The following is a 68,162-nucleotide window of genomic DNA, read 5'->3' as shown; positions in this document are numbered from 1 at the left end:
AAAAAAAAAAAGGAAAAGGACTTGATACACTCCTGTCAATGCACTCTCCAAAGGAAATTCCAGCTGCGTACTTCATGTTGATAGTGAACCATGAGAATCAAAGGCATGTCAGAGCGAAAGACTAGCCACTGATCACAGAACTTTTTCTTGAAGATTCACAAAAGGTTGTGGTAATTTCTGATGAAGTCCCTAACAAGTAGTTGGCACACATCATAGAACAGATCTCAAGGTATGAAAACCTCTTGCTTTAAGAAGTAAAAAAATAATAGAATAGTGCTCTTAATGGTCTACTGCTTTTCTGGTTCCCTCACTTCTTGTGTTTAACTATGTTTGGAAGTCTGAGATCGTGTGTAAATGGCTGAAATGAATAAATGTGTTGTAAAATCAATGTTGCATAATTAAAACCATATGATTGATTGATGTAACACTAGGCTGATTGTAGATATTGTTAATGAAGAATGCTTGTATGTTTTCAGCAGGTGTGCACTAATGTGTGTTAAGTGTTTTCAGGTTTAAGCATATTTGTTTTAACTCACAAGAATGATCATGATTCTCTAAGTGGTAAAATCCATAGAACAGCAATAGATCAAGGGTCTGACATTTTGAACGATGGATTGATCATGGAAGTAGGATCAAAGAGCTGAGTGTTCATCTAAATATTTGGGTGTACTAAGAGTTCTGAAGGATTGGAAGTAGATGTTACTAAAACTCACAACCTGGTTCAAGCTATGAAAGTGTTTTAGAGGATTGCTGCTGAGTCGTCATGTGTCTGAAGGTGAATCAAACGACTGATATTGGGTCTAGATCTATAAAAGAGTATAATGACCGTTCCATGATGCAAAGGAATGTAACTATCAGTACCAGAGGCTGATGAGTGTTCCTAGACAGAAGACTATGATTGGAAGTTGTTATTTGACTTTCATGTTTGTACAACAGGTGGCTGTTCATTTCAGACCCTTCTTTTATCAAAGTATGTGATGCAAGGGACTGTTACCAGAAGATGGATTGTGCTACAAAGAAAGTGTCTATGTCCCACTAGCTGTTTGACGTGTGCATTATCATTTGAATCACCGAGAAGACATCTTCTTAAGTTAAGAGAAAATCTGCAGAAGTGTGTTGATACTTCAGTGTCGTGGAGTTAACAAAAGAGGGACAGGATATCGTCTCACCCTTGATGATCTACAGGTGAATATGATTGTGATAAGACATGTTATCTGCAGTGAAAACAGAGGTGTGTGATACTCTGTTTTAGGTCGTTTACATCCATTGAATGATTGAAGAACGAACGCTTGTGTTTGGTTCTAATAATGATGGATGAGGATGTTTGAAGCTGCTGGGCTTCCGAAAAACTGTGTCTGAGATTAAGCCTTACATATCCAAAGGTATATGAGTTTTGTGGGCTAATCTGTCAACTGTCAGGGGTTTGATCAAGACAGTGAATGCTCTTGTGAAAAACTGTGCATTTAGAGTTTCACATGTACAATCAACTCTTTGTTTGATTGTGGTGGAGTAAATGGCTAGGCTGGTATTAGACATGTGAGACTGATGATTGTTGAGTAAACAGATGATCATATGTTTCAGTTCCCTACAGATGACGAATTAGAGAAGTGATATGTGCTTAGCTCATCCAATTAGGTAGCTCATTTGTGTAGAATCGTTCAAAGAAACTGGTCTAGATGCAAGGATGAAGTTTCTCTACAGTGAAACTGAGGTTTGAAAGTGTAGAACATGATACACAAGCTGCTGTTTTTTCTTGCAAAGCTTGTGTATGGTCAAGGTCACACTGTGATTCGATCAAAGAGCTACTTGTTGTTCGAATTCTCGACTATCAACGTCCTATTGCCCAACATTCAGTTGTGGTTGCAAGGAGAGTCAAAATGCCTACAAACGTGAAGCTGTTCAATAGGTGAGAGGCTGATCATCAAAGTGCTTAAGGATGCGAAGCACTGTTAGCAGGTAAGTGATTCCCATAACTCAATATGCTGTTGTGATACATATGGCTGTTTTTGACTTAGTTGATCACTCAAGCTGGGGGAGAATGATTATGGTTATGGTTTTTTATATAATTCTAATTCACGCCTAATGATAAGGAGTTCACGCCTAATGTTAAGGAGTTCTGTACTTATGGGGGAGAATCTTTGTAGCTACTTGATTTAGGGGAAAAATCATTGTTTATGGGGGAGACTTAATTGATCTATTGGTTGATCTTAGGTTGGTGATAATTATTTATCTTAGGTTGTTAATAATTGAGAATATGCCAATTGATTAAGTCTAATTAGAGAGCTATTAAGAACATGGTTTCCGCTGCAGCCTGCAGGGGTTTCTGATTGTTAGGTTCATAATTATAGTTCTGTTTGAACAAGCTGTTAATTGATTTTGCTAGATAATTACTGTTATTTTTTCTAGTTCTTGCTTGTTCTGTTTTTGGCTTGTGTTTGTTGGAGTGTCTTTTCAGGTTAAACCAGAGATATGCTTGAGTATCAAACTCAGTCAAAAAGGAGGAGATTGTAAACGCAGATTCTAGAAAACCTCGCTGAGAGGAACAAGTCGTTGTGCCGAACAGAGTGTTGTGCCAATAAGATAGCTGCATCAGATCACAAACGCCTGAGTTGCTGACGTGGATATGTGAGCTGACGTGGCAGGACGTGAGTGGATGTGATGATGTGTCGTAGAAGGTTGCTTACTTGGCATTGAAGATATATACGAGATTGTTCTTAGAGATATGAAGAATATTCTCTACAGCAAATTAAGGAAATGATAAACTTGAGCAGCAAACAGTTTTCTTATCTTTGGAGATATGAAGAATATTCTCTACAACAAATAAGGAAAAGATAAGGATGAGAGCAAACAGTTTCCTTATCCCTTGATACTTGGAGATCCGCCCTTTAGGGTTTCTCAAGTCGTGTATATATATTATAGGAGTAGGCCACGAGCCAATTTGAGCACTCTAGAATATTGATACAGTTGTAAACTTCGAAGCCAGAAAAATAAGGCTTAAAAGGTGTGTTCCCAGTTCTCTGTGACGTTAATCAGGGAGGTGATTAAGTGCGTAGAGAATTGTTTTCTTTCTCTTAGATCTACACTGGTGAGAGTTTAGATAGAAAAGAGAGAGGGTTGGTTTTCTTCTCTTATAGATAAAAAGAGAGAGGGTTGGTTTTCTTCTCTTAGATCTACATAGAGTGTTGTGTTAGATAGAAAAGAGAAAGTCTTAGATTCATTCTTAGTCGGGATCAATCTTATTGGGTAGAATAGGTTAAGTAAGGGCCGAGACAAAATTGTATCACTGTAAGAGATAAATTTTGTTAATAAGATTAAATAAAGAAGCGTTGGCTTGGCGCGTTCCAAGTGTGAATCAATGTGTTGTGTTTCTCTATACCTTTACAAGAGCTTGGGGACAATCCCAAGATCTTAGTTATCTTCCTGTTTTTCATCAGACTTATATGGTAATCTGATTTGCTTATCATGCAATGACGTTTTCTTGTTATTATATGCGTACTTCTCTGTTTTTCTTATTCCTGTGTGTTTGTTTGTGATTTCTCCTAGGGCTTGGAAGGCGAAAACGGTTTAAACACTCGTGGTGAAGAGAATTCAATGCCGGGACAAACCTCTCTGGAGTCTCTCATGCAACGGCCTGTTCCAGTTCCTCCACCTGGTAGCTATCCAGTTCAGGATCGTGGGGATGATGAAGGTCTTGATTATAACTTTGGGAACTTATCGATAGAGGATAAGAAAGAACAGATTGAGATTACAAGGAACAGCTTCGAGTTACTCTCTAGCATGTTGAATATTGAAGGGAAGCCGAATCACACAGAGGTAATATTTTGCATTATTTGCTCGTTAAGCTTTCTCAAAAACATTAATCTTTTTCAGCTATGTGTATATTTTTCTTTACAAATTCTGTTTTGAGTATTCATTGAAAGTTTTACTGGAGAAATATGAGCTGGGAAAAAGAGCAGTATTTATAGACTATCAATTAGAGAGTAGGGTTTTTGTGAGTGCTTAGGGATAAGCTTGGTGAGCATGGTAATATTAATATGATCTCACAATTTCGGAAGTTCTGAGTAAGATTTTGGTTAGGATTTTCTGGATTATGACAATCATTCCAAATATTAGTTTTTGAATTTAGGTTTCAAAGGTTTAAGGTTTAGTATATTAGATTTACAGAATCTACAAAATAAATCTATATATATATATATATATATATAATAGTAAATACTACAAAATATACAAAAAAAATCATATGTATAAACTGATCATATCTGCCTAACTTTCAAGAAAGGCAAATTTGTTGGAATTAATTGATCGAAAATTACATTTTGCTCGAATTTTTAGATGAAAAATACCTTTAAACAAATTATTTGAAACATACGGAAAAAATTTATACAATCTTCGAAAAAATTACAGACATTTTGAAGATTTTTCGATGAGATTTGTAATTGTAAGAACTATTTTACCTTTTTATATTATGCAGAATTCTAGATAATAATATGCATTAAATCCTTCTACTTTTATTTGGTTACATGAATTTATAATATAAAAACTAACAAACATAGTCTCAAGTTTTAATATATATCTTATTATATAAAGTTTGGTTCTTCAAGTTATTAACTCACCAGATCGTGACATGTGTTAGTTTTAAGGATCAGAGATCAAAGTTAAAAACTCGCCAGATCGTGACATGTGTCAGTTTTAACAATTAAATATCCAAGTTAGTAACTCATCAGATCGTGTCACGTGTCAATTTTAACGATCATAAATCACATATTAAAGTTAGTAACTCATCAGATCGTGACACATGTCAATTTTAACGATCAAAAATCATAGTTTTCAAGCTTGGTAAAACGATGCATAAGATAATTGTAATCTTATTATATTAAAAAAACTTTGTTAACCTAAAAGGAAAAAGATTGTAAATACACCCCTCTATGTAAGCAAATAGATGAGGACATATTTTTCACCAAACAAAATAATTTTGACTAGCTTTGTTTTTCTTGGTAAAAATTTGTTTTTTTGTTTTTTATTAACCTTTTGTTTGACACATCATTGTTCTTGAACAAGTCTCGAAGGAAGTTTGTAGGTTGTCTAATCAAAACAACTATATAAAAAGATTCCTAAATATTACCACGTGTTTTCGTCGTTGTTTCTTTGAATTTTTTTTTGTTTCTCAATTTCATAATGCATACTACGCAATCTTTGACTTTGAAGTGTTAACAAAGTTTCTTATGCATACTAACTAAGGTTTTGGGGATTAAAAATTTCTCACGATGTTATTATTATTTCAATTAATTTTCAGGACAGATAGCATAAAAAAAATGAATACATAAGTGCAAGATAACAACAGAGGTTATATAATACTAGATCAACTAAACAGAAAGCGTTCTTATCGTCGAACGAGAGTACGTCTTAGAAGAGAGTGCGAAGCAAGAAATTTTTTAAAAAACAATGAGCTCATTTGAATAAATTTTCTCATAAAATAGAAAAGAGATTAAGGAAAATATACAGAAAATTATTATTTCTAAAAATGGAAATACTCGCTAAAGTATAAACATAGATCGTCTCATATTACTCATCTAACAAAATAATTTATTCAAAATGCTTTCAACTTTGTTCTATTTGAATTATTTGAGTTTCATATATTACCGTGTTTATAATTTTCTATTATTTCATAAATTATGTCAAATTAATTATCTTCTAATTTCTCAACTTTGATTGGTCATAGACTTTTTTTTTTGTGCAAACATAATTGTTACCATTCGTTCAATCTCAAAAGGAGATAAAGAGGAGAAGGTTATCAACCTAATGGTTGGATAAAATAGGCTAATCAAACATAAGCCTACAACAAACACAGACTGATTGGAAAACATAAATCGTTGTTGATAGATCCATATGACCTTGGAGATAGAGGCTAGATCATGGTTTGTCAAAGAAACTTCCATGAAATACATTGGGAAATTTAACATTAGTTACTATCACAAGATTTTGTGACGTTGGAAAAAAGTTTTTAGTTTCATTGGTTGATGGAGCAAGCCATTGTTAGATAACTAAAAGATGTGAACATGTTCTCTCCATACAGGAGGAGGGCAGAGCCGATGTTCTCTCTATGCTGGAGGAGGTTGGACGCAAGATTCTCTCCATAAGGGAGTAGAGCGGAACCGAGGTTCCCTCCATGGTTAGTCATACACTATTGTGATGTAATTTATTTTTTATTCAAAATATTTTTGAGCCACCAATTTTAGTGATTAAAAAATTATGCAAACGTGAAAGTAAAGAGACATATAATAGTTAGATTAATTTGTTCATATACATATTTTCAAGGTGGTGGTAAATAGTATTATAGTATAAAATATTATAAATAATGTACAATAAATTTTAATATATTTTTGCTAAATTTAGTTTTATTGACAAAACTTTAAACCTGCCCATCGGGCAGGTCCTTATCTTGTATATATATATATACACACTATTAATTATATTATACTATAATTGAAATTAATAATATACACCGACTTTTAATCAATAAAATAAATTAATAATTTAACACCAATAATTGAATAACTTTTTTGTTTAAGAGTGAAACTACCTGACCCGTTTTTTTAAAAATAATAAAAATAATAAACTACAACTAGTGGTCTCATACCCACTAGCCACCTAGCCACAAGCACAACCAACAGCAGAAATAACAGATACCAATGTCCAAATAATAATCCAATAAATAATAACCAATAATCAATATAACAATACTCACATAACCAATCATCAGAAAACATGGAACCAGCAACCTAGCAATGTTTCTAATGACCCAACTCTAGCAACATAGCAATGCCAAACAACATCCAATCGAGTCCCAAGAACATCCTACTCTTCATTGCCTTGATTCCACGATCACACTTTGCATTTACCTACATCACAAACACAAATTGTAATGTATGAGTATTTTATAAACATTCAGTGAGGCAATCCTCCCATCTACTGGGTTATACACACAAACAATAGAGACATCTCTAACCATCAATAAACAATCAACAATCAACAATAACAAACCAGGACTCAGTATCGACCGACATCAACATGCATCGACCGACATCAACATGCATCGACCGACACCAGATGGAGGTTGCGTCGACCGATGCAAGATCTGCATCGACCGATGCAAGATCTGCATCGACCGATGCAAGGTTAAATTGCATCGACCGATGCTCCCATTGTATCGATCGACGCATGCTCGACATAGCACGAAAACGTTAGATTTTACGCGCCGTCCTCGCATTTGCATCGACCGACGCCCAAACTGCATCGACCGATGCAATGCCGAGAATCGTTTCCCCCCGAAGTTTCTCGCCGGATCTTCGTTCCTACAACCACAAAACTCGATCCTAAGCCACAAGAAAGCTTCCCAACGTCCCAAATAACAGTCTAACAAGCCTAACAACACATAACAAGCAAATCAGAGATATCTCCAGCTTAGATAAGCCATGGTCATGCACTTACCTTTGCCACAAAAGAAATCTGACTCAAACACAAGAAGAAAACGTTCCTAGGAAGCTCCTACAATGATTCCAGCTACAGATCTCTACAGAAACAGCTTCCAACTCCAAGAAATCACCAAGAACACTCAAGCACACCAAGAACTCTTCTCTCTCTCTTTTGTTTCTCTCAAAAGAGGCTAAACACGCCTAATGAGACAAAAATCGAGTTTAAGGGTTTTTCCTAACCCAAAACGCAGCGTTTAACTTAACTCAAATCGCAGAAAACTGAACCTGCATCGACCGATGCACTATATGCATTGACCGATGCAATCCCCTATTTATGTAATCTCTATACATATTTTGCACTGATATAGTTTTTGGTTGTTTTTTTTTCTTTTCTCTTTTGGTTTATATTTTAGTTTAAATTACTATTTGTATTAATAATAAAAATATTACAAAAATGAGTGAATTAATTGATGAGTTAACTTTATATTTTATGTATTTGATAATGTGGATAAATTTGTGAAAATTGAAAATAAGAAGTGATGAGGTGGAGGAAGGAGAATAGTGAAAAGCCAATTTTCTATATATAGATAACTTTCATTAATTAATATTAACTACTATTATGCCATTATACATTTGAATCAACATTCATTACATAAATTCAAACTATTTGTAGTCATTTAATTTAAATCTAATCTATATTATACATCTTTTAAAAAAAAAATTAAAACGAGCTGACCCTTTTATTTTTGTTTCTCAAGCAATATTAAACTAATGATTTCATAATGACTAACACCCTAACCCCAATCAATTTAACAGCAAAAATGAAACATCATTAAGCCCATAACATCAGTCAGCAATTATCTAATAACCAATAAACCCATAACATCAGTCAGCAATTGTCACTTTCCGGAAGGTCACCCATCCTAAGACTACTCCAGCTCAAGCACGATTAACTCTGGAGTTCTCTCAGGTCCCTTAACCGAAAAGATAAGTAAACTTTGGTGACATAGGTGGCCAAATCAATTCTTTTAAACCTCTCTGCAAGTCTCTGAAACCGGAGTGTCACAACATCAATGAGCCATTAGAACATCCTCCTCTTCATCGCCTTGATTGCACGATCACACTTTGTCTTTACTTGCACCATAAACACAAATTGAGATGCATAAATATGGTCATAAACACTCAGTGAGGCAATCCTTCCATCTACTGGGGCTATACACACAAGCAACTGAGATTTCAATATTAAACAAGCAACAAACAAACATAAACAAACCAGGGACATAAGTATCAGCCGCTTCTGAAATATATTGGTGTCGACCGACACTGCCCTTCAATGTCGACTGACACCACCTCTTGAGATCGACTGACACCCCTCCTCGTCCCGGAAACACTAAAACCGACACTCGCCAAGTCTTTGTGCCGTCTACCCCTTGGTGTCGACCGAGACCCACCTGTCTAAATCGACACCGACTCCATAGACACGTTCTGCCCAAAACCGAAAGTTGAAGATCCATTTTCCGATTCCTCCAAATCTTCTGAAACTCTCCCAAAAATTCTGGAAACTCATGAGAACCAACAACCAATCAAAAGCATACAAGAACACAACAAAAACAGGCACAAAACAAGCAAAACAAAGAATTCTCACGCTTAGATCAGCCATAGATTATGACCCAAAAACGAAGAATCCAACCCGTAGAAGGCTTCTCCTTCATTCCTAGCACAAGATCTTCACTCCAAAGCAACAGATCTCCAAGGAAAAGCGCCAAAACTCTGAAATCTCTCAAAAACTATATTCCCTCTTCTAACTCTCTCGAAAGCGACAAAGAACGGCTGTCCCAAACACTCAAGTCGACTTCCCCCTTTAAAAACGTAGGTTAGAGATTCTAAATTAAACCAAACCAAACCAAATCGACAATTTAAATCAACCCGGTCGAACCAGAAATTTATGGTGTCGATTGACACTCCCCTTGGTGTCGATCGACACCCACTCCCAAAACCAACTATTTGGTTCGCGAATGTTACAATCTCCTAACTAGGTCTCCCTCCTATAGTTCCCGTAAAACATCATGATGTCCTACCAACACATATTCCCTCACTTGAATACCTCATGACCCCACAAGATCATCAAAATATCACAAGGGTCGCCACTAAGGCAGTCAAATTTCCTAAACAGGACCTCACTGGTATTTCACATCAGTTTTCTGCTCCAAGGACACCTCAACAAAATGGAGTAGTTGAGAGGAAGAATAGAACATTGCAAGAAATGGCTCGAGCAATGATCCATGGAAATCATGTGTCACAAAGATTCTGGGCAGGAGCATTAAACACTGCTTGGTACATCATAAACCGAGTATATGTAAGGAAGAACTCGACCAAGACCCCTTATGAGCTTTGGAAAGGAAAAGTTCCAAATCTGTGCTATTTCCATGTGTTTGGATGCAAATGTTATATCTTGAATGACAAAGATTATCTTGGAAAATTTGATTCTAAAAGTGATGAAGGAATATTTCTTGGTTATTCAGAGAGTAGTACAGCGTTCAGAATCTACACCAAGAGGTTGGACACTATAGTAGAATCAGTCAACATAGTCTTTGATGATTACTCATTTAACCAGTGGACAGGATGTGAATCTGACAGTGAATCAGAGGAACTAACTACAAGTGGATCAGGTAATATAGAAGCTATAAATGAAACTGAAGAAAAGGCAATTCAGAGTCAAGAATCATTGTTGCAAGTTCATAAAAATCATTCATCATCAGATGTTATAGGAGATCTCAAAGAAGGTATGAAAACCAGAGGTATTAAAATTGATTTCAAGAAAATGGAAAGCAATTTTGCAAGCTGGGAAAAAGTTCATTTTGAGTGCTTTGTCTCATTCGTTGAGCCTAAAAATCATAATGAGGCTCTTGCTGATAACTCATGGATTATAGCAATGGAAGAGGAGTTAGAGCAGTTTGAGCGAAACGAGGTATGGGATCTAGTTCCTCGACCTAACAATGTGAATGTGATAGGGACAAAATGGATTTTCAAAAACAAGACTGATGAGAATGGAACTGTGGTTCGAAACAAGGCCAGATTGGTGGCTCAAGGATATACACAGATTGAAGGAATTGATTTTAAGGAAACATTTGCTCCAGTAGCAAGACTTGAATCAATAAGGTTCTTCTTGGGAATGGCATGTATCATGAACTTCAAAGTGTTTCAAATGGATGTTAAAAGTGCATTCTTAAATGGAATTCTACAAGAGGAAGTATATGTGGAGCAGCCTAAAGGATTTGAAGATACAAGGAACCCAGATTATGTGTATAGTCTAAAGAAAGCTTTGTATGGTTTGAAACAGGCTCCAATGGCATGGTACGAAAGGTTGACTAATTTTCTGTTGCTTCAAGGGTATGAACGAGGAAATGTGGACAAGACCTTGTTTGTATTAACCATAGAGCAGAATATCATGGTGGTATAAATCTATGTGGATGATATTATTTTTGGAAGCACATCGCAAGATTTAGTGAATAAGTTTGTGGAGAAGATGCCTCAAGAATTTGAGATGAGTCTTGTTGGAGAATTGAAGTACTTTATGGGTTTGCAGATCACTCAAACAGATGAAGGGATTTTTGTGTCCCAAAGTACTTATGCAAGGAAGCTACTGACAAAGTTTAAGTTGGAAAAGTGCAAAGAAGCAGTCATCCCAATGAGTACGACAAAGAAGTTAACAAGGGATGAGAAAGGGCAAGATGATGATGTGACTTTGTATAGAGGACTGATCGGGAGTTTGTTATACTTGACAGCTAGTAGACCTGATTTGTTCTACAGTGTAGGATTTTGTGCTAGATATCAAGCAAAACCTAAGCAATCTCATTTAGAAGCTGTAAAAAGGATTATTAAGTATGTCAAGGGAACACTCGATCTCGGTCTTTGGATGTCAAAAGGGTCTAATTCAAGTTTAGTGGGATATTGTGATGCAGATTATGCTGGAAGTTTGGATGATCGAAAGATTACAAGTGGAGGTTGTTTCTTTTTGGGAAAGAACTTAATCTCTTGGTTGAGCAAGAAACAGAATTTTGCATCATTATCAACAGCTGAGTCAGAGTATATTGCTATGGGAAGTTGCTGTACTCAATTACTTTCGATGAAGCAGATGTCTGCAGACTATGGAATGGACTCAGGGATTCTACAAGTCTTGTGTGATAATAAGAGTGCCATAGATCTCTCAAAAAATCCTGTACAGCACTCTAGAACAAAGCATATTGATGTAAGACATCATTTTATTAGAGAGCTTGTGGAGAACAAGCAAGTCCAGATTGATCATTTATCCACTGAGATGCAGTTGGCTGATCTGTTCACTAAATCTTTAGATTTTCAGAGATTTGTGATGCTGAGAAATCTAATTGGTGTTTGTACTACATGAGTGTATACTCATGGTACAAGAACTAGTTCAGGAGTTATTGAAAGTTATTTTGAGAAAATGGATCAGTTATGTGTTTATGGTTTAAAGGATTATGGGCTTGGGCTGATTAATAGAAGAAGTTTTGTTTTTATAAAAAGGGAAGAAGAAGAGTCTCGAGAAAAAAAAAACAAAAAAACACAAAACAAAAATATTAAACCTAAGGCGCAAAGGGAGAACAACGACGATTTTGAGAGAAGAGGCTTCGAATCACAACAATGGTGACCACAACTCGCAGAGGGAAGATTAACAGGAAAGGTGGATCTGAAAAGCGAATGGATGGTGACAAAAATAGACCACAATTGATTGATGAAGAAATCGAGGAAGTAGAACATGCACCAGTTTTGGTTCCGTATTCGGAGGACTCATCATCGGCGGAGAAGACCCAAGGACAGAATGACGAATCGTTTGGACCTGCATGTGATGTTGATCTGGGTGAATCCGAAGAAACGGAGTCAGATGAACCGACGTTTGTAAGTTCGATTGATCAAGTTCAGAAATCTAAAAAGGGGATAGAATTAGAACTTTCGGGTGATGAAGTTGATCCTATTGGAGTCTCGGTTCAAGAACAATTTGAGCGAATGGCCAAGAAAAAGCGAGTGCACAAAAAACTTGGTCTTGCACCACCGAAGAAAACAAGAAGAACAGGGGAATCAAGTTCCACTCGCATGAAGTCGAATTCAAAGTTCGATCCTAAGGTGTTTGCTACAATTCCGGCTCAAACAAGGTATAAATCTTTTAGTTCTAGGAACATTACTGAGGAACGTCTTGTAGATCTTGATGCTAAAGATGAATGGGGATATCTTGATTTGATTAAGAGAATGGGTATTCCGGCTAGTGTTGAAGGTTTGGGTTCATATGTGAAGGAGATTATTGTTGAGTTTTATGCTAACCTACCTGACAAGGCTCCAGCTGATGGTGTAGAAGTGTTGGTTCGTGGTCACATTTATAAATTTTCTCCAGCTGTCATTAATCGGGTTTTTGACCAGTCACCTTTGTCCGAAGTTGAGAAACAAGCTGCTGCAGCTGTTGATTTACTCAGTCTTGAAAAAAATGCTGAGACTTTGATTGGAGAAGATCATATTACGTGGGACAATTTGAATCCAAAGGATTTCCCAGCTGCGTTTGGAGCTTTATTCAGCATCTCAGGTTTTAACTGGATACCATCATCTCATAGGAATCATGTGTCTGAACAGCGTGCTAGGCTTGTCTACAAAATTTTCAAAGGGATTCGATTTGACTTTGGGAGAATGGTGTATGATCAAGTGTTTGAGTTGACTAAGGTCAAGACGAATGATTCTCGATGGTTAGTGTTTCCTAGGACCATTTTTAAGGTTCTTATGCATCAGAAGAAGATAGAAACAACTCGGTCTAAAGTTCATGTTAAGCCTGTAGCTTATCGGAAAGATGCTCGCACTGGAAAGGCTTATGATACTAAGTTTCCTGAGTGTCCCAGTTTTTATGTTCCACTGGTATCGTCTGAATCACCTCCTGCTGCGTCTCCTGGTCAAAATTATTATGAGGTTCAACTTGGGAGCATTCATATGCCATTAGTAGATCAGAACGATCCGGAGTTGGTCTATGGAGCACTGAGTGATACAGCTCGAGTCCTACAAAGTCTGTTTGGAGTTGTGTATCGTTTGACCCAGAATCATCCCATGTCAAAGATGATTTGATTGGTTTTTAACCTGTATACTCTTCAAGCAGGGGGAGAAGGATTAGTTTATGGGGGAGTGTCATGTTTGCGGGGGAGCATCATGTCAGAATGTTCTCTGTTTTTTCAGTTCTTTTCCGATGTTTCGATTTGCTCGTTTTGAAACCTTAAAACTACTTTGCAATTCGGTTTGATTATCTTTTGGGATGATTTTGCGTTGGTTCAGTTCTTTGTTGAAGGATTGGCAATCAGACTTTTGATAAAGGTTATGTATTGAGTATCAATTGCTGAAATTATTGATCTTGATTGCTTGAAGAAGCATAAGGTTAAAAAGGGGGAGATTAAAGATGCATCTATTGACATAGTTGTTGTATCAAAACAAAAGTAGTACAAGATGTGGATCAGCTGGATTAAACCAAGGAAAGGAAATCTATTACGGCAATTAAGAGAAGTCACATGAAGCAAGAAGAAGTTTCTGGAAGAGTAAAGACTTTCTTGTTATAAGGATAAAAGGAAGTTTTACAAAGATTGTTAATTTCTTAAACTATAAAAAAAAAAAAGGAAATTAACAATTCCTAGTTTAATTAGAATTGGAAATTAACCTATTGTGTGATTGAGTCCAATTAGTATAAATAGGAGAGGCTGGGTCTTGAGAAAGATCAGCACTTCAGAAATTAAGAGATCTTAGTGTTTGAATCTTAAACTTCAAGAAATATTAGTTTGAAGATTCAAAGTAGGCTAAAGAGAATAGGATTAGAAAATAGATTTAAGGAGAAACCTTGTAAGAACTTATTTTCTAATAAAAAGAGTGTTGTTTAAATAAAAGATCCAAACCGTTTAGTTCTTACCTTTTCAAACATACCCAATAGAATTTCTAATGCTCTCTTTGGCCATAAGCTCTTCAATTAACCCATTAAGTCTTTCCTTGATCTTCTTTGACTTTGACTCTTTGATCCAACTTGCTGAAGAGAAACAACATGGTCTATATGATTTCTTCACCATGGTCTTAGTAGAAACAACTCTTGGCTTCCATACATAATTCTGCAAGTACTTAAACAAATAGGACCTTAAACTCTTCAGGTGAAGAACTAGATCAAGCTCCTATGGCAAATGGAGTGTGTCGTTGTGTTCCGTGGACCAAATATTATGTTCCTGAGCTTGTTGGAAACTAAGAGATCCATTAACATCTTCCAAGTGGTTCGGGTCGAAATTGTTGCTGAGTTGGTCTGTGTAACCCGATATTTGGCTCAGACGTGAAACTGTCATTGAGATAGATCCACTGACTTGAAATATCCATATCTTTCACATATAAACTGATCTCAATGTGATTCCAATTCTCCGTGGTTCTAGAATGGATCAAGATTCCAGAACAGTTTGGTTCATAGCTTGAATCCTTTTGGGTTTGTCAGAATCCTCTTTTTAATGCTCATAGGTCCAAGTCGTGTAGCCATGAGTTCACTTGATTTGTAAAATGAATAACTCCTTCATCTAAACTCTGATTGGACTGATTTGACTTTGAGATATGCTCTAGACGCGCTAATAATGTATCCCAAATGGTTGTTTAACTGAAAGAATTGATCCCAAATGGCCCAGAATTAAGATAGAAAGAATAAGAAGTATTTAGAAATGGAAGATGAGAACATGATCAGACAAATACCGGTTGAGCGGCTCTGATACCACTTGATACGTCCAAATTCGAGGATTACTCAGTCAGATTAAATTGGATAGAAACTCGCCAAGGTGCAAGGTGCAACAAGGGAGATTTGATGGATTGAGGGGTCGCACAGCAGTTGCGGAAGGCTGCTGATGTTCCCAACTCCAATCGCTGCTAGATATGACACACTAGTCTAGCAAGAGGAAGTTGTTGCTTGAATATTACATAACAAGAAACAAGAAAGTGTTCTAGACAAAGAACAAAGAGATAGACTCTAAAAATGAAAAGGAAATTGATTGATTACTATCAAATGAGATTACATTTGTTTATATAAGGATAAGAAACTTGGTAACAAGGCCAATTATTATTTTTTTCTTGAAACTAAAACACATTAAAGATAGATGGTTGAATGAATACCTAACTCTTGAAGTTTTCCTTCCCAAGGTATCATTTCCAAGGTGAGTTGAACTTCATTTTCGTCACTCCTCTTTGACCACAAAATAAAATGATTATTTTGGGCTTTCTTGGACTTGAATTAGGCTCAAAGTGGAGTGGACTTGATAGACAACATCCCCAATAAAATTTATCATGCTCTCTTTCGCCATAAGCTCTTCAATTAACCCATTAAGTGTTTCCTTAACTTCTTTGACTTTGACTCTTTGATCCAACTTGCTGATGAGAAACAACATGAGATGTATGATTTCTTCACCATGGTCTTAGTAGAAACAAATCCTGGTTGCCATACATAATTCTGCAAGCACTTAAACCAATTGGACCTCAAACTCTTCAGGTGAAGAACTAGATTGATCTTCTTTGACAAATGGAGTGTATCTTTGTGTTCCGTGGACCAAATATTATGTTCCTAAGCTTGTTGGAAACATAAGAGATCATTAACATCTTCCAAGTGGTTTTGTGTCAAAATTGTTGCTGAGTTGGTCTGTGTAACACGATATTTGGCGACGTGAAACTGTGATCCACTAACTTGAAATATCCATATCTTTCACATATGAACTGATTTCAATGTGATTCCAATTCTTCGTGGTTCTGGAATGGATCAAGATTCCAGAACAGTTTGGTTCATAGCTTGAATCATTTTGGCTTGGTCGGAATCCTCTTTGTAATGCTTGTAGGTCCAAGTCGCGTAGCCATGAGTTCACCTGATTTGTAAAATGAATAATTCATTCATTTGAACTCTGATTCGACTTCAAGATATGCTCTAGATGCGTTAAGAATGTATCACAAATGGTTGTTTTACTGGAAGAATTGATCTTCAAGTTAGTTGGTGTTGAACAAGGTTCAAGGATTTTCTTGGATGGTCTCATGATCATATCAATTGGCAATTAGTTAAATAATAACGGTCTACAACAAATAATTCAAGAAACATAATTACTAAAAAGATAAAATGCCATAATCAAGTTATTTCAAAAAGTAATACACATTACAAAGCCTTCTTGCTTTAATTTTGATAGGTGTTGATTGCTCGAATAAAATAACCTGATACATTTAATCGCAAGTTAATATACTTGGGGTCAGATAGAACAAAACGAACCAAACAAGAAAACCTTTTCTCTCAAGCACAAATATCGAGAACCCCTCAAGCAAATTCTGCTCTGACGCCGGTAAAGCTCCGGCTTGCCGGCGTCGGGTCCTTCGTCTTCTTTCTGCTTCTGTTTACTTGTCCTATTTACTTTTAATTTTGTGTTGTGCCTATCTCAATCAATCATTCTCCCTCAGTTTCATCCTCAAGTCTCCTCTCCCCCGTTGGAAAGTCTTTTTATCCGATACTCATCCAAAGTCAGACGGCGAGGGATCGCTCTGCTGACCCTCAGCCCGAATCAACCCCTCTCCCCAAATCCCATGATGCGGCTAGTAGACCTGACCCCTCTCTCAGTGTACAGATCTGAACAAATCCTCACCTTGCCTGAATTTCTATGTCTCGGTGGTGTCGCCTTCTGGCTAAGAAACTCATTTCCGCGAGAAGCTGAGATAACGAAGCTACTTTTTTCTACTCTTCAATCCCTCTCTCACCGCAAAGCCTTAGGACTCCAGATCTCTGCTGTGCATGCCCCTCCTGGAGTCCAGTGGATCCAGTCGGAAAAGCTACTTGTCAGCACGGCGCCTTTCCATCGCCACCCCCTGCTCAACCGGTGGTTTCCTAGGGTTTCTGTTAATGGATTTGTATCCATTGTTAGGCCCAGTAACCTCATCTCGGCCCAGTAACCTCATCTCGGCCCACTACCAAAGCTAACGATCCCTGTTTCCATCTTTTGAGGCCCAGGTCTGTATTTTCATTTTCCACACGAACGTTTGTCCTTGTGATGCATCTGTTCAATCATATTAAATGCCTGCTGCCGGTTTCTCTTTGGTCGTTGCTTGCTGCGTATGTGAAGTTGTTGTTCCATTGTCGACAATGCTTGCTTAGTGTTAGAATTTATCTACCTAGACCTGTTACTGAGAAGCTTAAGTCAAGTTCCAGTTCTTTAGTATCAATAGTCTCTGCTGGATCAAGTCGAGTTTCCCCCGGTAGCAGAATGTTGGTGTCTTCAGAACTGCTTGATAAATCTGTTTGTCGAGGTCAGCTTAGTAGCTTTGTCCGGATGCCGGCCTTGTATAACCATAGTTATGAATCAGATCCGATAGCTTGCTTGAACCCCTTGCTTAAACCCTTTGACCCCATGTACCACCTACCACCAGTAGATCAATTGCTTGGGTCTGTTGAAACTTTCAAGGACCAAACTGACTCCAAGCTTTGTGTGGAATTCATTTACCTCCATTGCCATGTGAGGGATGACCCACCTGCTTTGTTACAGTTTGACACCCTCTTCCTGCGATCCCCGATTATAGCTTCATCTACAACTATGAGGTATGTTCTTTAAAGCTTTAAGTATTCCATGCGATTGAACCCTCTCAGGTTGGCGACAAAAATCGTTGAACCCTTGTACCACCGACTGCCATTAGATCGAAAGCTTGGGTATGTTTCCGCTTTCCAGGGCCAAACTGATTACAAGCTTTGTGTGGATTTCATTTACCTCCATTGCCATGAGAGGGACGACCCACCTGCTTTGTTATGTTTTGATAACCTCTGCCTGCGATCCCCGAATACAGCTTCATCTACAACCATGATGTTTGCTCTTCAAAGCTTAAACTATCCCATGCCCTTGAACCCTTTCAGGTTGGCGGAAAAACTCTCAAGCGTTCCCTCTTTTGGAACACCCTTTTAAAAGCTCATCGGTACCATCCGCTAGAGCCGCTCATGACCACCCGTTGGTCGAGGATTTCGTGAAGCCTGACTTCAAAAACGAATCCGCTCTGGTTCCAATAGATTTCTCAAAACCTTTTCAATGTGAAAATCATTTTGTTAAGCTCATGGAACCCCTATCTTTAGCTCTCTATGTCTATTTCATTCATCTTTATAGTTTGGAGCCACTTGAAAAGGATATTTTTTAATTTTTAAATTGTGTGAAATCATTTAAGTGTTATTATGACAATTTTTACACAAATTAAGAAAATATATTAATATTTTATACCCTTTAAATTTAAATTAATTTTTAATATTTTTCAATGGATATGAGGTTAAAGTTGGAATTGTATGCTAAAATTTCCATTGAAAATTTAAAATAACACTTATTGTAAAACAAAAAAATATAATGTCAAAATAATTTTTTTTGTGAAACAGAGAGAGTAATATATAGTAATACAGTATAATGGTTTTCCTGAAAAGAGTATTTTCTGTATAACCTAATTATTATACCACTAAAGCCTTTTATTAACCTAATTAATGCAATTTTATGGCTGGAGTAGATCAAATTGTCTTCTGTTTTTTTAATCTTTATTAGCTTCACCTTAGTTTTTACTTATTTTTGGCATGGTTTTGTCTCATGGCTGTATAAGCTCTTTCATTTAATTGCTTAATAAACATAATTTAAAAATAACGAGACATTAATTGAAAACTAAAATATGGTTTAGTTATAGTTAATTGGTTATCGTATTGGGCGATACACGGCGATCGTACCTACTACTCCTGCTCAATTAATTAAGTGTATTGATCGACAGATGAGGAACAAGCTCCTAGCACTTCAACGGTTGGGCGATCGTAGATACGACCAAGGGTTACAATTCTGGTTTAACTCTAGGATGTGACTGTCTTGGTTTTGATTTTTCAGTTTCATTTTCAGCTTTCCTTAAACTTTTCTACCTTATGTTGCATTAGTTGTACAAACGATATTTTTTACTTTTAAATATAATTTTAACATTAAATTCAAAAAAAAAAAAAAAATTGGTTATGGTATTCTCAAAAATCTTCTTCATTTCTTTCAATTATCTTCTCCGTTATACTAATGCTAATTTTCCGTTATAATTTCTTACGAAATTTTAAGGGAAATTGTTCTTACCTTTAAAGTCATTTCACGATTTATATTTGTAAAGGCATGTGATCTTTTTCAGGATCTTCCTTGGTACTTTCTTTGTAAGTATATATGATTCAAGTCAATTGAGAGATAGAAATTCATGCTTGTTAGTTAATCAATTTAAATTGTGATTTGCGCATTAACTTGAGTATCAAAAGGGCTTGATTAATCAATTTTACATTTTTTTTTCATTTATTAAATTTCTTTAAAATAGAAAAAAATGTCTAGTTTTCTGGAGCCTTCAATTTTGGTAATTATTTGTATATAATTAAAAACGTACATTACAAATATTCTTACACGTACAAATTACATTCCCGCGATGTTGTCAACATCGTCTTAAACGGGGAAAAATGCCATTTTATACATGTACACTCTCAAAAGTGCGAATTTCTACCTTTACAAACTATTAGTGCCAATTTAAACATGTACTCTAATAAAATTTAAAATTCATACATATACTTTCAAAATTGAGCCAAATTCCGAAGTCCACATTGACGAACGCTGACTCAGACTCGACGTGTACAATGATGTGGCATCGTTTGCTCTAAACGACGTCGTCTTGCTCTTTTTATTTCAAAAAAAATGTTTAAAATGGCAACACACTATGTTCGAACCCGCAACATGTAAGTTGGCTAGGGTATGCTTATAACCAATTGATCCAATAACCATATACAAACGTAACATACACTTTTGTAATTATAAACCTAAATAATACATAGTTTTGGATAATATAAAACGACATCATTGGAATTAGGAGAAAAATAAGAAATTTAGGGTTCATGATTCGATTTTCTCATTTGGAATTCATTTGTTCTTCCTCTTCTCTGAAATTAAGAAATCAAGGGTTTTTCTTCTTCCCGAAACGGCGTTGCCACCGGAAGAGAAGCTGAGGCCTTGCTTGAAGTGAGCAGCTCCTTCGCCTTTACGCATGAGAGCGTTGTAGTATGCCGTCGATTTTTCCTCTTCCATAACTTGAGATGCAGAGATCGAATCCATTGTTTAATAATCCATCGTCTAAACATTTAATTGGTTACAAAGAATTTCACTTTAATAATCCATTGTTTTCATTTGAATCTTTAAACCTTAACACAAAATTACTTAAAAATTGATAAATTGATTGTTTTTATCGAGGAGCTACAAAGATTCGAGTGAGCCATGTATATGGTTGTCGGATCATGTGTGTGAACGATGGATAAATAGGTCAATTATTTAGGTTTATAATTATAAAATTGTGTTTTACTTTCTAATTTGGTTTTCGGCTCAACTGGTTTAAAGCAGATTTAAAATGTCTTATAGGTCGCGGGTTCGAACCAATGGGGTTGCCATTTTAGACATTTTTTTGAAATTAAAAGAGCAAGACAACGTCGTTTGGAGCAGACGATGCAACGTCGTTATACACGTCGAGTCTGAGTCAGCATCCGTCATGTGGACCTTGGAATTTGGCTCAATTTTGAAAGTACATGTATGAATTTTAAATTTTATTAGGAGGATATAGTAAATGTCTAAGCTGATCAAATAGAGTTTCGATCGGTTGAATATAGTAAATGTAACACACAATAGAGTTTCGATCTATAAACTCTTAAATAGTTCAAATCAAACCTCTTCACAATCACTATTTGCATTGAACGGATTCCAAAGCTGATCAACGTCAAACGTTAACGACATTGACTTGATCAAAGAATTGTCTGCCTCGTGGCTCTCCTCTAGCAAACTCTCCCACCAGATAGTCTCTCCATCCATTAGATTATTCAAAAACTCAAACTTTTCATCATCTTTGTTACATGTGATACCACCATCTTTGGTGCCAACTTTGTTAAGGCCAACTTCTAACTGGCCAGTGATGCTGGTGCACCCGTTGTTGTTGGAGAAGGATAGAGGTCGAAGCCTTGTAGCATTGAGTTTTTCGGCCGGTGTGGTAGCTGAAGAAGTCACTTCTCTCTTTCTCATTTTGGTCGTACAGTACGGTTCTTGCTTCTTAGCCCTATTAGTGTTCCAGTAATTCTTGACGTCATTAGCAGTTCTACCAGGTAATCTACCAGCAATCAGTGACCACCAACCTGTTTGAACAACACAAACCTGTTTCCTAGAAGCTTATGAAGACGAAGGAGAAGATCAACTTCATCAGAACTAAATTCTCCTCTTTTGATATTGGGATCCAAGTAATTCACCCATCTTAGTCTACAGCTCTTCCTGCATCGGTTTAACCCTATATAACCAATACTGGGGGATCAGATCTTTGAAGTATATATGCTTACTTATCAAGAACAATCACACAGATATACAGCCAGTTTTTAGCTCATTTGGTTACATATTTCTTATTTTTATTTTTTTATGTGGACAACAAAATAATATATTTCATCTGTGTCATACATTAAGACATATGATCAGTGATTATGCAGTTACTTGTTAATAAATATTTTCATTCGAAACAAATAAGAATATAAGTGTACGTGTGGATATAATATACCACTTCTCAAAGGAATTAGGTGTCATTTTCCTTCTCCATACTTATCAATGCACTCCTTCAAGAGTTTATCTTCTTCAGGAGTCCATGCACCTCTTGTCAACCCTCTGAACGAACCCTCCATGGACGGATGGACCAAAGATAAATAATTAAATGTATATATCCAAATTACTGTATAACTTAAAAGAAATTGTATAGAGTGTGTTGTGGCTTATTGAATCCTTAGGAGACATATATATAGAGAGAGTGTGAATGTGCGTGTGCACGGAAATGTGTTATTCAAAGGGGTTAGACAAGTGGCGTGCATGTTTGATATCCACATTTCATTTTTTTTTCCCATTGCCAACACTAGTTTTGTTTATTATATGATTAAACCTAGAGAATATCTTACAAGTTACAAATATATATATATATATATATGCATATGATAATAATGGCAACTACTACAATAATAACATTAATGTGAACAAATTTATATCAAAATATTAAGATAACTAATTTATATGTATTAGAAAATTTGGGAATGTGTTTTTAGGCAAATGTTAGAACTGTTAAAATGGGCGAGTTATCCATGGTCACCCTAAGTTTAATTCATTATGAACAGGTCATGGACAAACCGATAATTGAAACAGGTTTAAATTGTCTCTGTCCAACAACTCCCACACACAAAACGGTTTGAACAACTTAGATATGGATTGGACAATTCTAGGTTAAAACCGATTTGGGGAAAATTTTAAAACTCATTTTTTAGTGTCAAATTTATTTTTAGATACTTGTGTTTTTTTTTTTATTTTACAAAATATTTTATATGTTGGCCAATAGACACCCATAGACAGCTCATAAAAATATGATCATTAATTGGCATGAACGATTAATGGACCGATTGTTAATGGATATAGTCAGCTATTTGTCCACAATTAAATTGGATAATGTTGGACGGGTTAAAATAGACAAAAACAGCCCATTTTTACAGCTCCACAAATGGTTAACGTTTTGTTTTTGCAACCTTCTCCACCGAAATACGACTTTACCAAGTTGTGTTATCTACTTATCTGCATAGTAGGATTGATCTATAATAGACCGGGCCTTATCGATTATCTAGGAAATGTGAATTATGCTATATAGCCATAAATCTACCAAATATTAAGGATATATATATATATATATATATATATATATATATATATATATATATATTATTTTACGATAAGTACAAAATAACTTTTGTTATCTAATATCGGAAAATAAATCTGTTAACATAACATATATAATTACTTTCGTTATCTACAAAACTAATATAATAGTTTTCCACTTCTCATTTGATATAGCATCTACATTATAACTTTTGTTTTAAAAAAAAAAAAAACTTAAGAGTGTATGTAACAAAATATATAAATAATTAAAACATGTTTGATTTATTTATTGCAAAATCTAAACTAAATAATTATTTATTTTTATCTAATTATATTAAATTTATTTGTTATTTTCGTAAATATCTCGTAATATAAAACCAAATCAAATATGTTTACATATATATATATATATATATATATGTAATTTTCGATTTTAATTCTTTGATTATTATGGAACCAAACTTTAAATAGTTTTCAAAGATATTGAGTAATTATCGGTTCTATTTATATGGCTGTAAAATTAAATTGTGATTTCATTATATGTCAAACAAATTGATTAGATTCATTTTTTGAAAAAAAATGTTTGTATTCGCATTTATAATTAATTCTTGAATCACATTATACACGATCCGAATACAAATATTCTGGGTCAATCCGAGATCCGCGCGTTTTCAAGACTTAATCTAATGGCATTACATGTAATATTCTCCAACTCTATGTCTACTTAATTAAAAATATTTTCCTTTTAATAGTATAGATATATAGGAAATATATACTAAGGTTTTCATATTTTTCTGTTTTTTCCATATGTATTAAGATGAATTAATGAACATAGTTTTTTTGGTTAAGAAAATTTGAAAATCTAAAATAAAAGATAATATTCAAAAATTAAATTAGATTTCTATAAATATCTCAAAATCGAGAACCATTTACGTTATATATATACAATTTCAAATTTAATAATTTGCTTTTATGGTAACAACTTTAAACCGTTTCCAAAAATATCGGGTAATTTTAATTTTATTATTAATTTCGTAATTATTATTTCCATAAATATTAGATTTTCGAATAACAGTTTTTGTTTACCATATATTGTTTATTTTTTTATTTTTAATTATATAAGCAATTGGACTTGTTTGGCAACATGGATATATGATAAAAAAAAAAAAATCCAAAATCTTAATTTGTACTCCCTAATTAATCGTATAGGTAATAAAATGATTAAAACTTTAATCCAAATAAAAAAAATAAAGAACATTAATAAAACATCTCCAAAAACAACCAAGTGTTCTTATGCAAAGTATGAAAGAGGAGAAAAAAAGTTGAAGACGAGAGGTCTGCCATGAGTCATTTGTGTTGCAGGTCGCGGATAATAGCGGTTTCTAATTTTTTGGATTTTGCCGGTTTTATTACTACTAGTTGTTAGTACTATACCCGAACTGGTAAAGTCTCCAAGTCGCGGGTTAACCAATCGGACTGGCCGGGCCTGGCCTGTTGTGAAACCATTGGACTTCCAACTACCAAGAGGGATTATGGGAATTCTGTGTTTTAAAAAAGAAAAAGAAAAAATCTCTTTTGCATTAACTAGGTTTTTCAAACAAAATCAGCTCAAATCAAACCTAACATAATCAACCTTCCGCATTAAATAGACTCCAAAGTTGCTCAGTGTCAAACATTGGAGACATTGAGTCCATCGAAGTACAGTCTTCCTCGTTAATTGTAGTAGCTACGGAACCCTCTGCGTTTGCCACTTGGTTCTGTTCCAGCAAACTATCCCACCACGTACATTCTCCATCCATTTCACTGTTCAGAAACTCATATTTCTCCTCATCTACGTTGCTGACTTGGGAAAGGCAAACTTCTGTTTGCTCACTGAGTTGGCTGCAGCCATTGTTTGATTGAGATGGACACTTTGCAACGCCAAGATCTTGAGACTGCGAGTCAGATGAACAAGTAATATATCTCTTCCTCGTTCTGCTCGTACAACATGGTTCTTTCTTCTTACCGAAATGAGTTTTCCAGTAATTCTTGACATCATTAGCCGTTCGACCAGGCAATCTACCAGCAATCAAAGACCATCTAAGAATGCATTTGAACAGATTTTATACAACTTGTTATTGGATCAAAGCCCTTACATTCTCTAAATATTTTTGATGTCTTTCTGAAATTTATCAACCTGTTTCTTAGAAGCTTATGAAGGCGAAGGAGAAGATCAACTTCGTCAGAAGTAAATTCTCCTCTTTTGATATTGGGATTCATGTAGTTCAACCACCTTTCTCTACAGCTCTTACAACATCGGTTTAGTCCTACATAACCAGTAATAGAGATCAAATCTATTAGGTATGCTTACTGTGAACTCAAATAAAATGGAAATGAAACTCTACTGCTTGTACACAAATTTACTATAAAAGGTAAATTAATAAAAATAAAAATAATACAATGTCTAAGACGTTATTAACCAACGTAAAATAGAAATAATACACTGTCATATAAGTTTTCCAATTATGTGGACAACAAAAGGGATTTTACCGTAAAGCATGAAAAATTAATTTGAAAAACTTTTAGATCAATACGTATATAAGAATACATATAAGTGATTAGTTAAATTATATATATACCACCTCTGGTAGGAACTTGGTGCCATTTGCCTTCTCCATACTTATCAATACATTGCTTCAAGAGACTGTCTTCTTCAGCAGTCCATACACCTTTTCTTAACCCTTCGGACGGAGCTTCCATGGACCAAAAAGTATATATCTAACCAGTTTATGTATATGTATTGTAGCTTCACAAATTCTTGGAAGACTTATAGAGTGTGAGGGGCTAAGGGAAGTGACGTGCTTGTTTGATATCCACATTTCAATTTTTTTTTTTTTTTTTTTGCCAAATTTTGTTTTCTTCGGGTGTTTAAGACTGGAAAATATCTTACAATCGTTTACATGTATAGGCGACTTACACATAAAGTCTTATTTTTCAAAAATATCTAAAAAAAAATTTAACATTTCCTACAGGATATAAAACTGTAACCCCCTAGGTATTAACAAAACTAAATTTAGACAATCCGCTATGTTAAAACAGGAAATACTATGCACAATATCTTTTTCTATATATATATATATTACCCTGCATAAACTATATTTTGCAAGACTTTGAAAATAATAAATAAAACAAATAAACTTGAGTTTATATAATACTTTCACTAATATATTTTGATTTAAATTAAAAAGGTAAAATTGTTTAGATAGCCTACTGTATAAGGATGAGCATTAAAAACATTTTCAAACTGAAAACATGCAATTTTCACAAAAACATGCAATTTTCGGAAAATGTTTTCAGTTAAAAAATTGCATGTTTTCACAAAAAATAAAGTGCAATTTTCACAAAAACATAAAAATATATCGGAAAACATGCAATTTTTTAACTAAAAAAATATATAAAGATTTTTGATTAACACAATACATTCTAAATTTTTGAATGAAAGATATCTTGTATGTTGATGATAACTTAAGCGGGTGTATTCAACTTGACATTTTAAGTTATTTGTGTAAAATTTACAAATTATATGTTATTCAATCATAGATTTTGAAAAGTTTCTTAAAATTCACTATTATTGAAGTAATTATTTAAAAATCTACTTTAAAATCCATTGTTATTCAAAACAGTTTGTAGATTGGATTTATATAATTTTTAGGGATTCTGAAAGATTTGAGATGATTTTTTTAGTTAAAAATACAAAAATCCAAATCTCATAGTTTTAGGTGAGATTTGAAATTTTTTTAAAATAAATGATATTAATTTCTTTAAATTTATCAAAATCATTTAAAATTTTATGAAAACTAAAATCACTTGGAATATTAGCAGATCATACTATTTAATACTATACATTACTTTTCTAGTACAGTAAAACCTCTATAAATTAATAATGTTGGGACCAAGACATTTTATTAATTTATAGTGATATTAATTTATAGATATATTTTTAATTGTTTATTTTTTTTAAATTATGAATTGTAATAATTATAGCAAAATAAGATTAAACTTTCGGACGTTATAAATTTTATGGTTTAGGAATTGAACTTGTAATATTTATAAAGCATTATTGACAATAAATTACAAATACTATAAACAAATTGACTTATACACATGACATACATAAATTCAAATTTATGAATAATAATAATATTAATTCTCATATTTTAATAATCTGTCTAATTATCAAATTGTAAATGATGCATATCTAAAAATTAAAACTTTAAAATTTAATTATTTGTATGACATGTTATAAAATATTTTAGAGATATCATTATAGTTTGAAAATACAACATTACAAATGTTCTATAGAAATGAGTTTTAGGAGAAACATACACTATTATATCAGTATATATATATATATATATATAAATTTATATGATTATTAATTTATGATATTATTGGGACCATATTTTACATTGAGATTTCAAAAAAATTATTATCTTATTATCTTATCGAATATTGTTAATTTTTACACTGGCCCGACTTGGGACCAGCAAAATTTATTAATTTATAGTGATTATTAATTTATAGAATATTAATTTATAGAGGTTTTACTGTAGTACCCTTTTCCCATAAGATATCCCATCATTATGATTTATGAACTAATGACGCGTGGAACCCGCGTTATATATTTAAAAGCTACATGGACCTTAAGTCAATGTAGGGGGAAAAAATGGAACGTTTTCTATGGTACTGACTATGGCAAATTTGAAGTTTTATAGGATCTTGTTTCGGACCATTCAAGGAAACAAATATATACAGAAATGGACTGTAACTTTTAATATTTTTCTTAAACACGACACGAGTCATTTCGGAAAGAAACACGAGACTTTTTCTCTTTGGTTTTTGACTGATTTTTTTTGAGGTCCTTATAATAGGCGAACCACTTCAGAGGTGACTTCACCCACAAAATTTGCCATCCACCCCCAAAATTTTCTTTGATAAAAAATTTTACATTTGAAGAGAAAAGGCCAAAAGTTTTCTTCGATCTAAGAAAAGAGAAGACATGGAGAATCTGTTAGGCCTTCTAAGACTTCATGTGATTAGAGGTGTGAATCTCGCCATTAGAGATTCTCATAGTAGTGATCCTTACGTCATTGTCCGTATGGGTAAACAGGTAACTTAATTTTTCATTTGATCTATTCCAATTCAGCCATTATTTTCAAGGTTTTCGAACTAATAGATCTTTGTTCATTACGGAATGAAGAAAGTATTAATACTTTTTTCCACATATTTAATTGAATTTTACGATATCTGTTTTAATATTGTTATCACCACAGCCTCACTTATTTTATATGTTAAAAACTTAAAATTATGAAACAAAAACATACTTTGAAATTTTAAGTATTGGTGTGATGCGTATGTATTCTAATTCGATTTGTCAAATTTTAAGTTTCGAGATCATTTACATGTCAAATGTAGTTTAAGAAGACTAATGAGAATTTCCAAGGATTTGACATATCAAATTAAAATAGTAGTTATGGACCTATGGTATACAAGTTTTTGATTTGATGTGTATATCGTATCTATATATATATAACCTTATTTGGGACTATGTTTTGTCTCCTCTTCTTTGTCGACGCAGAAGCTGCGAACACGTGTGATGAAAAAGAATTTAAATCCAGAATGGAATGAAGACTTAACACTTTCTATTACTGATCCAACTCTTCCTATCAATATCGTAAGTGATTCCTATATGACAACAACTCTCTTTTTTCTCAGTTGAATGCTTGATATCAAGTGCGTGTATGTGTTTTTGTTGTGATGGTATAGATGGTGTACGATAGGGACTGGTTCTCAAGGGATGATAAGATGGGAGATGCGGTTTTCCACATTGATCCGTTTCTTGAAGCCATAAGAATCCAAAACGAGCTGGGAGGACTACCGGAGGGGACTGTAATAATGAAGATTCAGGCAAGCAGACAAAACTGCTTGTCAGAAGAGAGCAAGATTGTGTGGCACAAAGGAAAGATTGTCCAAAATATGTTTCTTAGGCTCCAGAACGTTGAGCGAGGGGAGGTCCAGTTGCAGCTTGAGTGGATTGATGTCTCTGGCGCTATGAGTATATAGGAGGATTTTGCTTTCTAAACCCATTTTATACAATTGCCCTTATCCATAGAGACTATTCTTTATTTTTTTACTGAAACTTTGCATAGTTTAAGCATATTCGGATATTTAAATAATTGTTATGCATTTGAATTCTAAAAAAAAACTTTTGTTTAAAGCATAATTTCAATGTTGATGGATCACAAGTATTTTTTTCAACGTTGAACTTCACCACCTCGAGAAATGGTTTAAGTGTCATTAAAACGGAAGTTAATATTTGTTAACAAAAACAAACTTGGCCGTGGTCATGCAAGCCAAAATCCCTTGAAATATCTCCCTTGTCGACGCTTTAGTCTTCTTGGAAACAATACTTAAAGTAGATGTGATATTATCACGTTGCTTTAACCAAAGACTCCTAGATTTTGATGTGATGGATAGGGACTTTGAGCAATGAGTATTTGTTGCCTTGCGAGAAGGGTTTCAAGTAATGCAAGATGAGTTCTTCGTCCTTAATTTGGTACAAACTTATAACCTGCCGGGGAAACGATCAGTTGCGTCAACAGGGAAAAAAAAATATCAGTGGCCGAAGAAGAAGGAATGTCGAGTTGTGTTGTGTGGTGGTTTCGGCGGTTTGGTTTTATTGTTCGGTCGAGGAATCGCCATCGGAATTGTTTCGTCCAAGCGTAATAGCTCAATTGGTAAAGATTCTCGGGCAAAATCTAGAGATCGCCGGTTCGAGGGACAACGCTTGGGTGGGGACCATATAAAATGCTCTGGTCCCTAATCTGATAGGATGTACAGCCTAGGCCTGGTAACTTCCTAGTAAATCAAAAAAAAAAATAAGTAATATAAACCTTTTATAACTTTTCTTAAAAATCCCTAAATTCTCATTTACATAACATAAAGTTAAGTAATACTTTTTTCTTTTCTTAATAATATGAATTCGAATTAATAGTAGTTTAGTTACTTTTCCTTGTTACTACTATTTCACTATACGGACTCAAAACTTCTGAAAAAAACAAAAAACATTATTAGTTAAACGCTCTCTCGAAAAAACCTCTCTCTCGTAGCTATGGCGATCGGTTTTTAAGGTTTTGATGAGGGTGGATTTCGACTTGAGATCCTTTTTGGTTGATTCTGATTTGCTGGACCACGATCTTTTAGATCTGCGATGGAGATTGTCGGGTCCTGGGTTTCTTTTTTGGGGGTTTTACCTGTTATCTCTGGATATCTCTTTGGATTCATGGAGGAGCGATCAGTCATTAACCCCTTTCTGTCTTGTGCTTTGATGCTTCAGGATACGAAAGGGAGTTCTTCGGGGTCGGGGGGTAAGTTGATAATACGGCTTTGATTGAGGGTTATGCTAAAACCTTGATTAAGGTCCCTCTCTCTCGTAGATGCATGAATCCAGTGATGCAAGCTATGAAGGCGTTGCTGTTTATGCTGCCACGGATTTGGAAGATGGAGGAGAGAGTGGTTGGGGCTGATCTGGGTATGGGGCGGTTTCAGTTTGATTTTGAGCACGAGAATGACATTCATGAGGTGCTGAAGATGGAGCCCTACAATTTTGATCATTGGATGCTTTCTTTGGTCAGATGGGAGCCGGTGGTGGATCCGCGATACCCTTACCTCATCAAGTTCTGGGTTCGTATGATGGGTGTTCCTCTGCACTTCTGGGCAGATGAGACTTTCCGTACTATCGGTGCTGACTTGGGAGAGGTTGAGGAGGTTGAGGAGGTCGATTTGGATAATGGACGGTGAGGATCCTGCTTGATGGCTTCAAGCCTTTGATCTTTGATGCCACCATCGAGTTTCACAGTGGCGAAGAGACGACAATATCTCTGAGATATGAGCGTTTGTTTGGGTATTGTCGGCGGTGTTACAATCTGTGTCATGATGTGTCCTGCTGTCCACTATTTGGTGATAAGGGGAAGCAGCGCGCTGGAGGATAGTTTCGATCCTCGGCCAGAGGATAAGCTTCAGAGCTATAAGGGTGCAATTGTGAATGGCGTGTCTACTGGAAAGGCTTCGGGGTTGAGTGGTGATAGTTCAGGGGTGCCTCACCAAGGTTCTGCTAGTGGGAATGGTCGTGGTGGAGGTTCTCAAGCGGATAATCATCGGGCTACTCAGGGTTTCGGGGGTAAGTGGAGGAAGAATAAAAGGGGCTCTCATGCAGATGAGAGGTCCGTGAAGAAGAAAACGCCTGTGGTTCCTGTTCCCGGTTCAACCTCTCAGGTCGCTGTCTCGGGGAATGGTCAAGTGCAACTTAGTACAAGCGATTTGGGGCACAACTTTACTGCTGATGAGCAGAAGATGCTTGATGATTTCCTGGGTCCTAATTTGGAGGAGGCTGTGACTACGGGTGATCCTTCTATGGAGCCAAAGTCGGCTCTTGCACAAGGTGCTGAAAAGAGGGTGTGTAAGAATTTGTTTCCTAGTGTTGGTGACGCGAGTGTAATAGACTCAAGTTCCATGGAACTGTCGCAGCAAGAGGTGCTTTTCTCTGATGATATCAGTGACTTGTTGGGGCAGGAGTTTCCTATCAGGGACGACCATACCTTGGGTTTTATGGACACTATCATTGAGGAGCAAGGTGCGGCGTCAGAGGGGATTCCCCAAGAGGACACTCTCATAACGGATGAGCAGGTTGTGGAGGAAGAGCAGGTTTTGGAGGAGAGCATCGTTGAGGTGGACCTCTCTGATCAAGCTTCGGCTGAAACGGTTAGTTATGTTGTGGAGGGTGTCTCTGAGGATAAGTCACGGGGTGAAAAAGCGGGGGGAACAGTGCATCCTCCACGGGCCAGACTGGTCAAGCAAAAGGGTGTTCTTCCAGGTGCTAGTACTAAGAAGCGGAATATGTTTTCTTTAACTTCTCCGCGAAAGAGGGTTGTCGCCAAGGGTGTTGGACTGAATGGGAAACTCGGTTCTCACCAAGGAGAAAAGCCTCCAAACCCATCGGTTGATTGATGTGTTTAGTAAGTAAAGGGCGGCAAGGGGATGACGACGTTGGTTACCTCATTTGGTGCTGGTCTTTCTTTCGGAAGCAAGCTTTGGTTTCGTCTTCTTTGTTTTCTTTAGTTTCTCATATGTTGTTTTCATGGAATAAGTTATCAACGGATGCTCCGTATGGTTGTACTTGTCTCTCGTTTTGGTTTTTCGTTGTGCTCTTGGCTTGTACTATTTTGGGTTGTACCCGATGTATCTCTTTTCTACGAGTAATAATAAATCCTTGTTGGCCCTTTTCTTGGTGCACCGTTTCTCTCCTCTTCTTGTTCCCGCGTTGGGCTTATTATGGTTTAATTCAACATTTGGTTGCTATTCTTATATGGGGTCGAGTTTTGGGCTCTTTTTAGGCCTGCTGATCTTATTCTCGACATTAAAGGGTGTTTATCACCTAAGTATGTTTCTATCTTCGTTTGGTAAGGCCTTTAGTTGCCAGATGATTTTTTTCTGGTCGGTATTATTCGGTATGTGGGGTTACGGATGTCCCATGTATTTTGGGTGGCCTGTTTTTTGAGTCTCTTGTATTGATTATAATGTAAAAATGCCCCACTATCATATTTATAGTCCCCTGGGTTTTTGGGGATGCATTGTAATAATGGGTATTGTGCAACCGGTCTTTGAGCTTTTTTATTTTGTCATCTTCTCAAGGGTGGGAGCAGGTGAACTTTTGTGTTTTTACCCCCATAATCTTATACTTGTTCCATGAATATTGTGAGTTAGAATTGTTAAGGCCTGGGTAATAAGGCAACAATTGGTAACCTTCGGGATTTATGGACCAAACATCGGCCAGATTTTTTATTCCTTATGAAAACCAAACAACCTTCTATTATTTTGGAAAAGTTTGTTTGTCATTTTGAATATAAGAATTTAAAAAAACAATCGATCATATTGGTTGTAGTGGTGGTATGGCTCTTTTTTATAATCAAGATGATTTTCAGGTCTCAATTTTATTTGAGTCTAACAGATTAATTGACATTGAAGCGGTCTTCAAAGGTCGGATAATTCATTTAACTTTCGTTTATGGTGATCCAGTCCCTAAGAATCGGGATTTGGTTTGGGAACGTCTCCTAAGAATTAGTTCCATTCGGTCCACTCCTTGGTTTGTGGTTTGTGACTTTAATGAGCTGACAGGGAACCATGAAAAGCGTGGTGGGAAGTTACGTCATCCTTCATCTTTTCTTTCTTTTAATGGAATGATTCAGGACTGTGGCTTTTTGGAGTTTCCCTATCTTGGTGATTGTTTGTCTTGGAGGGGTTGGCGTGATAAAAAACCTATACGTTGTCGGTTAGACAGGTCTTTAGGGAATGAGGATTGGCATGATTTGTTCTCGGACGCTGTGTCAGAGTATTTGCCGATGATAGCCTCTGATCATAAGCCTCTAGTGGTTAATATTGGTGCTAAAAGGCCGCGGGGGAAAAGGAGTTTTATGTTTGACCGCCGCAGGATTGGTAAGGCGGGGCTGATGGATGTGATTACATCGGGGTGGGACGGGGATTTGGACCAGGGTTCGGATAATTTCGTGCATAAAATTGTGAATTGTCGAAAGGCAATCTCTCAGTGGCGTAAATCCCAAGTTCCATTCAGTAGGGAAACCATTGAGTATTTAAAACGGCAGTTAGATGTGGCTCTGGCGGATGATTCAATTCCTCCATCTACTATCTCGGATCTTTAGAATCGTTTACATCAGGCGTATGGGGATGAAGAGATTTACTAGTATCAAAAGACTCGAAATAAATGGATGAGATTGGGGGATAAAAATTCGAAGTATTTTCATGCCCTAACAAAGCAGTGACGCACTCGTAATCGGATTACTGGTTTGTTTACTAAGGATGACACCTGGTCGACCGAGGATGTGGATATTTGTAATACTGCGGTATCGTATTTTGAGGATGAGTTTACTACAACAAACCCGGTAGATTTTTGAGGAGATCCTAAGGGAGGTCAATACAGTTATTACGGCCGAGGATAATGAGCGGCTCACAGGTCCCGCAACAGAGGCTGAGGTCAAGTCAGCCTTATTTATGATGCATCCGGATAAAGCCCCTGGTCCAGACGGAATGAGAGCTTTGTTTTACCAAAAAGCATGGAGTATAGTTAAGACGGACCTGGTCGGTTTGGTTAATAGGTTTTTTGTGGAGGGAGTCTTTGGCAAGGGCCTAAATCGAACTCATATTTGCCTTATTCCAAAGGTGGCCAAGCCAACTCGAATGGCAGAATTACGTCTGATTAGCCTGTGTAACGTTGGATATAAGATTATTTCTAAGATATTGTGCCAGCGGCTTAAAAAGGTTTTACCTGGTCTTATTTCTGAGACTCAATCGGCATTTGTTCCTGGTCGGTTGATCTCAGATAATATCCTTATTGCTCAAGAGATGTTTCATGGCTTACGCACAAACCCGTCTTGCAAAGGGAAATTTATGGCCATAAAAACTGACATGAGCAAGGCATACGATAGGGTCAAGTGGGATTTTGTGGCAGCTTTGTTACGGAAGATGGGGTTTGCAGAGTCATGGGTTTCATGGATAATGTTTTGTGTCACTTCGGTTGAGTATAAAATTCTTCTCAATGGCCAGCCAAAGGGTTTGATAGTTCCAGAGAGGGGGTTACGACAAGGTGACCCTTTATCTCCTTATTTGTTCATTTTATGCATAGAGGTTTTAATTGCTAATATAAGGAGAGTAGAGAGGAATAAGCTTATTACATGGATAAAAGTGGCGAATAAATGCCCGCCTATTACGCATTTGTTGTTTGTCGATGATAGTCTTTTTCTGTAAGGCGGACAGAGAACAATGTCGGGTTATTTTGGATATCCTACAACAGTATGAATCTGTTTCGGGCCAAAAAAGAAATCCAAGTCCTCGGTACAGTTTGGTCACAAAATTGATGAGCTGACAAAGGTAGAGCTCCAGGATGTTCTCAGGATCACAACTTTGGGTGGTATGGGGTCATATATGGGTTTACCCGAAAGTTTGGGTGGGGATAAAACCAAGGTCTTCTCATTTGTCCGAGAACGGATTCCGAGTCGGATAGGCCTGGGCATTCGGGTATCCGATCGGATTCGGGTTCAGATGTTCGGGTTTTCGGATTTTCGGATGTAGAGATATAAAACATGATCTGGTATTTTCTAATATCGGGTCGGGTTCGGGTCAGGTTTGGATTACCCGAAGTCATAAAAAAAAAAAAAGTCTGTCGTGAAAAAAAAAAAGAGAACAAAATACTTTCTTATTTCTATCTTCCTCTTCTTGTCTCCATCTTCATCTCTCTTTTTCAGCAAAAAACCCTATATTTGTTTATCCATAGTCACTACTTCAAAAATTAAATCCTTCAAATTCCCTACCAAATCTAATATTTATAGCAAATTATATGATATGATTCATATTTATCTTCCAACCTCACTCACTCTTCAAACCCCACAAACTATCTTTTTTTTTGTAGATCTGCTTGTCATGTTTTTAGTAAAATTGATCTGGTTAATAAAAAAAATAAAACAATTATGGGTTCTGTTGATTGAGAAAGAAAAATAATAAATCAATTTTAGAATACATAATTATATATATATATATAAATAATTAACGTTTTCATACTATGACATAAAACTAAGGTGGCAAAATGGTTTATGATACACTTGTAAATGCCTAAGGTACTGGGTTCAAACCCACTTAGATGCATTTTTGTATTTATTTCGGGTATTACCTGAACCCGATCGGATATCCGAATTTCAAAGAAACTAAATCCGATCGGGTATTTAGTACTATCAGAATCCGAACCGAACTGCCTATTTTGGGTCGGGTTCGGGTTCGGGTTTCAGATTCGGTTAAAATGCCCAGGCCTAGAGTCGGACGAATGGTTGGACAGAAAATTTGCTTTCGAAAGGGAGAAGGAAAGTGATGATTAAATCTGTTGCTACTGCTGTTCCGACGTTCGTGATGTCTTGTTTTCGGTTACCAAAAACAATTACATCAAAACTTACCAGTGCAGTGGCAAATTTTTGGTGGAGTACTAATTGTCAGTCGGGGGGCATGCATTGGCATGCCTAGGAAAAAATATGTGTTAGTAAACAGCTAGGTGGACTCGGTTTTAGGAATGTGGATGATTTTAATTCGGCCTTACTGGCCAAGCAACTATGGCGTCTGATTGACGTTCCAGACTCACTGTTTGCCAGAGTTTATAAAAGTAGGTACTATAAGAATACGCATCTGTTGGATCCAATTAGGTCATACTCTCCCTCGTATGGATGAAGGAGTATATGTTCCGCTCGCTCTCTGGTTAATAAAGGATTTATTAAACGGGTTGGCTCCAGGGACACCATTTCCATATGGTCTGATCTTTGGGTACCAGCTCAATTCCCGAGACCAGCTTTAAGTAAGGGCCTGGTAAAGGACCCTTCTCTTCAAATGAATCAGTTAATTGATCGACAGACAAACACTTGGCGTATGGATATGCTTAATGAGCATTTTGATCCACTAGATGTTGCATTGATAAGGGTTGTACCATTGGATGGTAACCAAAAGGATGATCCTTTCGGTTGGCATTTCACGAAAACTGGGATGTATACAGTAAAATCAGGCAATCACACTACACGTACTGATGTACCTCGGACCTTTGTGACCACTGGTTCTGGCCCGGAAATTACCTCCCTCCTCGCTAGTATTTGGAGGGTCTGTTGCCCTCCTAAAATTCAACATTTTATGTGGCAGGTTTTATCTGGATGTATCTCGGTTTCGGCAAATTTGGGACGACGGGTATTGCTTGTGATTTAGGATGTGTACAGTGCGGTGCGGATGCGGAAACAGTAAACCATGCACTTTTTGTTTGTCCTCCGGCCCGTCAGGTTTGGGCTCTAGCACACGTGCCGGTGGGGTCAATTTCCTTCCCGACGGATTCACAGTATGCAAATGTTGATCACTTTTTAGGGCAGCAGAATCTTGGGGCTCATGTTGCGGGATATCGTTGCTTTATCTCTTCATCCGGATATGCTCAGTCTCGGGATCTCGTTGCTTTATCGATGGATCTTGGAAAGCAGTTCATCCCTTTGCAGATGCTGGATGGTGTTGTACCTCGCTCCAGACTGCGTCGCCGATTTTGGGAGCCAAGAATCTCTGACGAAGTTTATCTCCATTACATGTTGAAGCTGAAGCGTTCCTTTGGGCGATGCGCTGCATGATCGGCCATGATTTCAGAGAGGTGGCTTTCTATACAGACTGTTCAGATTTGGTGAAGATTGTGTCTTTTCCTTCCGAATGGCCAGCGTTCTCGGCGTACCTTGACGACATCAAGATTGATAGGGAAGAATTTTCTTCTTTCTCTTGATGTACCTTGATGTATATTTAGTTTCTAGAAATGCTAATGTAAGTGCGGATTCTTTGACACGCCAAGCGCGTACATCTCTATATCAAATTTATTTGTAAACAACTTCCCTCTCAATAGGCTTGTTTGAGTTGATCTTTTGTTGACAAAAAAAAAAAAAAAAAAAAAAAAAAAAAAAAAAAAAAAAAAAAAAAAAAANACATGTTCTCTTATTGTTTCCAATCACAGATACGCCGGAGACAAAACACATGTAACATTCTTAAAAAAACTCTTAACGAGGTTTTATGGGTTTTAAATATGATTTTCGTATAATAGCACTCAATCTCAGCTTCTTATATTCGTTATATTTTTTGTGTTTCTCTTAAGAACACGTAGTCACTACCAACCGCTCATTTGATCAGGTAAGCTACTGTCTTTCTAAAGATGATCGATCTCTCATTTGTAATCAAATAAAAGAAACAATTAAAGAAGCCTAAACAACACATAGTGTTTAACGAGTTCAAGTTTTCAATGTGGAAACCATACATATCGCTGTTGTACTTTGATGTTGTTGTTGTTGTTGCTGCTCAGTAGCGACAGCATGTTCTTCCTCATTATTGAATAATTCATCGATGTCAAAGAATCTTTCATCGTTAGACATATCAAACGTTTGATATATATACGCCGATGTTGTTAACAAGTCTTCTTGGGTCATCGCCATCCCAGTTCTTCAATATATATTGACCTTGCGGAGGAGAAGGATTCATCTGTTGTTGTAGTTGTTGATGTAGAGTAGCGAGACCATTTTCTTCCTTTAGCGTCGTCATCATGCGATATTGTAGTTGCTGATACTCAATATCATGAGGCTGTGCTTGGTAAGAATCTAGTGGGGCTGGCTGGAATATAAGTTGTTCATACGCAATATGATGAGGTTGCGGTTGATAAGAATCTAACGGGCCTGGCCAAAACTGCCGCTGATGATACGCCGAATCACAAGGCTGCGGTTGATAACAATCCAACGGGGCTTGCGGAAACTGCTGCGGTTGATGTGGTTGATGAGAGTCGATAGTACAAGACTGCTTCTCAACATCCTCTTCTAATGCTTGCTTCTGCTTCTCATTCTCCTCTTCTTCTGCTTTCTTCTTGTTTATAGCTTGTGGACTCGGATAGATCTTGCACAATTAAAGCATAGTCCTACACGCACCAAAAAAAAAAAAAAAATTACAATAAAATAAAATAAAAATTAATAACTTGGGAACCAAGAAACGCATACATACCTTTTCGTCATCAGCAGAAGACTCATCAACCCAGTATTCATGCACCAACCAATCAGTTTTTACGCCACTTGGTTGTTTCCCCACGTAGTTTGCTACTGCGGTTTTGTAACCAACGAGGCCTCCATCGTCAATCATCTTGGTAGCAACTGTTGCGTGCCAATATCCGCCATTGTCTCCACGTTTATGCTTTTTGCCACCTTTACAAATCTTGTTCCTCTCCGATATAAAGAACCATTTTCATATCATTACCCTTCTCATATTCCACTATTTCCAAATATATATATATATATATATATATATATTTTTTTTTTTGCCCTAATAGGAAAAATATAAATTAATAAAGAAACCTAAATTAAGAAATAAAAAGTATATATATATATATACGGAGACAAACCTGAGAGTTGTTCTGGATTGGACTCGTAGATGTTATCACAAAGTTGAGAAATGAGTAATTATTTCCTTCAAAGTAGTGTTTTCGTCCAAGTAGTATTTAAATGAGGTTCACATCGTTTGGTTCAAACTTATAACCTGGCGGAAAGGAAGTCTTGTTGAAGGAGAAGACAAGTTATCAAGTAAAGAAGAAGCTGGGGCGATCTACAGTGTCTTGGGGCCACTGGTTATTGTTATTATTATCATCTAGCTCATTTGGTTAAACGAGATTGGTTTTGATGCCCACATTTGTAACTTATTTCTTTGTTTTTTTTTCCTTTTTGTTTATCAGTTACCACGTTTCATTTTCTTTCTTAGTATTTTCTTTCCTGCATGTTTTTATTCTTTGTTATGATTCGTACATATTTCTTGTTCCATTTTATTGTCTATCAAATTATGTTTATTCAATTCTTATTTTCTCTTTCTAATTCCATTTGAACTTTCAAAAAAAAAAATCATCATTTTAAACTGTAAAGAAGATTACATTGGAATTAAAAATGTTAATAAAATGAGTAACTTAGTAAACATTTTATTGTCTTCTTTGTTATTAATTTTATATAGAGTTTAATTTTTTGTGATATTTTAGAAATGTAAATTCAAATCATACTTATATGGATAAATTACATGTTTATTGAGATTTATAACTGACCAAATAAACAATTTTATATGAAATATGTATTAGAGTATATTTAGAAACCAAAAAAATTGGTGTCTATGTCAAAAAAGAAAAAAAAATTGATGTCTTCTTGAATTTCATATTTTAAAAATATACTAAAAGTATTTATAATTGGTTTTATTTAATATTTATTATTATCTAAATTTAGAATTATTAATTATATATAATATGTTCCCCATACAGATGGTCGTTGTGTTTGCGGTTCCGGCAAGGATCTCTCTTTGTGCTTCTCTCTTCCAGGCATCAACATCGAGTAAGTTTGGGGACTTGACAATAAGATTGAAAGTAGTTTGTAAGAGATTCAACGTAGGTAATAGATCTTTATTTATAAGGGTGTAATACGACGGTGCATATGGATTTTAAGTTTATAAAGAAATTGAAAAAATATATATAATTTGATTAGATTAGATTTAGATATTTTTCGAAATATTTTGATATTATCTTTGTTCATAAGAAAAATATTTTATCATATATATTTGTCAACTTTGATATTTTTTCTTCAAAACTATGAGAAAAAAAACACTGACCGATGCTAGAACATCCGTGGAGAACTCTGGTTTAGGGTAATCAATCTGGTTATTGTACAAGATTATTGGCATTTTAGTATATTTTCCAAACTTAATTAGAAATGTAGTACATGTACTATTCATAATTGGCGAAATAGTTAGGATCCCACTTGTGAAATAAAATGTTTGTGAGATAAAATTGTGAGAGAGAAAGAGAAATGAGATGGTGTATGTGGGTGAGAGAGAAATAAGGAAAAATATAATTTTTTGTTTTTATTTTATTTTTGTCATCACACCCTATCATATCTATTTATTTAAATATTTTGGTAATATGATTTTTTTTTTTTAAAACAAATCAGATATATATAAAAATCTATATTTTTTCTTTATAATTTGATATGTATTTTTTCTGCTGATTTTATTTGATAATGTTAAATACTTTTTACAAATTTTGTATCCGTACATATTATTAAGTGTACAGATGTCTGTACACATTATTAAGTGTATACATTATATTTATACAATTAATAGTGTGTAGAAACATTTGTATACTTAATAAGGTGTTTAGATATTTGTACATTCAATAAAGTGTACAGACATTCGTACACCTAATAATGTGTACAAACGCACAAAAGATGTATATAATATATTTAATAATTATTAAACAAAATACATATCAAATTGTAAAGAAAAAAATCTATATTTTTTTTGTATCTGAAAAGTTTTCTAAAAAAAATTATGTTAACAATTATTTAAGTAATTATCACAATTTTTCAATCTGACAAATGGGTCCTACATAACTCTCTTATCTCACACACACACTCAGAACACAAACACTCTATCACCTATTTTGCCAATTATAAATAGTATTTGTACTAAAACACTAATTAAGTTTATAAAATATACTATAATGGGAACATACCTCGATAATATACAGACCCGGTTATCGTTATTTCGGTTATTCAAGTCCAAGTCGGTCCATTGACTTAATATTTAAGTCAATATTTAGTAAATTTCCCGTATCTACAAAACCTAAACTATTAATGTTAATTTGGATTAAAATAATATATATTGTGGCATCGAATTATTTTATTTTAGGATTTTTCGACAGAGTTCTCATGTTTAGGGAAAACTAATTCACTATTGGAATCTCTTACAAACTTAACATATACATGTATTGATTAAAATAATTTTGTGGCATCCAATTATTTCTCCTAACACACATTAGTAACAAACAAACAAACAAACATTGATTAATGCATGTGAAGTACATATCCTTTTATAAATATAATTGGAAATTAGAAAATATGCAATACAGGTTTAGAATCTGAATCTGTCAAACAAAAACTACATGGAGGTGGGTGAAAAGTTTGCTTTACATGCATTCGTCCCAAATGGTTTCACTAGTCACATATTGACTTGCTTCAATAGATGCTAAAAAATAAGTAAACATATACAATAGCTTTTCTTAAACCAAAATTAGTATTAAAAAGTCGGCTCCATCATTGGTTGTCTAGTTTAGAGGGACATAGAGTTTCAAAATGAAGGCTTAGAAAAATATATATGTATAAAGATGAAAAATTTATGCATGCCCGAAAATAGACCCAATGGAGAATGCACCAAACTGCTGGGCAAGGATCACACTTATATAAGAATAACATCTATATATATAGCTCAGGCAACAACAAAACAACTCGCGAAGAGATGTATAAGCTTTAAAACATGATTATTGGCATAGTATGTTGTTACATCATGTCCAAAGCTCTTTCATCTCTACGTGAGTTGCTGCATTTGCTATTCATAATGGTGGGTGCCCTAGAAGCTTGTGCATCTTTTACTCGGTTCACCCTCGGATAAGCAGATTTGCTACCTCTCTTTGACGGCATTATGCCCAATCATCATCAAAAATCATAATCACTGAAAAGAAACTTTAACTTTAGGCTAGCTCATTCTAGTGTTTCTATCTTTTGAAAATTATTTTTTATATTTGAAACACCAAAAAAAAAATTTCTATAAAATGTAGCCTTTCTAGTTAAGGTTTGAATGGTGACGGCTGTCAGGATGGACAAATCCGTCAGTGGATTAGACCTCTTTTTATTTACCATTCATTAAGTTTAGTCTGCAGTAGTCTGGTCTAAAGAAAACAGAAAAAAAATCGTTGCAGACCAACTATGGACTATTTTTACGTACAAATAAAATTGGTCTGCAGCGGTTTGTTGTCCGCCTTATGTTTAAAGAGGACTAAACCGCTGATGGATTTGGCAGCCCCGACCACAGTCACCATTCAGACCCTAAGTATCAGCCTAGCATGCCACACTAGTATAGGCCTTACCATTTCTTCACATCCTCTGTAAAACTCGAATCAAAGGCAGACTTCTCTAGGATATCTTTTCTTGTTAAACTTCCAGTCTAAATATATGTTTTAAAAAAGCTTACTAAATCAAGAATTTTAAAAGGAAGAAAATAACTCAAGTCAATGGTTAATCACATCATTATCTTAAATAAATAATAATATGTAACTATTTGGATCACATGTAACTCTGATTCCTAAAGACATGTTTACATGCTTATGTATCTTCATGGTTGACTCTCTAATCTATTGAAGTCTAAAGGAAATCTCCTAGTTCCACAATACATGGTTTTGGCTAATATGGCTGTATCACTTATTCTATGATATTTAGATTAAACCTTTACGGGCTGCGACTTCTTTTGGGACAAGACAACCATATCATAGATGTAACACCCAGACCCGTCATACGGTCCGGACAATGTGTTGACTCCCTCGCCGGCCCAAAACGCTCTTTAAATGAAAAACCACCAGCTAGAAAATGTAAACGAACTCTTAACTTAACCAACTTGCAAAAGAGAGAGGAATGGGCAATTGATAATTACTCAGTGAGGGAAAGCCTCAGGGCTCCCGAAGTCTCCACACCCAAACACGCTTAGACAATAACCAAGTCTAAACCTAAGCCAAGCAGCAATCACTGTGTCCTAAATCCTATGACACCCAAACATACACACACATCACACAAATGGAACTACGTACGTCCCATGAAACAACATGCATTCACGCCCATACCCGTGCATTACCGGATTCCTCATGCTTTCGCACTTCTTCCTGCACATTTTCACTTGCATATCCGGATTCCTCGTGCTTCTCGCACTTCTTACACGCATATCAACGCGTTGGCTCGTCAGCCAATCCTGATCTACTCGCATTCCGCGCCCGTAGACCACCACACAACTACAAGGATCTCTCCTTGCATGACTCCCTGCGGCTCACCGCATCTACGTGCCACTGGCACCTATCTCCTCACACACAAGCACATTTTACCACAACAACATGCATTCACCCAACCATATCAATATCAATCAACACACAATCATTTTCTAATCTCATATTTATACTAGTTCTTATATAATATAATAAATATATAATTATATATGTATAAATAAGATATACACTCATCCAAATATACATTACTTATATACTATGTAACATATAGATATATTCAGCTTAAACTTAAACTAAGTAACTATCCAAACACATCTGAATATGTAGAAGACACCAACTAGTCCTCACCTTAGCCACATGAATCGCATCTTCGACTTAGCACTTGTAACAATATAATCCGTCTTAACAACAACCTCGGTCTGCAATGATTTAGATGATAACAATCCATTAAATAATCCATGATTATTCCATTAAACCAAATCCAAACGCATGCCCCGGTTTAACATTTCTTTGTTTGAGTTTGTGCTCCTTAATTAAATCGATCAACCACAATTTAATAATTAAACCAAACCAATATAATTACCCCATATTATACATGATCGCACAACACCACACTTTTCACGTACCCACATAATTGAGTTCGGTAATGGACCTTAATTACACAAACTATTTCCGGTTTAGTTGGTTTATGCTCCCGGTTCAATAATCAACACAACAAACCACAACAACAACATACACGAGTGTTAGCTTAGCCGTTTACCTCGCTCGCCGTTCACTCTCAGCCAATCCTTGACGGTTCGACGTGACGGTTTAGTCACACGGTGGCTACTTCCCCATGGTTCAACAACATACATCACAAGCAAGCAACAAATGAAGGATTAGGTCTACACAGTCTGTAACTTCCAGCCCAAGTTATAAAACAAATCTAGGTTTCCTTACCTATAATGGCCTCGACGATGGGCTACGGCTGCTTTCGGTGACAGTGGCTGACATCTCCAGTGACAGCGGCTGACATCTCCAGTGACAGCGGCTAACACATGGTAGCAACTCCAGTGATATACGATGGCTTGCTCACCAACGGTGGTGATCGACGGTGGCGCACAACAAATCTCTGTGACCTCTTTCTCTTCTTCTCAACAATGGCAATGACAACCACATGAGAAAGACGGTGATGATGGTGAACTCCGACGTTGAGAGAGACTTAGGATTAGGGTTTACAAACTCTCTTCTCTCGACAAAACAAGGGCGGCGATATGAGTGCATCCACGTTAACACCATTACACACAATAACCCTTGTCGTTTTTGTGACTTAACTCTTCTTGGTCCTTTATGGGCTGAATTAGGATCCACAATAACACCGTTTAAAATCCGGGATGTTACAATAGAGCTTTTAACTTAATGTTTTCATGAATGCACAAAACATATTGAGTTAAACTGCCATTTTTTTGTGATAAACTCATAGACGGATTACAGCATTTGATTCATGTCACAACCCACAACCAACAAATAACAATCAGCTATATCATGCATGATTCAAATGATTGTCTTTGTTGTGAAACATAAAATGGACATCAATTGGACCAGCTTTTAATATAACAGTTATTTGGTAAATATATATACATTTTTTGTATTTGACATGTATGTTATGAAATAAAGAAATCAAGTAATAGTAGGATAAAACAAATAGAACGTAGAGACACACGACTGTGTAATTGAATTTAGTTTTTTTGAAACTATATATTATTTGAGAATATAATTAAACAGGTAGTCATATAAAAGAATTGAATGTTCAGTTAAAACCAAATAATTGTCTAAAATAGAATAGCAGTAAAATTAAAATATTAAGAAAAAAAACATGAAGTCATAACAACTATTGGTAGATTAATATTTGATGTATAGTAGTATATTGATAATTGTAGATTTGGTAATTTTATTAGTATAATATAGTTATCAGTGTGAATTTGATTTAGTTCATACTAGTAGAGTTTAAATTTTAGATATAGTGAAATAATTGTCTGTGTATAGTTTTAAAAGCGCTTTTTAGTTCATATGCTTGTCAGATTATACCCCAGCAGCAATTATATAATGACTCCATTATACTAATTATTTTGGAGGATTTTCAAAAATACCATTTTTCTATGTCACTTATTAAAATATCCTTCCATGGTGTCTATTTTCAAAAATACGACTTTTTAATATATTAAATGACTAAATTCTAAAAACTCCAAATACTAAACCCTACCCCCTAAAAACTATAACATAAATGTAAAATAGAGAATCCAAACCTAAAAAAAAATTAAAAAACTAATTTAACATATTGTAATTATTAAAAATAGGGTTAAAATGAAAATATTCAATAAAGGGTATTTTTGAAAATGGGTACATCAAAAAGGATTTCTAACAAATTCTCTATTATTTTAGAAGGTTAGCGTATTTGATTTTTTTTGATGTATAATATAGTTTTATATTTTGTGTTTATTGTATTTCCGTCATTATTTTGTGAAATACTTCAAATTAGTAATTATAATATTGTAATTATGAGGAAATAAAACTTATTAATTTATCAATCCGATTAAATTTAATTTTATCAACCCATCATTGCTATTGAACACACTATTTTTTCTTCATAGATTGAGTAATATCTCCATTTAAATAATTCAAATTACAAAATATGTAGAAAAAATCTACATATTTATTAATCATATGTATTATGTGATAATTTAAAGTAATTTTCAATTGAAATCAAAGAAAGATGATAGGAAAATTATAATTTAAAATCTTAACATAATTTTTCAGATATAATAATTAACAGTAAATCATATGGTATAGTGAAACAATCCGACCTGTTTTTTATTTAAAATATAATATAATATAATTAAATATCTCATAATATATAATTACAACCCAAACAATAAACCAATATCTTCAACTCCAATTAGCATAAACCAACCATCATCATTCACAATGGAAACATATAAACTACCTAACATAACCAGCAAGCTTCTAACCAGGTTCCAACAATAATAACATAACATCAACACAACAACCGAGACCCTATATCATCCTCTTTTTCATTGCCATGATTCCACGTCACACATTACTTGCACCACAAACACAATGAAATGCATGAGTATTACCAGAAATACTCAGTGAGGCGATCCTTCCATATACGAGCTACACACATAAGCAAATCAAGAGTATAACCACAAATAAAACATAACAAACCAGTCATTGAATAGAACACCCAATAACATATTCACCACACCTACACATCATCACACAAAACAAGTCATACAACCAAATCGCTCAAATAAGCTCATGGTCACGCACTTACCTTAAAAAGATGATTCGAACAACAAACACAAACAGGAGAAACTCTCCTCGCATCTGCATCAGCCCAACAATGCCCTACACGAAGCCACACAACCAAAACAACCTTGAAGCAAAATTGACAGAAATAACAGAAAACGACATTCTCAAAGACGAAACCCTAAAACTAAAACCAGCCGTTAAACATCAAATCTCTTCGGTGAAAAGCTAGCCCAGACCTTCCCACAAAATCTTTTAGCGATCTAGTAGCAGACAAGACCACGATCTCAGTTACAACCCCAATGGTCCCAGAACGTCTGAAAAACTGTATCTAACAAAATTGTCAATAACTCACGGAGTTTAAACCCATATTCACTTCTATATAAAGGAAGAACTACGAAAAAGGCTTAGGTACAACTATTCCGGAAACCATTACCTTAGGAAATGATTTAAACAGTCGAATCATTTTTCTCCCAAACCCAAACAGTTCTGTCTCCCTTGCCTTACACACCAAAGTCGGGGTTCCTCTCTTCTCCTTTCCTTCACGCCCAACGACCAAGTCTCTCTAACTGTCTCTTTCTCTTTGAGCAGTAACAACAAAGAGAAACACACAAAACAGAGAGGAGACATCGAGGCTTATAGAAACAAAATAGAGCTCTTTGGTTTAATTTAAAATTAAACAAGAAATTAGCTAAATCAATAGTTAATGAACCCATTTCTTTGGTTTAATTAGTAAATTTACCAGTTTTATAAACCAACAATAATTAAACCTAATTCACTTCAATTTCCAATATAAACTCCAATATTACATATTAACTAGATTTTAACCCGCGGTATACCGCTGGATATTTTTGATATAATTTAATATATATTAATTAAATTATGCTCTACTTATATGTATATAGATTACATAAATTTTTATAGAAGTTTTATTTAGTTGTAAGTACCAATTTTAAAAAATATATATATATTGGAAATGTGTAGTAGTAATTTTTTAATAATATTAAGTTATAGTTGTTTTTTAATATAGTTTTAAAATAAAGTGTAAATATTATGTAAAATTGGCTTTCTAATATATATGACACATCAGTAGTGTGAATTGTAAAATTTTATATTTTGAATATTTTTATTATTAGTAATAAACATTGGTTTATTTATTTATTTAGTAATGAAGTTGTGTGTACACGGTGTTTTTACGGGTTTTAAATAGTGATACAACTCTGAAAATTCGTTATTTGGTTGTTTTTTTTCAGATACCTTAAGCTGAAATCCATTTGCTATTGATTATATTCCTTTTTCTTTGAAAATAAACTATCGGCCAAATAGAAAAGTTTGAGGTTTCATATTTTTAATATGATTGTAAATATATATTAATTTATTCAACCAAATAAAATTTTGCATTACGTAATCGTTTTAATATGTTTTTTTTATATATTTGAAAAACCTATTATGTATTAATAAAATGTCAATGTTTGAATATTCTAACGTATGGACAATATAGCTGGGCTTATTTGGGCCTACTAAGAATACAGATTTTAATGGTGAAACTAAAAATGTTTATTAAATAAGTTTGCTGGTAAAAGGAAAATTGCAAACAACAACTTTTTTCTTGTTGCTTTCCGTCGCATCTGTCATCCAAAATCTTCTCTTTTTAGTCAATAATCAGTTTTTTAGTCAATAATCAGTTGTTCCATTCAATTATTCTCTACATCCTTACATACTCTCACTATATCTGCTAAGATGTCGAGGAAAGCATACTTATTGCCTCCAGATTTTTATTGAGCATAATAGATTTGCTCGATGCTTTTTTGGGCAATATCTAGTTCTAATTAATCTATTTAAGGAAACATGAACTGGAATTGCCTAATTCGTAATTGAATTCAATGTTTCTGTAAGTGGCTTGTAATTTCTTTTTTAGTTCCATGTAGATCTATATTATTTTCCTTTGTAACGACTCTTTGTTTTCCAGTTTTTGCAATTGATTTTGAGAGATGATGAAGAACTGATTCTGAAGAAATTGTACTGGGCAGTATTAAGGTTTATTACGAAACTCTTATGTGACAAATAATTAATTTGGTCACTCATTTTAAGTATTTTTGGATGAGAAGGAGTTAGTAAACATCTGGATTACGTTTGACAGAAATGAAAAGAACATGAAAGTTTTATTATTGATGTTAGTAATATATATTCAGATAAATAATACACACAGTTTGTTTGAAAAATAATATAAAAGTTTGTAGTTTACAGTTCATCTCTTAGTTGGAAATCAATCTTCTTGGTTGGCATACTATTGACATCAATGGTCTCCATTTCACCCACATTGACAACTTGTCCAACAATGTCTACAATTTTTAAAATAGAATCATATTCTAGTTATAATAATAAGACTAACCATGAGAATGAATGTATATGTTACCGATTAAAATGTTTGCATTTAGACCACCAGTCTCCACGTCTTTGAAAGTAGTCAGAGACAGGTAGTGGTCATCAGACAGTGGATTAATCCATGTGACAATGGTTTGAGCCAGGAAATCCATTTTGTAATAGTGGCTTGTTGGTCTAAATTGATCTGCTGCATAAACCAATCCAAAGTGCTGAATGTTTTTCCATTCACCAGGCACCATATACTTTTCGAAAGGAGTCATACAATCATTCTTAACAGAAGCATGTATTTTTGTTCCCTGAAATAATGTTTAGTTATGATTTGATATTGGACATGTAGATGAGGAAAAGGTTGCAATTTATCTTACATGTACGTCTGTGAGGACCATGTCAAAGGTCACTCCAAAAGCGGTGGTGTAAGTTTTCCAAAAGTGAAGGACTCGGACTTGCACTCTCCAGGATGTCTTGTAGGGCATTACATCATTAAGATAAGCAATTGCTTGCGCCATTATACTAAAAGGACTTTGAGTTTTGCTATTGAGTTTTCGAAATTGATTGATGTGATGAGATTAGAATGACTATAGAATATATCTATTTATACTGAAGTTGGTAACATAGGGCTTCGTAGTGATTGAGTTGTGATAATCTTGAATGGAAAGTACGAAATCTTAGTATTCAAATTTGTTTTGATTTTATGATATCAAATTAGGAATGTTCGATCTTTATTTGCATTTTTTTAGAAATTATGCTATTATAGAATTAGTTAATTGAGATCCTGATAATAAGTTGATTGGAGATTTAATATTACAAATTTCAATGATTTTGCGTAAATTGATATGAACTGATTTATATATTTAATCTTATGCCCTTAAAACCACCTATCGACTAATTAGAATAATTGTATTTTTGCAGATAAGTAAGGCCCAATATGTATACTAATATTGTCAAACGATACCGAAGCCCAAAATAAATAAACAATACCCAAGTCATTAGTGACGAATTGATGATGGGTGGGTATTCGGATAAAGACGCGGATCCTACAGATAAAATTGATTTATTGTGTTTTTTTAGTCAATTTTGTCCTTCTTAATTTCAATAAAGTGTTTCCTTTATTAATAATTGAATGACAATTTGAGTAAATAGATCAGGGATTTTGGACATTCTCCAATTTGTACTTCTCTTTTAATTATAAGAAGATTATTTAGGACACGGGCGTTACATATAATATCATATTTTAGTTTTTTAAGTTTGCTTAGTTAACAATTTTAAAATATTAATTACTAATTTTCGTTCATAATTAGAGATGAAGTGAATTATTTTTTTTGGAAACTTATAATTATTTGAATTTTTTTATTAGTTAAGGTTTATTTATATTTTTATCCTTAATGAGAAATTTTTAAATGGTCTAAAGACTAACCGCATTTGATCTACAAAAAATTATAAAAACTTATGAGTACTCTTCCTTTATATATATAATTATATATATCTGGTTTCAACAAGCTCTCTTTGCCTATCTGTGCGACTTTATGCTGACTTTCTAATGTAACTTGACAGATACGGATATATATTCTGGAATTTTAGATATTCGGATTTGAATCAATTAATATTAACTAAAACAAAACAAAACAATTAATATTACAAAACATTGTATGTATATTATATGTATCTTTGCGGGTTGAACGCTATGTATCGAGAGGCATATGATTCTTTTAAATTATATATAAATAAACTTGAAACCGAAAAAACTCTTCTCTCTCACACGAAGAGGGGCGATAATCAATAACCATTTTCTTAAATCAATCACCGACAGTTCTGCATCTCTGGCTGACGTTGGTATCTCCGGCATCGGCTGGTTTTCTTCCTTCTTCCCTATTTCTTTTCTGATATTGTTGTTTAGGTTTTTATTCTAGAACGCTTACCGATGATGATGGAATTGTTTTTGTCATCACGCCAAAGGGGTATCTCACTGTTTTCCAGTGGATCTCTAATGGTTTCTTTCGGTTGTTCACTTTTTCTCTATCGGTTCTTGTACTCACGATATATGTTTCGTCACCGGTGGATTCGAATCAACCGTTGTGTTTCAATGTCCGGCGATTTCGCCGAGAGTTTTCTGGTCTAGTTGGTCGTGCGTTTGTTCATACTAACACATGATTTTAGTTATGCGATTTTTCCCGGGCGTCAGTATGTTCTTTTGTGGGCGTACCGAAGACTAACACAAATCCCTTCAGATTTGAAATGTAATCATCGACTGACACGTAAACCACCATGGAAGCAATATATTGAAGAGGAGTTGGAGGCCAATAGAAGGACAATCAGAAGATGGTTTATACCATATCAACAAAAATGGGTTTTAAGTGCAACCAAGATCAATGACATCTCTTTCTACATGAGAGTTTCGACCAACTGGAAGGTTTTGCAATGTAACAGATGGATCGATGCCTATGATTTTCGAATGCATTATCAGTATTTCAACAGTAAAAAAGGATGAATCCCAAGCAAGAAAGTCACACCAAATTGCCCGAAAACACGAATAGGATTTAAGTTTTTGACTAGGAATGCGGAGCGTAATTTGCTTTATCGTTTATTCGTTACACAATTCATTGGTTGTATCTGTAATCTCATTGATAATATTTTATACTCTGTTTCATATCACTAAAGTTTTTAAGATGTTAAAAAAATAAAATAATAAATAAATAAACTTGGTTTTTATGTAAAACATTATATATGTTATATGAACAAACATTTAAAAACTCTTTTTAAATATATATAACAGATCATTAAATATCCATATTTTAAAATCAAATATCTCAACCCAAGATTTTACTAGTCATATATAGATATTTTATCTTCTACAAATATTATAATTTATGGAGCGCAACAAATCAAATTTTAGATCCGAATAAAAAGTTCATCCCTTCAGTAAATTGTAATTTTATCAAAAACGAAAGATGAAATAAATCAATAATATGTATATATCCCATTTTTAATAAAACGGAAGTACACAACATAGTTTTTGTAGACTTTCTATTTTTAATAAATGGTTACAAATTGTTACAAATAGGTTATAGATTAATTCATATATTAATCGGTTATACCTAAATATTGGGTGCAACCTTAATTAGGAATATTCCAAATTGATAATTGATATATTAATGGTAACAAATAAAATCATGAATATTCTAAACTGTATTTTCGGAAGATTTTAGTCCTATATCAAATTGTTTCCAAAGATTTTTAAACACAATATTACAAATTTATTTTTCACAGATTTTATTGATAAACCACAACGTTCAATAAAAATTAGGATCTGTGCTGTGAATTTTTTTTATTTATATTATAATTTTAAGACTTACATACTCTAACACGGGTTAAATATTTACATACTCTAGCACGGAAGCTGCTGAATACACTCTAGCACAGGTTAATAATTTTATATATTCTAGCACGAATTAAAATTAACAATATAAGACTTACATAATAGATTTACATTCCATAAGTGATATTTACTATAAAAATTGTTTGCATGAATTGCATCCAAATAATATTATAAACAATTACATATATAATATTTTACAAATAATGAAATGTATTTCAATCTTTGGTGTAGCACGGATCCAAATATATTATATATATATATATAGTCAAACAAATAAATTAATAAATAAAAAAAATTCTTTTTGACTTTCGAATGAAAACGATCAAATCTTACTGGCCTGACCTCAAATAGACTTTGTGCGAGGTCAAAATCTCGTGAACAAAAATTTAGTATTCATAAAAATTTGGGAAACGTGGGACTTTTTTTTTTATATAATCAGCAATGCAATAAAGTATATAGCACAATGTCCACCACATTCCCATTATTTATTCATTCCACACGATTGATCTGCCACGCAGATGCTGCAATAAGCGGTCGAGTTTGCCATCCAAGCAACAAACAACCTTCATTCTCCTCCACATTGTAACCATCAACTCCAGCATGAAGTGCCAACAACATGCTCGCTTGCTTATATGCGTTCGAACCAATATTAACTGGTTTAAATCCTCCCGAACCGAACCGGTTTCTCCACTGGTTTAGTGATTCGTGCCTTTCCACCCGGTCTTCACCTTCACAGGCCACAAGGTTTAGTATCTGCCGTCCCAAGAACAACTCCGACATTACTCGGTCTTGGCTCGGGGGGCCTTCGAGCGAGTCAAATAGGCTTGAGTAGTAATGTAAGGATTCCGTGAACCGGTCGACGAAAACCGTACCATTGTGGTTTGCTTCTTGCTCGACTACAGTCATGATATCCGGTCGGATTGATCTAATCGTGGATATAAACTTATCAATCGAACCGGGCTGAGCTAAGAGGCGATGGAGCTCAAAAACCGAGTTAACCGCGACAGATTCTAAACCGGGTCTAGTGTCTAGCATTTCCGGTTTAAGATCGGACAAATTATTCAAAGCAATGCTCTTAAACTCGAAATTGACACCAATATTACTCGCAAGCTGACCAAGTTTCCAACCAACTTCTTGAATTTCGGTTAACGAAGAACCGATACCGGTTAACCGAAAATCCGGTGGACCATTAGGACGAACAGCAAGAGCTTGAATCAAAGGCGGCCATTGTAAACCATGATTAAGCCCTAAATCAATAACATGAACCTTGTCAGCCGAAGCAAAAGCCTCAAGTATCGCTTGATTCGCCGTGAAGTGAGCGAACTTGAGATACGGACAAGACTCGTAGAAGTGAATCTGTAATGTATCCGACAAAGCAACGTCATCATCACGAGGGTAAATCCGGTAAATCCTCCTCGCTAGCCCTTCAGCGAAGTAAGTCGCGACCTTCCTCATCGCACCAGCTTGAGACGTCGCGAGTAACCCCACGTGCTTCACGAGCGCGTCGGCTAACTTCAGGTTGTTTTGTTGGACAGCTTCAGCGCAAGCTAAAAGCGCGTGGACCAAACGCACTCCAGTTTCTTGAGAATCCATAACCACCACAGAGCGCGTGGTGCTCATCTCCGATTCAACTCTCGTCCTCTTGCTCCGACGGCTCACGTGCTCTTCACGTGGGTACACTGCTGACCCAGGGATAGCTCTCAGATCGTACTCCGAGTCAGGTTTCCCTTGAGTCCGGGTCGGGTCAAGATCCGAGAGCATGCTTTCGACCCAACCGGAGAGATCAGAAGGGTTGTAATGAACAGTTTCATCAGAAAGATTCGAGACACCATCACCACCAAGAACCATCTCTAACTGTTCAAGCTTGTGCGCCACGTCAGCCATGTCGGAAGAACGAACCTTGTAACCTAAAACCACCAAAAGCTCGTCAACTCCGGCAGCTTCTTCCTTCATCGTCATTGATGAGCTCCCACCTTCTCCGGTGGATAATTCACGGTGGTTGTGCTCCCTCTTCATTAAAACCGACTCTTTTAATAATCTTTAGCGTGAAAAAATGAAATCTTTAAAGATTTTGTAAGCAGAGAAGAAAGAGAGATAGAGATAGAGAGAGAGAGAGGAGATTAGGAACACGAGAGTGTCATAATAATTGAACAAGAAGAAGAAAAATAAAATTCTAGTCTATTTTAAAAAAAATAATGATATGTTTTTTTTTATATATAATGTATGATTAGTATTTTATGAAAATAAAATAAAATGAAAATGAAATATTTGGGGTATCGAGCCAGCTTTTAATTGGAGTATATGAAATTTAGTACCGGCAAGTTCTTAAAAGCAAGCGCAGAGCCGTGGTACAACCGCAATCTAAAGCGCAATTATAAAAGGAAATTTATTTACCTATTTTATTTTCCTTTCTATATAATCTATACTGTAACAATAGATTCCCTTCTCTTCTTTTTCTGCGAATAATAATTTTTCTTTTTTTTTAATTTTCGAAATATGCTTCTCGAGAAAATTCAGTTTTGATTGATGTAAAAATCTGACATCATTATTTGCAACGAGATATTCTAAATCTATAGTAATTATTTTTGGTATTTGATTATATTTGTGATTTGTGAGATTTCTACATCATAGACTATGTGTAATCAAGTGAATTAACAGCTCTGATATTGGAAGTTGTAGTGTAGAGAAACAGTTTAGGTTAGAAAGTCCAATGTCTAAAGCCAACCACCACCCTATTTTTTCAACTACAAAGACATCCTTTTTTTTTTTGGTTGATTAGGAGATTCACTTATTATGTGTTATGTTGTGATTATTGTTCAAACTTTTTTATCATCTTTATAAATGAGAATAAAGAAAGGAATTTGTTATGTCCATTTATTAAATTATATCGTAACTAAGACATCATTCTAGAATAAATAAACATACACCAGAATTAAAAATCATTCGAGACAACAGTGTGGTTATGATACCAATCCTAAAATTTCTCTAACATAAACGCAATTAAATCTGCAGTTTTATTGACATGATCTACTAAAAAGATGCATACACTATATAATAACGTTACTGGTAGTTCTTTTTCTTTTAAGTTTCTCCGTTCACAACCAATTTTCAGGATATTACAATCACCCAGACACATAATACAACATCCTCATTACGAACCAAGACTGTTACCCCGATGGTGTGAGTCCATTTCCCTTTACACTCATATGGGTTCCACTCTAAAACTACTTGTGAAATCTTTGTAATTCACCATTGTTTGTGGAATCCCATGCAAGCTTTTAGCATGTGACTATGTGAGCATTACCTTTTATATTAAAATACTTATCATTAGCCCTGGAGATAATTACCATAAACATTTCCGTGTTTTATCCTCGTATTCATGAGATTTATTATCACTTCGTAGTACGTAACCTATCTTGAAAATTTTGTAATTGCTTAAATGTAAAGTTATTTTAGTACTACTTACAAAAACAAAAACAAAAATAAGTATGTTCTGATAATTTAGATAGTCAAAGAAATTATTTTAAGTTTTTCACATGTACAACCATGTTAACAAAATTAACGGTAATACTGGTTCACCCCTCCAAATCGTCCTTGTTTACCAAGATCTAGCCAGATTTATAAAGGGTCTATCCAATCTTAATTTCTTGACTATTTAAGCATGTTTAATGGATTGTCAAAAAAAAGCATGTTTAATGAACTCTAAAACAATGTTTATTCTCTTTAAGTTTGTTAATAAATCTAAAATACTTTCCCATACATTTTTATCAAGATCAAACGTCTTAATTATTTTGATGCAATAGTGAACAATTTTTCATCTCTCCATATATGTGATTCAATTAAACCATGTTTTTCATTTCTCTTTTATGTATTTATTCGTCTTTAAAATGCATGAGTATTATAATTTGGGTTATGAATTATGCTTGATTAGGCTGAACTAGTAGTTAGATGTTGATATCTAGCTAGGTCCAAGTGTTGTTAGATTCTTAATTTTTTTTGCTATTAATGGTAGACTAGACTTTATCATTATAATCTAGTTAGGAGGGTTTTCCTCTCAAAACATGTTTGTGAAAATGTCTAAACAAAAATTAATTGATTTTTTCTTAGTCAATGAGAATTAAAATTAAGGTTATTTTTGAGTTTACAGATATACTAGTTGTTTGGTTATTTATTTTTCAAATGAAACATTAGTAAAATATGGTGATTTACAAGGATGGTTAGTGTGTCTTAAAAGAGAACTAATCAAAATAAGTGATTTCAAGTTCTATGATTGGGTTTATCTCAACCGCTTTCATCATTGTTTGTTTTTCGATTCATGCTTATCGTAGTTAGACCCTTGATCCAATGTTAGTTTCTAATAGTTTGAAAAAACTTTGTTAATTGCTTAGTTAGTAGTTTGATTTCTCTTTTATCTTGTTAACTTCACCATTAAAAAAAAACATTTCACCAAATTAAAGTAGAAAAAATTGGCCACACGAATTAAAGAGGTGTTGCGTTATCATAATCAGAGCAATACATCTTTGATCGTATGTTCGTTATCTTTAAGTAAATTATGATATCCTTGGAAATATCTCCTTTCCATATTCTTTGTTGATGTTTGAGTATTTACAGCAGATTCTCTTTTCTCAAAGGATTCGAACCGATTGAACATTGTTTACATACATAACATGCGGATGTACATGAATATTTTATGTCAATTTATTCGATTTAATAATAGTTCGTCAAAAAAAAATAAGAGAGATCGTAAAAAAAAAAAACACCATCAATAACCTGATCCAAATATATATGTCAAAAGGCCGGCCACTCTGTTGAATCTACATTTTAATCGATGAGACCATCCACCTGTACCGATCCGTCCACAACACATGCTCTAACCACCTGCCTTCTAGTCTTCTTGTTTTCGAGTAATTGTAAGTTATAAGAGCATTTGAAAATCTTAGGATAATGGTCGATTCCTCATCTGTCCCACATCTAGGAAGGGGTCGAATCATCGTGAATTCCCCCTCGTTTTTAACCAAAAGGTTTACCACCAATAATATTCTAGTCACATATCTGTTGTACCCATGATTCGTCATTTCGAATAACTGGCAGAGGGCCTGGGCCTAGTACGCTAAACAGGCCAAAGGTATAGCACTGATCGGCCCATCAGGCCCAGAGAGAGGAAGAGAGTGCGGAGAGGTGTCATATTAATCAGCTCGCAGCTCGAGCTCGGTCAAAGATTCCGGCATTCAAGTGGATTAATTAGGACGCGATAATCATGTAAAATTAATTACGCATTAATTGGGTAATTAATTTATCTGTACAAATATGTAAGGGGGGAGTCTTTGAAAGGGATCAAACATTTTTTGGTTCTCAGGCAGTAATATACAATTTTAGCATTCAAAACACTCATTTTCAGTTCGGAACTCCCAACGGTGATAAACTCCTCCTCACATAAATCAGTTCAGAAGGAGAGAACACTTCTCACTATCCACATTTGGCGCTAGAAAGAGGGGGATTTATCACCTATACTCTTACTAGTTCTGAACCCACTTCATCCAAACACCGCTATGACTACCGACTCTTCCAATCAGGTAACTCTGGAAGCTATCCAGAAACTTTTGCAGGAATTGTCTGAGAAGTCCGACAGCCAGCAAGCAGCCTCGGCCGCTCTCACCGAGTGTTTTGACAGACTGGAGGGACAGGTCTCCACCCGTTTAGAGGCAATCACAACGTCAGTAGCCGACCTCTCAGCCTCTCACCGCGCATACGCCGATCGGGTCGATCTCCTGTCTTCCGATCAAAACCCTCGCCGACGTGCTCTGGACTTCACTAGCTTTATTCCGCCTCTCACCACGCAGCCTGCAGCAGCAAACTCTACTCCGGGAAATACTTTCCCACCCCAGCTAAGTACTCAAGCAGCGCCACCGCTGGTCGGCGATAGCCACACTCCGGTTCAGCTCGATATTGCTGGATCCTCCGAAGTCCCAGTTCGCCTCCCTCCCCCTGTGGGCGGAAACACTTCGACTTCTGGTTACGTCACCAATCCCGAGATCTTCCGCATGCAGAGCAAAATCCGGGACATGCGGTCTGTGATGCATAGTGCAACCACTTCAGCTCCGGATATTTTCCGAGTGATCGAGGAGTCAAAGCGAACTCCTTTCTCCGACCAAGTAGCCCGAGTCCGCATCAAAGATACTCGCAAAATTAAGTTCTCGAGCTACGAGGGAAAGGGAGATCCGACTAGTCATCTTAAGACTTTCCTGTTAACAGCTAGCCGCGTAGACCTCGAACCTCATAAAGCAGACGTTGGGTACTGCAAGTTGTTCGCAGAGACGTTTTGCGGGCCGACTTTACTTTGGTTTGCATCTCTAGCAGCCGGCTCCATAAACAACTTCACAGAGCTGTCGACCTCTTTCATTAAGCAGTATTCTAGCTTAATCGAAACCGCGGTAACAGACACTCGGCTTTGGAACTTGAGCCAAAATGCCGGAGAGTCTCTCCGATCGTATATAACAAAATTCAAGGAAATCCAGGTTCAAATCCCCGAACTCTCGGACTCGACTGCACTGGCTGCGCTAAAAAATGGCCTCTGGCACGAATCTCGTTTCCGTGAAGAGCTAACCGTAAACAGGTTCCCAACCATTCAGGACGCCTTACATCGGGCTTCGAACTGGATAATTGCAGAGGAAGACAAGGCCGCCGCCGCATTGAAACATAAAGTTCCACCTGCACGCAAACCCCGATTCGAAGCACCCGCTAAAAAGACTCCACCTACGACTCCGAAGTCCGGACCTGGCACATTCGCAGTCAATCAATCTCCCAAGAAGAATTCTCCAAAGAGTTCGTCATCCAAACCTCCATTTTCACCACGTTCCAAAAGTGGAGTACTCCCAAGTAACAAATGGGTCCGAGATGAGGATAAGTACTGCGAGCTCCACAAAACCAATAGCCACTCCACTCGTGACTGCAAGAAACTGATGCACCTTCTCGCAGAAAAGTATGTGGCAGGAAAGATGCCGAATGTAACAATCGAGGAGTTGGAGCAGAAGACAACCCCCGAGGTGGACGGAGACGCTCCACCTTCGAAGAAGCCGAAACAGTCAGATGGGAGCGGAGCCCCGAAGAAAAGAATAGATGTCGTAATGGGGGGTCGCGCCTTTTTCGAAACTCCATCACTGCAATCAAAGACCATAAGCGGAAGCTCACTAGCCCTCAGCCGAAGCGAGCTAAGGTCACAACAAGTGACCTACCTGAAGTCACTTTCTCCGAAAAGGAAACCGAGGCACTAGACACTCCGCACGACGATGCACTCGTCATATCGCTAGACGTGGCGAACCACGAAGTGTGCCGGATCCTAATAGATACTGGGAGTTCGGTAGATTTGATATTCCTCGAGACGCTTGCTAGAATGGGTATCGGGAGAGAGAACATCATGGGACCGCCCTCACCTTTAGTTTCGTTCACGAGTGAGACATCGATGTCATTGGGCACAATAACACTACCGGTGTCCACTCAAGGAGTGGTAAAAATGGTGGAGTTCACGGTCTTTGACCGACCTACGGCCTATAACATTATTATGGGAACACCTTGGCGCTATCAGATGAAGGCAGTAGCCTCGACGTATCATCAGTGCGTCAAATTTCCAACCCTGCAAGGAGTTCGAGAGATTCTAGGGAGCCAAAGGACGGCAAGGAGCTGCTACCTCGCGAGTCACAAGCTCCTGGTTCAATAGCAACCACAGCTCGAGGTCCCGAAGAACCCAGTTCGGAACCAATTAAAAGGCGACCTCACTGAGCCCATTTTCATCAACGATAAGTTTCCAGATCAGGAAATCAAGATCGGAGCTGGGTTGGATGACGAGATCTGTGCCAGTTTGGTAACCTTTCTGAAAGAAAATATGGCCACCTTTGCGTGGTCCGTAGATGAAATGCCCGGGATCAGTCCGGNCAGATGGGAGCGGAGCCCCGAAGAAAAGAATAGATGTCGTAATGGGGGGTCGCGCCTTTTTCGAAACTCCATCACTGCAATCAAAGACCATAAGCGGAAGCTCACTAGCCCTCAGCCGAAGCGAGCTAAGGTCACAACAAGTGACCTACCTGAAGTCACTTTCTCCGAAAAGGAAACCGAGGCACTAGACACTCCGCACGACGATGCACTCGTCATATCGCTAGACGTGGCGAACCACGAAGTGTGCCGGATCCTAATAGATACTGGGAGTTCGGTAGATTTGATATTCCTCGAGACGCTTGCTAGAATGGGTATCGGGAGAGAGAACATCATGGGACCGCCCTCACCTTTAGTTTCGTTCACGAGTGAGACATCGATGTCATTGGGCACAATAACACTACCGGTGTCCACTCAAGGAGTGGTAAAAATGGTGGAGTTCACGGTCTTTGACCGACCTGCGGCCTATAACATTATTATGGGAACACCTTGGCGCTATCAGATGAAGGCAGTAGCCTCGACGTATCATCAGTGCGTCAAATTTCCAACCCTGCAAGGAGTTCGAGAGATTCTAGGGAGCCAAAGGACGGCAAGGAGCTGCTACCTCGCGAGTCACAAGCTCCTGGTTCAATAGCAACCACAGCTCGAGGTCCCGAAGAACCCAGTTCGGAACCAATTAAAAGGCGACCTCACTGAGCCCATTTTCATCAACGATAAGTTTCCAGATCAGGAAATCAAGATCGGAGCTGGGTTGGATGACGAGATCTGTGCCAGTTTGGTAACCTTTCTGAAAGAAAATATGGCCACCTTTGCGTGGTCCGTAGATGAAATGCCCGGGATCAGTCCGGAGGTAATCTCACACGAGCTAAATGTAGATCCAACGTTCAGACCAGTAAAGCAGAAACGAAGGAAACTGGGCCCGGAACGGGCTGAAATTGTTAACAAAGAAGTAGACCGCTTACTAAGTGCAGGGCAGATACGCGAAGTGAAGTACCCTGAGTGGCTCGTAAATACAGTAGTGGTAAAGAAGAAGAACAGGAAGTCGCGAGTTTGCGTCAATTTTACCGACCTGAATAAAGCATGTCCTAAAGATAGCTTCCCACTTCCGCACATCGATAGGCTAGTCGAGTCCACTTCGGACCACGAACTGATGTCCTTCATGGATGCTTTTTCTGGTTACAACCAAATCCTTATGAACCCTGATGACCAGGAAAAGACCGCATTCATTACGGACCGCGGGATTTACTGTTACAAGGTGATGCCTTTTGGGTTAAAGAACGCCGGCGCAACCTACCAGAGGCTAGTAAACCGAATGTTCGAACACCAGCTTGGAAAAACCATGGAAGTTTACATTGACCACATGTTGGTAAAACCTATGGAAGTGAGCTCGCATCTCGCGGATTTGAAAGTTTGCTTCGACATCTTGAACCAGTTCGGGATGAAGCTGAACCCCACGAAGTGCACCTTTGCAGTCCCATCAGGAGAGTTCTTGGGATACATCGTTACAGAACGAGGAATTGAAGCAAACCCGAGGCAAATTAACGCTTTCTTATCAATGAGTTCTCCTAGGACTTTACGCGAAGTGCAACGTCTTAACGGACGGATCGCCGCCCTCAACCGCTTCATCTCCCGGTCTACAGACAAGTGCCTCCCGTTCTACCAGTTGTTGAGGAAAGGGGGGAAGAACTTCTTATGGGATACGAAGTGCGAAGAAGTATTCGCTCAGCTGAAAGCTTACCTGTCTGAACCTCCGGTCTTGGCTAAATCTGAGTTCGGAGAGCCACTTTTCCTTTACGTAGCTGTTTCGGACAGCGCAGTAAGTGGAGTCTTTGTTCGGGAAGAAAGGGGGGAGCAGAGACCAATTTTTTATGTCAGTAAGCCGTTTACTGGGGCAGAGTCCAGGTATCACATGATGGAAAAATTGGCCTTAGCAGTAGTTACTTCGGCAAGAAAACTACGACCTTACTTTCAGTCCCATACAATCATAATCCTAACGACGCAACCACTTCGGACGGTGTTGCATATTCCAAGCCAGTCTGGGAGATTAGCTAAATGGTCTGTCGAGCTGAGTGAATACGACATCGAGTTCCGGACTCGAACATGTGCTAAGGCACAAGTGCTGGCAGACTTCCTGATCGAACTCCCACTAGCCTCTACGGTCAATGACAATATCGAGGTCCCATGGACATTGCATGTAGATGGCGCATCTTCCATATCGGGAGCAGGAATTGGGGTCCGTCTCACTTCTCCTACTGGAGAAATAGTCGAGCAGTCATTTCGCTTGGCTTTCAGTGCATCAAACAATGAAGCAGAATATGAGTCCTTTCTCGCTGGCTTACGCCTCGCAGTAGGGATAGGTATCCAAAAGCTCCGAGCTTTCTGCGATTCGCAGCTAGTCACCAACCAGTTCCTAGGAGCATTCGAGACTAAGGATGGGCGTATGGAGGCTTATTTATCCGCAGCTCGGGAATTAGTAACTAAGTTCGAGGATTTTGAAATCACTAAGATCCCCCAAAGTGAAAATTCCGCTGCGGACGCCTTAGCAGCTCTGGCGTCAACTTCGGACCCTGCAATGACAAGAATCATCCCCTTCGAAGTCATCGAGTTTCCTAGTATTCGACTAGAGAGCTCAAACGTAGTCACCCGGGCGAACAAAAAACAATTGGCTATTGAGGAGGCAACTCACATGGCAGCTTCGGATACTTTGCCGCTGAAGGGCTCAGCTCCCGTCATGCCTCCGGTCGAGCAAGAAGCAAATCAAACTCCGGAATCATCGAGCTCACCAGTCGACGTCCACACTATTATCCCGCACTCCACTTCAGGCAGTACGAGCACTAACAATTGGGGGGCAGGAGACTGGCGGAGCCCGATCTGGGCTTACTTGGAAAAAGGAGAACTCCCAGCCGACAAATGGGCAGCCAGGAAACTCAAAATTGTCAGTGCACGATATTGCATCCACAACGGAGTACTCCTACGTCGAAGTGTAGCTGGTCCCTATCTAACATGTGTTGCTGGTAAGGAGCCCGCGATGCTGATGCGAGCTGTTCACGACGTTCCCAATGGGAATCACTCCGGATGACGAACTTTGGCCTTCAAAATTAAAAGGCAAGGCTATTTCTGGCCTACTATGGTTACAGACTGCGAAAACTATTCTCGAACTTGTGAGAAATGTCAAAAGCATGCCCCGTCAATCCATCAACCTACCGAGCCCCTATCGTCGGTGTCCGCACCTTACCCATTCATGAGGTGGTCCATGGACATCATTGGCCTTTTACATCGGGGACCAGAAGAAGTTCAGTACGGGCTCGCTCTTACTGATTATTTCTCCAAGTGGGTAGAAGTAGCGGCCTACGCGTAAGTAAGAGTGAAGAAGTAGAGAAGTTCGTGCTAAAAAGTATAATCTATCACTACGGCGTCCCTCCTGAAATTGTCACCGACAATGGTCCGCAGTTCATCTCCTCGCAGTCCGAAGGGTTTTGCGCGAAATGGAAGATTCAACTTAATAAGTCAACTCCTCGTTACCCGTAAGGTAATGGACAAGCCGAGGCGATGAATAAGTTCATACTAGCTAACTTGAAGAAACCGCAAAGGGCGCTGGCTGGACGAGCTGCAGGGCGTTCTTTGGGCAATCCGAACAACACCCCGCAGGGCCACTAATGAAACACCTTTTTCCCTCGTTTACGGAGTCGATGCCGTAGTCCCAGCCGACATAGAGGTTCCTGGAGTTTGTACCTCGCTAAACCCACTCCGAGCAGAGGAGAATGAGGAATTTTTACAGGATACCCTCGATACTATCAATGAGCGTCGGGATCAGGCCTCAGTTCAGATCCAGAACTACCTGAACGCAGTAGCCCGGTATTATAATTCCAAAATCCGAGGCAGACCCTTGGCAGTTGGCGAACTAGTCCTTCGAAAGGTCTACGAAAACACTGAGGAGCTCAATGTAGGGAAGCTGGGAATCAACTGGGAAGGACCATACAAGATTACTCGCGAAGTCCGAAATAGAGTTTATCAGCTCGAGGATTCGAAGGGAAAACCAGTTCCGAGGTCCTGGAACTCTTTACATCTTAAACTCTTTTACGGTTAATTTAATTGTATCGAACTACGTTTAGCTTGATCCCGATAAGGGTACATAGGCAGCCCGTTTCGAGTCCAGTTATCCATATTAATAAAATCAAAAGTTTCCGAAACTTTTTATGAACAATGGTTCACAAAAAAAAAAAAAAAAANCCCAAAATACGCGAGTACGGAGTGGTCACCACGACCCATAAAACTCCGAAATAAGTTCAAAAAGAAAAATAACAAACGGGGGGCAACTTGTGCCAAGACACCCCGGGATAAAAACTATTGAGTAGGGAGAGGAGGATCCGATGCCACTTCGGAGAGGACCAAGCCCATCTCTGCAAGCTCCGCCTCCGACCTGGTATTCGCCAAGAAGTCGTCCATCCCCTGCTTCGACATTTGTCCGAGATTAGTGTCGGACTCGTCGATTGTGACACTCAAAGGATGTTCGTCGCACAAAAGCTCGGGCGTATCCGTCAAAAGGTCTGAAAATGCAGAAAGGTCGAGGTCACGGGGAGTTACCTGCGAAACCTTTCTGTCAGCCTCCTCCTCATCAGCTCTCAGAAGTCCGAGCTCAGCTTCCATATCTTGGATCTCTCCCCTAAAGATCTCCTCGACCAGCATCCGGTTAGCCCTGATCTCAGCGGCTCGGATATTGGCCGGAGCTAGCTTCCCCCTCTCCGCGAAAGTGATCCTCAACCAAGGGGCGAAGAGCTCGCCTCATTGTCTGCCTCTCCTCCCTCCGTACCCTTTCAATTTCGCAGCTGTTGCCAGCCTCCAGAAGTTGATTACGGAGCTCGATTTCGTGCAGCCTGTTCTTCACCGCCTTCGCATCTTCAGCAGCCTCAAAGTAAAGGTCCCCCGCCTTCTTCCATTTGTCCCGGAGGTCTTCATTGGCAACCCTGAGGTCAAGCACCTCTACCTCAGCTCTCTTCATCCGAGCTCAGATCTGTTCGGCCTTCGCCACAATGTCGGCATTTTCGGCTTCCAACTTGGAGTATTCCGCCACCTGGGTTTCCAGGTCGGCGACTCTCTCTTTAAGAAAGCTCACCTCGGAAGATGAGGGGGAAGCGAACAGTTGATCCACCGAGGAGTTAAACTCGATCATCAGCTGGGAAAATCACGGCTTGTTAAAAACGATGAAGGTGGTAAAGTAAAGAAAAAAAACAAAAGGGTGTAGGCGTCACTAACCTCGCCAATTTTGTCTGCGATGCGGAGGAAGTTTGCGCGGTTTAGTTTGGACATGTCGGCAAATGCCGGAATCCGAACTCCATGCCGAGTATAGCTCCTCATCAGGTCGGCTGGGGACGCAGGACGAGCTGAAATATTTGAGCAACGTTATTTAACTCAGTGCCCATCTGAAGAAACAAAAATGAAACACTTCGGGCTATCGTTACCTCGGGGGGAAGAACGCAGTTCCTTCGAAGGTAACCTCCCGGAGGAGCCTCCAGATTCTTTTGAAGGGGGCACTTCCCTAGATCTCCTCTCCGAGGAGGGACCCCTATCTTTCGAGCTGGACCTAATCCGGTCGTCCCCCGATGAACTAGTCCGGGCTCGGCTCTTCTCGCGGGAAGATGAGGAAGTCTCGGGTTTCTTCCTCTTTTTCGACAAGTCAGTTCGCTGGGAGCTGACTCCACCAGAAGGCTTCTTTGCTGACGGGGGGAGCTGCGATCTCCCGTGGCTCGTCACTAGAATCAGCTATGACAATCACGAGAGGTTCGGACGGATCGGTTGCACCTGCGAGGAGCTCGAAAGGGCCAGCAGGGGATGCGGGAGTCCCGCCTACCTCAGGGGCGGACGAACCAGACTTCTTGGTAGGAAGGCGAGCTTTGCCCTCGGCAAGAGCCGCCGCCATGTTTAGCTTTGCCTCCTTCTCAGCAAGTCGACAAGCCCTTTCTTCTCTATAGTTCATCTCCGAAGTGCTTATGGGGTCGGAGCAAATGAGAAAACGTCCTCTGAGCCTCACCGTGGACTCCCTAATCCTTTCACACGAAAAGGAATCCCAGGCGATCTGGCCCTGGCTGCAGAACCTCGAGAAAATCTCGCAAAAGATAGGGCAAATCAACCCGCACTCGAAGTAATCTGAGATGGAAACTACAAAGGGTAAGAAGCAAAAAAAAATATATATTGAGTTTCTACCTAACAAGGAACACCATTCTACCAATTTTCGAAGTCCACTTCGACACGTGCGAACTCGAGAGGTGACCAAAGGTGAGTTCGTTAACCGGGAAAAAGAAGTAAGACTTCCGCCATTTCTCGTCCTTCTCGGGAAGGTCATCAAAGACCTTCAGCCCGGAGAGCGGATTGACGTAAAGCGTGCCCTTGGTACGACCTGTTTTCACCGTGTAAACCTGAAGAAAGTCGGCCAGGGATAGCTTGTAATCAAACTGCTCCCCCAGAGTCTGGAGACACATTACGGTTCGAACGAAGTTCGGGCACTTCTGGGGGAGAGCAAAGCCCAGTTCGAACATCATCTTTACGATGAGTTCAGGAAGGGGGAACGATAGTCCGCACGCAGAGAAAAATATCTCAAACGCGCAACCGTAGCCCGGAGGAGGATTCTCCAGAGATTCATGAGCTTCCGGGAACCTGATCTCAATCTCAGGCGGAATCCCGGTAGATCCTCTAAACTCAGCTATATTCTCCGCAGAGAGAATTGACGGTTGATGGGGACCATAAACACCCAGAATCAAAGGTTTCACGGTTTTACCCGATGAGGACTTTGGAGGAGACATGTTTTCCGGGTAAAAGTAGTGAGTAATAGAGGGGGGTCGTAGAACTTTCCGGTGAAAGCAAAGAAACCAACAGAAGAAAAGAGAGAAAAACGCAGGACAAAACGAAAGCAAACTGAGAATTAAGAGTAGGAGGGAGAAGTTTGGCGAGTTTACCTTTATACACGGAACCAATGAGTAATGATTACCTGGGGAAGCGAAAGGTCTCAGACCGCTTTTCCTCTCTCTTATAGCTTACACGCTACCCGGTGGGCCCCAAGGCTTGTTCGGGAAGACAAATCTCATCTTCACCACGATCAAATCGTGGGGATATGGGGAATATTCAGTTTCCCGAAATCGATCGCTTGGAGATCAAAAGTCCCCCGAACTGCTCAGCTCGGAATATTTGCGGGACAATTGTTGTACCCATGATTCGTCATCTCGAATAACAGGCAGAGGGCCTGGACCGGACACGCTAAACGGGCCAAAGGTGTAGCACTGGTCGGCCCATCAGGCCCAGAGAGAGGAAGAGAGCGCGGAGAGGCGTCATATTAATCAGCTCGCAGCTCGAGCTCGGTCAAAGATTCCGACATTCAAGTGGATTAATTAGGACGCGAGAATCATGTAAAATTAATTACGCATTAATTGGGTAATTAATTTGTTTGTATAAATATGTAAGGG

At 37.1% G+C, this 68,162-nt stretch overlaps 6 protein-coding genes and 1 pseudogene across 7 annotated transcripts in view; 2 read left to right on the top strand and 5 right to left on the bottom strand.

Moving 5' to 3' along the window:
• Positions 1-6,145, top strand: part of LOC104704659 — an 11,179-nt gene extending 5,034 nt beyond the window's left edge. Inside the window, exons 2-4 of the mRNA XM_010420707.1 lie at positions 3,383-3,443; positions 3,544-3,813; positions 6,074-6,145. Coding sequence (XP_010419009.1) covers positions 3,383-3,443; positions 3,544-3,813; positions 6,074-6,145 — 403 coding nt within the window. The remainder of the gene's footprint in view (positions 1-3,382; positions 3,444-3,543; positions 3,814-6,073) is intronic.
• On the bottom strand, positions 21,155-22,215 carry LOC104704658 (annotated as a pseudogene).
• LOC104704657 (transcription factor MYB114-like) lies at positions 24,785-25,980 on the bottom strand. Of its 2 annotated transcripts, none has more exons than XM_019227376.1 (3): positions 25,846-25,980; positions 25,401-25,530; positions 24,785-25,303 (listed from the first exon to the last, which is right to left on the bottom strand). In XM_019227376.1, exons 1-3 carry the CDS (start codon positions 25,961-25,963, stop codon positions 24,853-24,855), a joined length of 699 nt encoding a protein of 232 aa, XP_019082921.1. In that variant the 5' UTR covers positions 25,964-25,980; the 3' UTR covers positions 24,785-24,852. The 2 variants fall into 2 exon arrangements, with proteins under 2 accessions (XP_019082921.1, XP_019082922.1); XM_019227377.1 differs by having other exon boundaries at positions 24,785-25,282.
• LOC104704656 (protein C2-DOMAIN ABA-RELATED 2-like) lies at positions 28,263-31,063 on the top strand. The gene is made up of 5 exons (XM_010420704.1): positions 28,263-28,373; positions 28,842-28,937; positions 29,030-29,318; positions 30,600-30,630; positions 30,700-31,063. Exons 1-5 carry the CDS (start codon positions 28,263-28,265, stop codon positions 31,061-31,063), a joined length of 891 nt encoding a protein of 296 aa, XP_010419006.1.
• LOC104704655 (putative mediator of RNA polymerase II transcription subunit 12) lies at positions 38,255-39,004 on the bottom strand. Its single transcript, XM_010420703.1, has 2 exons — positions 38,870-39,004; positions 38,255-38,764 (listed from the first exon to the last, which is right to left on the bottom strand). Exons 1-2 carry the CDS (start codon positions 39,002-39,004, stop codon positions 38,255-38,257), a joined length of 645 nt encoding a protein of 214 aa, XP_010419005.1.
• Positions 53,103-55,114, bottom strand: LOC104701227 (DELLA protein RGL1-like). The gene has a single exon (XM_010416877.2). The coding sequence runs from the start codon at positions 54,796-54,798 to the stop codon at positions 53,272-53,274; it is 1,527 nt and encodes a 508-aa protein (XP_010415179.1). The 5' UTR covers positions 54,799-55,114; the 3' UTR covers positions 53,103-53,271.
• On the bottom strand, positions 66,383-67,505 carry LOC109125449 (uncharacterized protein At3g60930, chloroplastic-like). The gene is made up of 2 exons (XM_019227077.1): positions 66,965-67,505; positions 66,383-66,864 (listed from the first exon to the last, which is right to left on the bottom strand). The coding sequence occupies exons 1-2, from the start codon at positions 67,503-67,505 to the stop codon at positions 66,383-66,385; spliced, it is 1,023 nt and encodes a 340-aa protein (XP_019082622.1).

This window comes from Camelina sativa, chromosome 7, assembly GCF_000633955.1.
Source record: "Camelina sativa cultivar DH55 chromosome 7, Cs, whole genome shotgun sequence".
Lineage (NCBI taxonomy): Eukaryota > Viridiplantae > Streptophyta > Magnoliopsida > Brassicales > Brassicaceae > Camelina > Camelina sativa.
The sequence above is the reverse complement of the archived record's forward strand: the minus strand, read 5'-3'. Positions and strand labels throughout refer to the sequence as shown.

Bases quoted from the DNA above. Each gene is read 5' to 3' on its own strand.
- LOC104704657 (XM_019227376.1), bottom strand. From the start codon at position 25,963: ATGGAAGCTCCGTCCGAAGGGTTAAGAAAAGGTGTATGGACTGCTGAA. The intron at 25,531-25,845 runs GTGGTATATATA...CTGGTTATGTAG, and splicing joins GCACCAAGTTCCTACCAGAG to GACTAAACCGATGTTGTAAG. The intron at 25,304-25,400 runs GTTGATAAATTT...ATGCATTCTTAG, and splicing joins CATAAGCTTCTAAGAAACAG to ATGGTCTTTGATTGCTGGTA.
- LOC104704656 (XM_010420704.1), top strand. From the start codon at position 28,263: ATGGAGAATCTGTTAGGCCTTCTAAGACTTCATGTGATTAGAGGTGTG. The intron at 28,374-28,841 runs GTAACTTAATTT...TTGTCGACGCAG, and splicing joins TTGTCCGTATGGGTAAACAG to AAGCTGCGAACACGTGTGAT. The intron at 29,319-30,599 runs GTATATAGGAGG...TTGATGCTTCAG, and splicing joins TGATGTCTCTGGCGCTATGA to GATACGAAAGGGAGTTCTTC.
- LOC104704655 (XM_010420703.1), bottom strand. From the start codon at position 39,004: ATGATTGACGATGGAGGCCTCGTTGGTTACAAAACCGCAGTAGCAAAC. The intron at 38,765-38,869 runs GTATGTATGCGT...TAATTGTGCAAG, and splicing joins CTTCTGCTGATGACGAAAAG to ATCTATCCGAGTCCACAAGC.
- LOC104701227 (XM_010416877.2), bottom strand. From the start codon at position 54,798: ATGAAGAGGGAGCACAACCACCGTGAATTATCCACCGGAGAAGGTGGG.
- LOC109125449 (XM_019227077.1), bottom strand. From the start codon at position 67,505: ATGTCTCCTCCAAAGTCCTCATCGGGTAAAACCGTGAAACCTTTGATT. The intron at 66,865-66,964 runs GTTCGCACGTGT...TACCCTTTGTAG, and splicing joins CACCTTTGGTCACCTCTCGA to TTTCCATCTCAGATTACTTC.